Source organism: Rousettus aegyptiacus, unplaced genomic scaffold (assembly GCF_014176215.1).
Source record: "Rousettus aegyptiacus isolate mRouAeg1 unplaced genomic scaffold, mRouAeg1.p scaffold_m13_p_19, whole genome shotgun sequence".
In the NCBI taxonomy this organism is placed as follows: Eukaryota; Metazoa; Chordata; class Mammalia; order Chiroptera; family Pteropodidae; genus Rousettus; species Rousettus aegyptiacus.
This window is the reverse complement of record NW_023416294.1, coordinates 149,931-222,019: the sequence shown is the minus strand read 5'-3', so window position 1 is coordinate 222,019 and position 72,089 is coordinate 149,931. Positions and strand designations below refer to the sequence as shown.

At 39.8% G+C, this 72,089-nt stretch overlaps 1 protein-coding gene across 1 annotated transcript; it reads right to left on the bottom strand.

Moving 5' to 3' along the window:
- Nucleotides 1-19,475: 19,475 nt before the first annotated feature.
- Nucleotides 19,476-60,147, bottom strand: SRY (sex determining region Y). The gene is made up of 5 exons (XM_036235744.1): nt 60,118-60,147; nt 58,401-58,599; nt 56,130-56,240; nt 55,299-55,380; nt 19,476-20,778 (listed from the first exon to the last, which is right to left on the bottom strand). Exons 1-5 carry the CDS (start codon nt 60,145-60,147, stop codon nt 20,022-20,024), a joined length of 1,179 nt encoding a protein of 392 aa, XP_036091637.1. The 3' UTR covers nt 19,476-20,021.
- Between the last annotated feature and the right edge of the window lie 11,942 nt (nt 60,148-72,089).

Sequence of the window (72,089 nt, the reverse complement as noted above, 5' to 3'; positions counted from 1 at the left end):
CTGCTTAACAATGGGTCGATGACTCTTATCAATAGCCAGAGGATCTGAGTCACCAGGCCAATTATCAGGATTTGAGGGAAAGGGCCTTTTTTTCTAAAGAAAGGAGGGGAAAAAAACTTATCTAGGTTTACTTAAAAGATTAACTCTGCAAGAGATGTCCCATTTCATTTCCTGCTAAAAGACTAAGAATGTTACGGAGTGGTGTACCATCTCAGGAATGATCATTATTTTGGGTATCCATTAAATGAGACTAGATAGGTAGTGGCCCTTATTCTGTTTGTTTAATGACAGTAGTTAAAATAGTGGTTTTCATCTGAATCGAAGTTCAAACTGGCTCATAAGAGTTTAGAAGTCAAGAAGTCACAAACACAGCTATCTTAGATGTCAGCTTAGCTGCAATGAGTGTTGATATTAGTAGTGAAGATAGGAGAGGCGGTGTTAGCCTAAGTTTGGTGTTTGCGTCTGTGTTATTAGTATCAATAAATGCAAATGTACAACAGCTTGGTTCTCAATGTCCCCATCTTGACTGGTGTGGTTTGTCTGCCTATGGTATACATATATCAAGTTATTTACAGACAGACCTTTTAGCAGTGTGGTGTAGATTACCAGGCTAGGGCAACCCACCAACAGGTGCATGGTCAACACTGGTAAGGATAGAAACTTACTGAGTAAGAAAGCAGTGAAACAGGAGGGATTCAATTCAGAAGTCTTCTATGGCCAGTTAGGCAGGAATTGAATTGTCCCCTGCCTGTTATGTTCTCCACAATGATGAATTCTGGGTGTCTGGAGCATGTCCAGGTTTATTCTACAGTTCATTTAGTGAAGCAAAGTAAGTGCATGCAAGAAGAGGATGCCTCACTCTCAAGTTGGCAGTGGGCAGCCAGTTCAGCTGACGCCAGATTATGTGCAGATAAAGGCTGAGGAGGGCACTAGAGCTTGTAGTACGCATCAGGTTCTCATCACTACCAAATGGGAAGTGGTCAGGCTCTGTATTTTCTCTGAGGAAAAAAGGAATGCTGAAGGTACCAGGGTAATGTTCCTTTGCTGTGGGCAAGATAGAGCTCCTACACCTGTCACTCTACTGTGTCTTATGTGGGTATATCAATCAGCAGAGGTGGCTGCACCTCTGGTGTGCTCTACAATACAAATAATATAATTATACCATATGCAATGTGTGTGAATTTAATGTACTCGGGGCATTGGGCAGTATTTTTGATCACTTAGGAGACCACGATACTCCAAGTTCTCTCGATAGTCTTTGTTTTAGAAGCCCTTTATATCACTGTATAATACTTGTTTCTGTAGGAAGATAGAGTAGGTAGAAAGTACAAGCAACATTATTCTGAAATGCCACAAGTTCCATTTTATATGTGGTTAAATGTGTGCATTAATCTGACTGTGTAAGTTGTGGCAAACCGAAAGAATATAAAAGCTGTATTGTTCACTTCTTAATAACATTATCCATTACATGGGTAAGCCAATAGAAATCTTAAGGTATATTTAATGGCTCTTGTCAATGTAGGGAGAGTTCTAATGACATTGATTGGCCAATTGTGATGTGGCTCTTCTCCTCTATCAATTTCTCCTTTTGTGTGTGTGTTCTAATGTGCAGATTTCTAGTACATGGTGTGGTCCCTCAGAACTTTGTGTATGTGTCTCTTTCCTGTGTTGAGTCTTTATTAACAACCCATTTCCAGAACTCCATTATTAACCCCATATGCCATGACCTGTTCTGTGACTTTGATAGAAGGGGTATGGTAGTTCATCCCATACTCCTTCCTTCGACAGGCTTATCTACTTTGGTGGTTTTGTTAGTCTGTTGCTTTTGGCATCCTATTGTGTCTCTTCTGTGTCTTATTTGGTTTCAGTCAAGGTCTGATACACAAAAATAGGCACGGCAGGAGGTGCCAATTTTTCTCACATCTCTTAATACCAAATGTCTCAGCTTTCTACTTTCCAGCTCTAATTAATAATGCCCAAGTCCCAACCAAGCAGTTATGTGAAAAATACAAACTTTGGGAAAATATTTGTCAATGACAGGTTCAGTTATAACAGCATTAGATACAGCTCAGCCCACTAGGCACTTTGGCCAAGTCCCCAATGAGAAATCAGGCTGTTTGAATAGAGGTGACAGACTGTGGCTTTCCAATGTCTGATATACCCTGTCCTCCTCTCCTGGAGGTTCAGAAGCAACTCAACTTGTCTTTTCTTTAAATCCATCCTATTTGATGTAAAACTGTTAACAACTGAATCCTAATTATAACTTATAATGCACCAAATATACCTTTACTTACTTTTCTGCCTGTATAAACATTCCTCACCACTGAAATTACAGCACTGTTCCAAAACTTCTCCAAGCTCTGCTCTCATGCTAATCCTCTGTTATGCACAGATAAAAATCTTTTCTTAAATTTACAGAGATTCAATTTTCTTCTTGTCAACACTGTACATGAAATATCCAGATAGGTAAGTACATAGAGACGGTTGTTGCTAGGGTCTGAGAGAAAGCACATATAGAGAGTGACCGCTTAATGAGTACAATGCTCCTTGTAGGGTGATGAAAATGTTGGAAATGAATACGGAATAAATAAATGGCAATGAAATGTGCATACTAAAATTGTGACTTTATGTAATGTTAATTTCACCTAATTTTTAAAAAGGTTGAGTTAATGTCAGATAAATAAGATAAATTCAATAGAAAGTGTATTTTCCAGATGCATTAGGAAGACACAACGATCATTAATGCTGCTGCACCTACTAACCGAGTTTCAAAATGCATATTGAATTTAAAAAATAGATAAATGCACATAGCAGATTTTAGTACTGCCAAACCAATATAATATGGGCCAAATATACACATGCAAAAATATGCAAATTCTAAGCACTATTATCAACTACTGTGACATAACTGACATTTGTAAAACACCTGGTAACAAATCCAACAAAAGGCACTGGAGAAAAAAAAAAGGAAAGATGCTATTCAAATAACAGTAAGCAAATAAGGGAGATGCAACCTCCAGAAGGAACTGAAACTGCTCTCCAAAGACAATTAGGAGGATGTCTTTTACAGAGAAAAATTATCTCCTAGGCTCTTAATCACATCCATTTCGCAGTTGAGGACTTCGAGACTGACTGGCTGGGGTTGGTTGATGCAGATATACATGAGGGTGCAATTTGTGAAGTTTTGATTGGATGGGACAGGTTTCAGTCCTCTAGTTGACTTGGTTGCATGATGACAGAATGAAGAACTTTCCTACAGTGGCTAACTCAAACATTGTAAACAGGGCAGAAGCTGATAGTATAGTCTCTGGTTCCTCTCAGTATGTTCCTGTCAGTAAATAGCTACTAGACTCTCATTTTGAATTTATGCCCACTTAACTACAGGGAGTCTAAGTCCTTTTAATAGAATTTCTTCTCTGAGTTCATATTAGATAATTTTCTTCTCAGGGTTTACACACAAAATCTAAAACCACAAAATATGCATTCAATTTAAAATTTTAAAAATTCAGTACATTCCAAAAGTCTGAAATTTTAAAGTACATTTCTGAAGGTAATAGAGTCAATTTTGAAGAAACAATTAAATATTATAACAAAATATTGGAAATTAAGAACACAGTCCTGAAGAGCTCTTAGGCCAAAGAAGAAATCACAAGAAAATAACAAAAAATATTGCTAACTGAATGATAATGGTAACACACAGCAAAATTTGTGAGATGCAGGCAAAGCAGTACTCAGAAAATTTTTGTGTACTTAAACATTTACATTAGAAAAGAAGAAATGTATAAAACCAATGAGTTCAATTCTGTAGGTAAGGAAAATATTTCCCTTCTTCCCTTCTAGATTATTTTGCTGGACTAATAATTAAATGGACATAAAATAGGAGAAACACTAATTTTGTGCATATGGGAGTGTGGTGGCTGAAAGATTACTGCTTAAAATTTATTACTTGCTGGAAATAGTACTGTTTGGCTATCACCGTGAGAACATAGGCTATTGATATAACTTTATACTAACAAGCTTTCTGCTTCTGTACCCCCGCTTGTGTACATGACCTGTGGGTTGACAGGTAATGAATAAAAGAAAATAGACCTTTGTGTTAAGACACAACATGATGTGTGTCTTAGAATGAGGAATGGGAGGGATTAGGGTTTAAAAACCCTGTACCTCTACATTTCACTGCTGCTTAATTTGGGGTCTGTGTGCCCCTGGCACAGCCAGCTGGCTGAATAAAGAGTGCGTTTCCTATAACTCACTGAGTTCTGGTAGTTCGTGTGTCTTTCGGGGGCTGGCGGCTACAACATTTGGAGGCCCCGGCGAGATCTCAGGGAGTGGCCCTGAGGTCTAAGACCGGACCGGCCTCTGAAGCGGTTGCTGTCCCTGTTACGGATTCAAAGGGGTGGCCAACCTGAGATGTTCCAGGGCCCTTGAATGCCATGACGGGGTTAATGCAATCATCAAGGATGCAACTTTAGGACACACTCTTTGTTCCTGGTCCCGACGGGAATCCGTAATCTCCGAGGCCTCGGCGTCTGAATTAAAGGTACCTTCCTGGTTCTGTTGACCAGTCATTGGGGGTCTGTGGAGAGACTGGACCCAGTCATATCTCCTGGACCATGGCCAGGCTGCGGGATGCTGCCTCCTGTGACCTGTGTCGGGTTCTGTTTATTGTCTCTGGTCCTGTCTGGGACTTCTCTGGGTCCACCTACACTTCAGTGATTGTTCTCGTCTGAGTGTCTGTTTTGTGTTTTCTGTTTTGTGTTTTCTGCGCAAGCAATGGGGGGAAGCCCGAGTTCACAGAAGACACCCTTAGGGTGTCTCCTGCGACATTTCAAAGAAGGGTTTGTAAAGGGAGCTAACTATGACATTAAGTTTTCTCCAGGCAGACTAAGGACACTGTGTCAAGTTGAGTGGCTGTTTTTTGATGTGAACTGGCCTCCAAAGGACTCTGACAAGGGGTTGGTGAGGAATGTTTGGAAGGTTGTCATAGGAGACCCGGGACATCCTGATCAGTTTCCCTACATTGATCAATGGTTAAACCTTGTTCAGAGCCCCCTCCTTGGTTCTGCTGGTGTTCCCTTTCTCTAGGGGTGTGGGTTTTAGTTGTGGGCACCCCGAAACATGCAGCAACTAAATCTCCAAGACAGCCCAGTCCCTCAGTCCTCCATTCTCCACCAGAGGACAGTGACCTTCCCCCACCCTATAATTAAGGACAACAGAGGCCAAATAGCACCGCCTCACCTCCTCGGATGGCCAGCAGGTAACCCCTATAGGCCTCCTGCTCCTGCTCCAGGCGGGGCATCATCCGATACCACCACCCCGGCCATCCTCCCCTTGGGAGAAGCACCACCCCAGGGGCAGCACACTGACAAGCTCTTTATGGTTTATGTGCCTTTCTCGACTAGTGCCCTGTACAACTGGAAGGCACAGAATCCGCCTTTCTCTGAGAAACCCCAGGCATTAATGGGACTCGTAGAAAGTGTCTTTCAGACTCACTGCCCCACCTGGGATGATTGCCAGCAGCTTTTAATTACCCCCCTTGACTCCTCAGAAGAACTCTGAGGCATTTGGACTGAAACGCAAAAGATACCCGTGGGAGGGAGGAGAGTTGAGGAAGCAGGAGAACAGGTTGAAGACGAATTTTCCTCCACTCGCCTAGACTGGGGACACAATTCTCAGGCAGGGAGAATGGCATTAGATCATTAAATCAGTACCACCAGATTCTAACTGAGGGAATTAGGATGGCTGCTCGCCAGCCAACTAACCTTTCTAAGATAACTGAGGTTATACAGGGAGAGACCTCAGGAATCCCCTGGAGTGTCTCTTGAGTGAGGCATACCGGGTATACATCCCCATTGATCCTGAGGCCCCTGAGAACGAGCAGGAAATTAATATAGCCTTTGCTACTCAGGCAGCCCCTAATACCTGAAAAATTAGAAGGTTTTGCAAGGATGAACCTGTCCTAACTTGTTGCAATAGCCCAGAAGGTGTTGAACAACAGGGAAGCAGCAGATGACCCCAAACATATGGCTAAAATCCAAAGCTACTGTCATCACCCCAGCCAATCTGTTGCCAGACTCAGACCCCGAGACCCCCGTTCATGACTGCACGGATTTCACTGATGCTGTGTGTTCCTCGCGGCCAGACCTCAAAGACGCCCCTCTGCCTGAGGCCGATGAAGTCCTGTTCAAGGATGGGAGCAGCTTCATACAGGAAGGAAGGAGGTATGCCGGGGCAGGGGTCGTAACTCTAACTAGCACTATCTGGTCACAAGCTCTTCCCCATAGGACTTCTGCTCAAAAGGCAGAACTCATCGCCCTCGCTGAGGCAGTGAGATGGGGAAAGGATAAGGCAGTCACAACATACACTGACAGCCGACACGCCTTTGCCACTGCACATGTACACAGAGCCATCTACAAGGAAAGAGAGCTTCTAACTTCAGGTAGAAAGGACATTAAGAACAAGGAGGAGATCTTAGCCTTACTTGAAGCCATATAGATAGGCTAGTGTTCTTTGTAAAGGGCATCAAAAAGGGAATAGTCCTGAGGCTGAGAGAAACCAACGAGCTGATGCAGAGACAAGAACGGCGGCCACAAGGCCAGTGGGGCCCCCACCACATCTATTGACTGTTGTCCCTTACCCAGAACTGCCTCCGTCTCTGTCCTATATGGCGGAAGAGAACATATATTTTCAAGATAAGGGAGACACTAGGAACCAACAGGAGTGGTGGATGACCCCGGTTGAAAAAAAATCGGGCCCTCACAGGCCCTTAGAAGGACTCTCCTCCACCAACTATACCAGACCACACACCTAGGGCGAAAAAGGTGCTCCAGAAGGGAGAAGAACCGCAGAGGAGATTGCCTCACGATGCCCAAGTTAATCCAAAGAAGGGGGAAGATAGAAGAAGAACCTAGACATAGAGAAAGAGGAACTTACCTGGGGGACCACTGGGAAGTCAATTTCACTGAGGTAACCCCGACTGTGGGGGGCTACAAACATTTACTTGTTTTTACAAGCACCTTTTCTGAATGGGTAGAGACATTCCCTACCAGGAAAGAGATTGCCTTAATAGTTACTAAGAAACTACTACAAGAAATCCTACCTTGATTTGGTCTCCCTATAACTTTAGGGTCAGATAATGGGCCAGCCTTTGTAGCAAAGGTATCACAGCAATTGGCTAGCTACCTAGATTTGCGATGGAAACTCCACTGCGCCTACCAGCCACAGAGTTCAGCCCAAGTAGGGCAAATGAATCAGACCCTAAAGGAGACATTAGTCAAATTAGGATTAGAAACTGGTGGGACCTGGGTAAAACTTCTCCCCTTTGCTCTTCTCTGAGCCAGGTGTACTCTGTATATTAATAGATTTACCCCATTTAAAATTTTCTTTGGAAGGCCCCCACCTTTAGTACTTAGAATAAAAGATGAAAAAAAAAAAAAAAGGCAGAACTGCATAACCTTGTCTTACTTAAGCCTTTACAGGCTCTTAAAAGTGTACAGAAGAAAATTTGGTCCCGAGTTTGTGTTGTCCACTCAGCTCCAAGGGAGGGACTTCCCCATCAGTGTCAACCTGGGGACTCTGTGTGGATCCGGAAGTTCACTTCCAAAGGACTAGAACTCAAATAGAAAGGACCCTTCACTGTCTACCTGACAATGCCCACTGCAGTTAAAGTAAACGGCATCCCATCATGGATTTATCGCTCCCGCGTGAGGGGAACACGAGAGTGGACAGCTCAGGAAGACGGACCCTTAAGACTAAGACTCAAGCGTACATAAGTCTAACCCTCTGTTTCTTCCTCTTTTCCTCTTAAGCCCAGGCATTAGACCAGCCACAACCAAAACCAGAAGGAACATTAACTTTGCTACACAAGGTCTTAAATAAGACCACCCCAGACATAAGACAAGATTGCTGGTTGTGCCTAAACCCAAAACTCCTTTACTATGTCAGTGTAAGAACTCATCTAAATTTAACTGAGTTCAGCAGGCTAGAACTTCAAGTCAATTCACTAGCAGAAGTAGCTCTCTGCTGGAGCCAGCCAGCTAAAGTCGATCAGTACCTGAAAGAGGGGGGGGGGTGAAGCCTAAGAAAAAAGAAGAAGATAGGAAAGCACTTCGAGAGGGCATACAAGTCACTGCTGCAGCCCCAAGTTTATTTATCACAGCCTTTATATAAGTTTTTGGATACAAATAGCAAAGTACGATAGCAAAGCACAGAGTACAAACAGCAAAGCACAACGTACATTACCATAGGAATGCTGACATTTACATAAGTTCCTATTCTTTTCTGGGCTGTAAAACATTCCACTATCTTAAGGAGATTTCTTTAGGAGGCAAATCTCCCCTCCAGGGTCAGTAATGTTTAACTCCACACCCTGCTTCCTAGAACCTTTGTTTAAGCGGTCTCAGCAGCAGCAGCTGCTTCATGGCTATCAGCTACGTGACTTCTTCAGTGCCTCAAAATGGCTCCTGACAGTTCTCCAATATAGAAAAGGTTTAAATTTATTATTCTTAGAACAAGACAGATTACGTATGGCTCTGGGTGAAACTTGTTGCTTCTATGCCAATAACTCTGGAGTAATTAGAAAAAGATTACTACTAGTACAGAAAAATTTAAATGTCATGGAAAAACAGAGACTAGAATCAAATAACTGGTTTCAAAGAATGTTTAATTGGTCACCATGGCTAACAACCCTTCTATCTGCTATAGTTGGACCTTTAATCCTCTTCCTCCTCTTGTTAGCTTTTGGCCCATGTTTCCTTAATTTCTTGTTTACATATATAAGAAAAAGAGTTAAGTCTCCTAGTATTACAGAATAGAGGCTATAAGCAAATTCTGTACAAAGAATCAAAGATTTGGTTGTTTGCTAAGGCCAGTGGGGAATGTGGTGGATGAAAAATTGACTCTTACTGGAAATTACTGTTTGACTATCGCTATGGGCATGTAGGTCTTTGATTATAGGAACACAACATTCTAAACGAGCATTCTGCTTCTGTACCCCCGCTTATGAACCTGACCTGTCGAGTTGACAGGTAACGAATAGAAGAAGGATAAACCTTTGTGTTTAGACAGAATGAAGAATGGGATCTTGGGCTTAAAAACCCTGTACCTCTACATTTTGGGGCTGCTTAATTTGGGTCTGCGTACCCCTGGCAGACCCAGCTGGCTGAATAAAGAGTGTTTCCTGTAACTCACTCACTGAGTTCTGGTGGTCCGTGTGTCTTTTGGGGGCTGGCGGCTATAACACTGTCAACTCGGGGAAAATTGGCCTGTCCTGCATCATGAGGAAGTAAAAGTGTTGCCAGAGAGTGGGGGCCTCTCCTGGCTTGTTGTCCAGGTTCTTGATGTCTAAAACAAAGAATAGAGCAAAACACCAAAGTACAGTAGAAAAGAAAAGCGTTATGAGAAGGAAAAGTACGTTTCCACATGTGAAAGCAGCCTGAGCAAGAGAAGTGTACCTCAAAAGGCCTAGTAGCAAAGCATTTGGGGTTTTAATCCTTTTTTTTTTGCTGTGGGTGGTTACTTTTCTTAGAGGGGCGGGCTTCCTTGATTTACAATGAAGATTGACAGGACTCAGTGATTCATCATTTTGGGTTCTGCGAATGTTCGTTTCCAGAATTCAGTGTGTTATAATGATATTAACGAACTTCCAGGCATATGCATCATATTATAATGATGGCATAATGAGATTCAAGTGAGTTGAAGGTCATTGGGGTATTCATTGCCCAGGCGCGATTGACTGGCTTAAACTGGTACCTAAATCTCTGCCTCCTGGGTTGTGTGAGTAAAAAATAACTTCTGGCTTGCTTAATTGTGGGCATATTAGGGTGGACCCTCTTATGAGATAGGATGACCTCAGTGTCTTTGCAGGCCGACCCGAAACCCCCTTATTATTGGTATGGATGTTGAGGGACCGGAGGTCTCTTCTTCATATCTGCTTCCTGCTGAGACTGGCCATAGTCCCTGCCTACTGGGGTTCCATGGAGCTCTTTCCCTTCCTGCCTCAGTCAGGGTGGGGTCTTGGGTTTCCTGCTGAAGTGCCACCTCAGTCCCTCGGCAAGGAAAAGAAGGTACGAACTCTTTATTTAAATCATACATCTATTAATTTGTTATTGTTGTGCCTATTAAGTGAGTAAAAGAAAACGGTCTTGGCTAACATATATCTTAAAGAGTAAAAAGAATGACCTTTGGCTTAAATTCCACTCCCCCCACCTCTCCACCCCCACTCTAAGAGCCCTGCCTGGCTTAACACCATTTCTGCTTAACAATGGGCTGATGATCCTTATCAATAGCCAGAAGATCTGAGTCTCTAGGGCAATTAGAATTTGAGGGAGAGGGCCTTTTTTTCAAAAAAAGGAGGGAAGAAAACTTAACTAGGTTTACTAAAAAGATTAACTCTGCCAGAGACATCCTATCTTAAAAAGATCTCGGATTGAGGATAATTTGCTTAATAACTTAATGTTAAGCAAGATTTGTTGAAACTTTTTTGAACCGAGTATTTCAACTGTGGACAGAGAATACATAGAATTCTTGCTATAATTAATGACAAAAGTAAGAGTTCAACAATTTTTTTAAATGATTGTTTGTTGATATGAAAAAGAAATACCTTAACATGCACAATTAATACTAAATATTGTCATTCTTATTCTGTTTTGAATTTGAGCAGAGAAAATCCTTAAACCCTGGAGGTGAGTGTCTTTTGAATTTGAACCTGTGCACAGCATTTCAAAACACTTAATCCTGCCAAATGTTAGCCAAACTAGGGTTCACTAATATCTTCATCTAAGGGATTTTTCTTCCATCTCAGTGGCAAACCTTTGGTTATAGTTCAAGGCCAGGTGCCTACACTGAACTTTTTATGGAATTTTTAAGGGGGATTTCAAAGCACTATCTTCACTGATTTTCACATTTCAAAGAAAAGCCGCCAAGGTCATTAAGAAAGACCTTTCAAGTTGTCATGATGCCAAGAGGTTTATGTAGCTCTTAAAAGATTTTCCTACATCTCACATTGTTATGGGTAGACAATTTTCCAGTAAGCCAGTATTAAATATTTACTTCTGATTCTGTTAACCAGGGTATGGTAATCTGATCAAGGATTCCGCTAACTGGGGTGTGGTAATCTGATTAAGGAGATGCTGTTAACCAGGGTAATCTGATCAAGGAGATGCTAATGGGCAACTGTTAACTAGGGGGTGATGATCTGCTCAGGGATGTGCTGGTGGCAATATAAGCTGCCTCTTCTGGGAGCTCGGGGCTGATCTCTTCTAACCCTGCGTGGTAGAGAGTCAGTTGCTGGCTGGCTAATAACGGCTCACAATTCATTGCAACTGGCTCTGTGGGTCTTGGATTTGATCACGCCACAACACCATCAGAACAGAGAATTACAAGTTTTTCTAAAGAAAATGCTAGGGCAGGGGCAGGAGAGGAGGGGCAAGAGTATCTCTTATCTGGCAACAAAAGAAAACAGTGATGTCCGCCTCCACCCCCCATACTCTGACTGAAGGTTGTAGACAAATATGAGGAACATCAATGAATGTTACCAAACCAGCAGCCTATTTGTGCTCCTCTTCCTCTCCCCCTGCAACACCTTCCTATGATTTTGTTAATCTCCCTAGATTAATTTATGAATTTGGTGTGGTTTCAATCAAAATGCCAGCAGAAATGTTTAACTTTTTTGTAGACGTGCGTATAGGTGGCTCAACTCACTCCCTAAAGTCGAGCCAGTGCGAGCGTCGGAGAGCACTTCGTCTGAGATGCGTATATGTAACGAGCCCAGTGAATAACCAACTAAGCAAGGACGACACACACACAAATAGTTGCCAGAGCATCACACAAGTTTAATCATACCAGATCCTGATGAATTTCAGACCTAGCAGACCCCCCGGCGGTGCTGGCGGAGACAAGACACTAATTAAGGGGTGACTGGTCGATGCTGGCTCAGATGCTGTCGATCTGTGATGGTTGATCAGCAGAGGCCTCTTCTTCAAAGCAGAGCAGTCAGGAACCAAGAGACGGTGGAGCGTGGAGCGTGGAGCGTAGTCCCGGGAGGATAGGGACCACACTCTGAGTCTGCATTAGAGTCCCTTTCAATTTATACTCTATGATGACGTCTTTGGTGTCTTATCAACCAGCTGCACGGGTGTCTGTTTATCTTACTGAGTCAAAACAAATTTTACACTTCAAGTGATCAAAACATGTTTACATTTTCTGAGTTTACGTTACTGGGTTACACACTTTCAAAAAAATTTTATTATATTTTTTAGGTTTACATTATCTGGGTACACACATACAGATTATTATAACAAGAAATTTCCTGGTCCTCTGAACCAGCATAGAGATTTTATGGAAACCAATAACATTTAAACAAAACAAAAAAATCAAAACTGTGTATAATCCAGAAATTCTGAGGAAAAGAGTTATAAGAGAAAACTAAAAAGAACCTGAATCTCCACCAAAGGGAAGTTTATATTGAAATATGGTAGATTCATACATATTTTAAGGTGAGTGAAAAAAGACAACAGAATATGTACTATATGATTCTGTATATATGAAGTTCAAGCTCAGCCAAAACTAATCTTATGGTAGAAATTATGCCATCGATAAGGGAAATTGACTGCAAAGGGCCACAGGGAGTTGTATGAGTTGAAGAAACATTGGAAATATTCTATAATTCATTACCCAATTATAAGCGTTTGTTAAAATGCATCAATTTAAGATCTGTCAATGTTTTCTCATGTAGATTATAAATGACTGTTTTTGTAACCCAGCAGGCAATTGAGTAGAGAGGGGATGAGTTAATTAAAATATTAGAGTCTTCCATTGAATTAAGCAAAGGATCAGAAACAGATGTATGCATGTTAAGGGTGGAAAATTTTCAAGTGAGCCAACTCCTGCTTCTGTAATCTGCTTGCTTGTTTGACATGGTTCTAGGCTTTATAAGCTGCCTCTTTTGGGAGCTCAGGACTGGTGGAGACTCAGTCGCAAGTTGGCTAATAAAGGCTCATAATTCATCTCAATTGGCTCCGTGGGTCTTAGAATTGATCGTGCCACAACATGCACATATGGAAGACGAGTGTATAATAAAGTTGGTAGGTCAGCAGGGGGAAAGGATCAGCCAGATGCCCGCCTGGAGACTTCCCAGCTTGATATCAGAATCCAGACCTTCCAGCCTGGACATCGAAGTCCGGACCGCCCAACTGATAAGGGCCCACCCTAAAGCCCTGTTGCCACCAGGATGCTTAACGAACATTCAGTTAACATTCCCCCATTCTCTACCCTACCCCCACATAACCCCATCAAAACTACGCCCTGCTGCCCCAGGGTGAGACTTCTCTGGCCCCTGTCTTCTCTGGACCAGTGAATCTCGCTCGGGAGCCCTCTCCCAATAAAGGCTTGCTTTTAAAACTTCTCTCGGCATGTCACATGTTTACCTTACATTGGGTGCCGAAACCCAGGAGGAGATTGGGTCCCTTAGCCTCCCGGCCTTGAGGGGCCTCTCCTCCCTCTCCTTCTGGGAACTTCACTGCCTACCTCCTACTGTCGGATAGGGTAAGTTCCCTTTCAGTCTCCCCACCCTCTCCTGGCCTGGCCTGCTGAGACCCCTGTCCGTAATCGCGGACGCGTCAGGGTCCCCTTTCCCCACTCCCGTCATATTTGACTCCCAACCTGGTAAGTTACAAGAGACGTCTCTAACTTTCCACGGTCATTTCTGCCGTTGGGTTAAATCAGTCTCGGGGACACCTGATCTCTGGTTTCACCTGTCCGGTGGCTGAGACCATGGGAGCTTCTAATTTGAAACCAGACCCCAAAACTCCACTTCAGTGTCTCTTAACAAATTTTAGCCGTCTAGGCCTCAACCAAGATTTAAGATGTAAAAGACTGATCTTTTACTCTACCGTCGCCTGGCCTGGATATTCATTAGACCATCAATCTAAGTGGCCTGCTGAAGGCACTTTTAACTTCCAAACTCTGAGAGATCTACACACTTACTGTCATAGGACAGAAAGTGGGCCGAAATCCCATATGTGCAAGTCTTTCGGGATCTACGATCCCATCCCTCCCTCCGTTTTCAACGCTCCACTACTCAGGTCCCCTTAGCTTGGGAGGCCAGCCCTAAGCCTTCTACTTCACCATCCCCTGACACAGAAGGTGAAGCTGCAGCTGACTCATCTCAACGATCCTCCAGAAATCTTTTCTCCCCCTCCACTCCAGCCTACCCTGCCACCTCCCTGCCCTGTCCCTCAGCTCCTCCTCTGCTGCCCGTGTCACCAGACTCCACCACTCATCCGATATACCCTTCTCTTCCTCCTCCGCCTCTACCTGCTCCATCCCCCATCTCAGCCCAAACCTGCTCTCGCTCTGCCCCTGCCCCAGGCTCTGGTCCCCTCTGCCCCCTTCGAGAGGTCGAGAGGTCACCGGTGCTGAAGGTGTCATTGGAATCCACATTCCTTTCTCTTTACAGGATCCCTCTCAAGTAGAAAAGCGGTTAGGGTCTTTTTCTTCTAACCCCACTAATTATATCAAAGAATTTCACTATCTTACTCAGGCCTACGAGCTAATCTGGCACAACGTGTTTGTCATCTAGGCCTCTACCCTCACACCTGAAGAGAGGGATTGCATCCTCACCGCTGCCAAGACCTATACTGACCAAACTCACCTCACGAACGCCACCATGCCCACTGGACCTCAGGCCATCACGGGAGCTGACACGGAATGGGAATACCACGCTGGGTAAGATTGCCACTGGCAAGGTGACTTAATGCTACAATGCATCCTCAATGGCATGCAAACTGTCTCCAACAAGATAGTTAACTTTGATAAGCTTCAGGAGGTAAACCAGGGGGCCAAAGAAAACCCAGCTCTCTTTCTTAATTGCCTCACTGAGGCCCTTACTCAATATACCCATCTAGATCCAACTTCCCTAGCAGGCGCAATGGTACTAACCACCCAGTGTATTACCCAATCGGCCCCAGGTAACAGAAAGAAGTTAAAGAAGGCTGAAGATGGCCCTCAAACCCCTATACAGGATTTGGTGAAAATGGCCTTTAAGGTTTCAATTCCCAAGAGGAGACAGCTGAAACTCACCACCAGGCCCATCCATCTCCACCAGGAGGTGGCACTCTAGACCCAGGCCTTGGTAGCTGCCTTGAGGCTGGCAGGCCCCAAGGGCCGAGGTGCTGGGGTCAACCCAAAATCAACCACCTCTGGGGTATGCTTCAAATGTGGCCATGAAGGCCACTGGGCCCATCAGTGCTCTAACCCACGGGCTCCCACGAAGCCCTGCCCAGTCTGCAGGCAGACGGGCCACTGGAAATCTGATTACGCAATGACCCTATCATCGTCCGTGCCTCCATGTGGGGGATCATCCAGTCAGGCAACACCATCACTGGAACTTCTCAGGTTAGTAGATGACTCAGGGACCCCTCTCACTCTTGCTGAGCCCAGGGTAGCAGGTAAGTCCATCTCCTTCCTGGTGGACATAGGGGCTTCCTTCTCTGTTTTGCCTTCTCACTTGGGTCCTACATGCCCCTCATCTATCTCGGTTATGGAGACTGATGACACAACCTCATGCCCACCTAAAACCCTTCCTCTCTCATGTTCCCTACATGGCTTCCCCTTCTCACATTTCTTAGTCATTTCCACATGCCTAGCTCCCTTCTTGGGTAGAGATCTCCTACATAAGTTAGGGGCTTCTATATATATAAGGCCACGAATACAGGTATCTCCACTCCTGCTTCTTCTCCTAGCACCAGATTCTACTCCTCCCTGCCTACCCTGTCTCCAGCGTCTCCACACCAGACACCCAGAGATATCCCACTCTTCTCTGACCCACTCTCTTCCTAATTTCCTTTCTGCTGTTCTTCTCCTAACCACTCCATATGTAACACTTCCTCTCAAACAACTAATGCCGGGGCACCTCCAGAAGATTTCTTCTGGTGTAACGAGACTCTCTTGAAAAAACCTGTCATCCCCCAACTCATCTGATCTTTGTCTCCCTGTAACTTTAGTACCCCAGCTCACCCTGTATAGTCAGGCAGAATTTCTCATCCTCTACGCCCCTCCTCCCATCACCGGCCATCCTCACCGAGCCATATTCCTCTCTCTAGTTGTCAGAGTGTCCTTAGTATCTTCCCTAGTAGCCACTGGCTTGGGAGGGGGTGCACTAGCCCATTCCATCACTGCCATTAGAGAGACCTGGCAGAAAAGCTTCAACATGCAGTTGATGCCTCAGCCCAATCCCTAGCTTCACTCCAATGTCAAATCACCTCTGTAGCTCAGGTAGCCTTACAAAATCATAGAGTCCTAGATCTGACAGCGGATAAAGGGGGTATCTGTCTCTTCCTTAGAGAAGAATGTTGCTACTATATCAATGAATCAGGCTTAGTTGAAACTAATGTAAATACCCTTTCTAAGCTCAGTGAGGACCTCCACCAGTCTCACCGGGAGGACAAGGCACTCCCCTCTTGGTGGAGATCCACTCTCATTATCTTAATTGCACCAATTCTAGGGCCTAGCCTTCTCCACTGTATACTACTAATAATAGCCCCATGTGTACTCCGATTCATTCAGGCACGCATCCACAAAGTCTCCCAGATCATGGTCAACCAGCTACTTTTACATCCATATGCTCGCCTCCCCCCACTGAAGTCCCGGCCTCAGACCCCCAACCTCTTCACCCCTGGTCAGCAGGAAGTAGCCAGATTTGACTCAGTACCCCTATACCAAAGAGGTCAGGCAGGGGGGAAGGATCAGCCAGATGCCTCCCAGCTTGATATCAGAATCCAGACCTTCCAGCCTGGACATGGAAGTCCGGACCGCCCAACTGATAAGGGCCCACCCTAAAGCTTTGGTGCCACCACCCTAATCCGGATGCTCAACTAACATTCAATTAACATTCCCCCATTCTATACCCTACCCCCACATAACCCCATCAAAACTACGCCGTCCTGCCCCAGCGTGAGACTTCTCTGGCCCCTCTCCTCTCTGGACCAGTGAGTCTCACTCAGGAGCCCTCTCCCAATAAAGGCTTGCTTTAAAAACTTTTCTCAGTGTGTCACGCGTTTACCTTACCAAAGTGACATTTCGTATTAGTGGGAAGCATATTACCTGGTTTAATGGTTAATGACTGAATATCTACTTAAATAAATCAATAATCAATACTGACAATACTCTTCCACTCATATATTTTTTAGATAGAACAATTATTTTCCTGTTAAACTAATAGTCTTTATTAATGCTAACCTTTGTTCTCTATGGACATTTACTCATTAAATCCTTGTATACTTTAATATTTCCCAGTTGATGCAGGACAGGGCAAATTTCCCAAGGTTAGAGGAGAAGGGGCAGGTCAAGCCCTGTACTGAGAGAAAAAAGGGTTCTTTGCTGACTACAAGGAATAGTTAAAAAAAAAAAAACAATAAAGGTAAAAGTAAAGTTTATTAGAGAAGGGAAAAAGCAAAGATAAGAGGAAACATAGACAAAAAGCCCTGCAGTGAGAGACAAGAGGACTCATGGCTGAGCACAAGAAGGAATTCAAATGTTCATCAAAGTTGCAGTCAAAAGGAAAGTTTATTAGAGAAGGGGTAACACTTTATAGACAGAGTATGGTCTCCCCTCAGGTGCAGAGAGTGAGAAAGCTTGAGAGGCTCAGAGCGACAGAGACAATAGAGAGAGAAGGGGACAGTGAGAGACAGATACAGAGTGAAGGCAGTAAGAGGGATTGAGAGGACAGAGGGGAACTTCAAGTGTCAAGGAATCTAGTTTATGTATCATTCTTTAGTTTCTGGAAATTACAGCTTTAAAGACTCTGTTTACCCATTTTCCTTTGATACATGCATACAAGGAGGAAGGATAGGAGTAAGCAGTGTAGAAAAGGTAAGTTATGTGTGGCTTGAAAAGCCTGCTGGAAGTCCCCAGCCTTTGACTCATAGGCTCCCCATCGTTTCGGCCTTAGGTAATGAAAGATTTTACTTTGTGTAGGGCACTACTGAAAGACTGTTTCCTTATCATGGTGCGAGGAAATGGGTGAGTTAGATTTTGTCACTTCTGTTTATTACTATTATTATTACTATTATTATTATTATTATTATTATTATTACTTAAAGGTGAAGAAATTGAGGGCCAGGTAAGTTAACTAAATTGTTTAAGATCAGAGCTACTAAGTCCCACAGGAGTCAAACCCTCATTGCATTCCTTTGTCCCTCTAAATTTTTTTTAAATGTTGGCATTTTAAAATATAGGAAATATCCATTAGGAAATACTTGCTATTAATACTTGCTAAAAACAAAAATAACTTTGCTATTTATTCTTGCCAAATTTTTAATAATGCAATGTAGTATTTATAATGTATAATATATAAATTACTTCATTTATATATTATAAATGATACATATTACTCAGAAATGCATGTAAATATTTTCCCATGGACATACAAATTTACAAGGAACAGCTGTTTGTACTAACTAAAACCAGAAAGCATCCGTTCATGCAACCACTAAAAATATAATAAAATACACACAATTTCTAAAACAATGTCACTGAAATTATAAGCAGCATATTTTGTATTTTCATTTATTTGAAGTTCAAGAAAAGGAAAATCTACGGTGATGAAGGTCAGAGCAGAAGTTATTTCTGGACATGTTTGAAGGGAGATTTTCAATATAAAACACAATTATGCGAAAATATGTAATATATAAAAGCATTTTAAATACACTGTAGTTTAGGCAGTTGGTTAAGGTTATTTCAATATATATTTCACATTTATTCTGCGTAAATCACAGATTAAGCAATATAGTTTCTGGAACAAATAGTCTGCAAAGTTAACTTTGTTTGTTTACCCTGACTGCCTTCAAAAGTATGACATTGAGCTCAAAATACATACTATTTTAGTGTTCGAGTTTCATTATTTGAGAACTAGTTTTTTAAAAGCTTTGGAATAATGTGTCGGAAAGTTGATTTTGATGTATGTTATATATTTTGACCATTGGTTTATTTTTATTATAGAAATTGATGCTTTTCTTTATAAACTGTTTTCTAATTTAGTCTGTATACGAACCTTAGAATATTTTGGTTTAAATTTTCATTGACATGCCATCAGATTAATAAAATTGGGTTTCCCACCTTATTCCTCCACCTGGACAATCTGAATTGTCCATATTCTGAACATGCTATCTCTATTCCTCGCTCCCTACCCGCCCCCCATCCCAAATTTAAAAGTTAGGCGGCAAAGGAAACAAGAGCATTGTTAAAGGTTTTGTTGTTGTTGTTTTTAAGAAATAGAGGCAAAATTATGAGTATCATACAGTTGTGAAAATGAGCACGAGTTAAATAAGAGTTTTATTTTGCTAGATCAAAGCACGCAGATTGGTGAGGAATAATGAAATTGAGATGCAAATGGCAATAAAACTGCCCCCGCCTCCCCCCCCCCCCGCCGCCCCACCCCTCACCCCGCATTCTTTATGAAACATAAAGTACCCAAGAAAACAGAATTTGCCAAGTGTTGGTTCGAGTTTCATTATTTGAGAACCAACACTTTGCGAAGCTGAGCCAAGCTGCTAAAATACCGAGATAAGACTGTCTAGAATGAGCTGCTTTAGAAGCTACAAAGTTTTCCATGGAAGTTCAACATTTTCTTTCTTCTATAGCCTCATTTCATGCGTGTTTTTCAGCACCTTATTTTGGAGTTACCGTATTTAAGAATGTGTATTATGTTACGTATGCTGGCGATTATTAGACTATCAATATATAGGTGCAGGTATTTAGTGGCTAATTTAATCAACAAAAATGGACGTAAAATTGTTCTATTTAATGAAAAACAGATGACCTTGAAACTCTAGCAGTTTCAATGGCGTTAAGATATTTTCTTACCAAGTTAGTACTCTTTTAAAAAGTCAAGCAAATTGAATCACTTCAGAATGCCGAATTTTTTATATGTTAACTATGTTTACATGGCTTATTATTAAATTGTTACATATGAAATAATAGTAAAATTGACATGAATAGAAGCTTTGATACCGAGAGTTACGAAATCAATGCCGAAAACAAACACGAGAAGGTCCGGGCTGTAAATTATGGTAAAAGGAAACGTCTCTGTAGCCAGTTACCAGGTTGTCACGCAGGCTTATCCAGCTGCGGTGGAGCTCCTGTTGGGGGACGGAACTGGCTCTGTTGGTGGGTGGTGAGTGGCTTAACTGGTCTTGCATTCGTGAGTGGGTGGTCTCAGGATAGCTTTCCTTGTAAGTAATGGGATACCGCCTCATGTCCACATGCTCTTGGCTGCACAGTATTGAAGAGGAGTCTGCAGGTAGTAATTTGTTACTTTTCTGTGGCATTTTGGCCTTCCGACGAGGTCGATATTTATAGTCCGGATATTTCTCTCGGTGCAAGGCGCTCAGTCTCTGTGCCTCCTCAAAGAATGGCTGTTTTTCGGCTTCCGTAAGCAATTTCCACTGATATCCCAGCCGCTTGCTAATCTCCGAGTTTTGCATTCGGGGATTTTCTATAGCCGCCTTGCGCCTTTGAGCACGAGACCACACCATGAAAGCGTTCATGGGTCGTTTGACTCGGTCCTGTCTGCTATCTCTTTCTTTGTCTCCTGTATCACGGTTTGAGCTAGGTTTGTCTGTCCAAAGTAGGGAAGAGGTTTTCCCAAAGGCCAGCATATTTTGTTGCTGTACGCCCAGCCTGTGAGCATATAATTGATTACACCGTTTAAAACGGGAGGTACCCAAACTCAAAGGTGTAAGTATTCTGAAATTTTCCTTACTATTCAGAGACTTGTATTTACTGCAAGTTTCGTAATAAAATACTCAACTACTCCGCCCCCAACACCTCCCTTTAAACCCGCCCCTGGCCATCTGCCAAACACAACCAAGCTACCCATTCTGAAGTAAAACATCCTAATCCATTACAACAAGCTGCCTATTCACTCTACTTCTAATCTTCCAAAAGGAAGGCTGTAAATCCTGAAGGTGGATTTGGAAGTTGTCATGGAATATTTTCGTGTAATAAAATCGTAGGAAACTTCCCTCATACTATTTGCAAAATGTGACTAACAACTAAGGATTGCACAGCACACAGCTTATTAAAAATAAAAATAAAGTTTCAACAAAACTATATAAGAATAATGCCGAAATCACCAAGAAAATACAGTTAAAATGATGCCTGCATTACTCACAAATAATCCACGCAACCACATAGGGTTTATGCAATACATGTTGTGATGCGTTAATATTAGAAAGAACTGAAAAATTAATTTCAGTCAAAAGACTATGACTCCCTTAATTTATGTCCTTGCCACCTAATATAATATTCAAGATCCAAATGAAATGAGAATATATTCTGACTTTACTCAATTTAAAACATATCCTAAGGCGTAATCAAATGTTTACATTCCACTTATGCACAAAAACAGACTTTGTAAAGCTGGAAATCATTTACTATATGAGAAAACAATACACTGCTTAAAAACTTAAAACTGAAAACTACATTAAAAAGTAATACATACTATAACATATATGAACCTTAAAAACATCATCCTGGGTGAAAGAATGCAGACACGAGAGACCACACACTGAATGAATCCAAATATATAGAATATCCAGGAGAAGAAAATACAGAGACACAGAGATTAGTGGTGGCCAAGGACTGGATAAAGGAGAGTGAGCATGGGAGTAATTGCCAAGAGATGAAGACTTTCCTTCTGAGGTGATAAATTGTTCTGGAACTAGATACATGTGATTGTTGAACAACATTCTGACTGTACTTAACCCTACTGAATTTTATAATTTATATTAAAGAATAAAATGAATTTTATGTAAATACAATAATGAGAAATAAGAGACAAATAGGACTTCACAGATATCTATATCATTATGTAGAGGGTGGTAGTAACTTGATGGGAAGACAGTCAAGACAACTTAAACAGAGATAAATTTATTTTTGGACCTCTAGCTCTCATAATAGTGCCTGGTATATATAAAATTATTTAAAAATTTCTCCAATGCTTTAAATAAGAAAAAGGAGTGAAAATAGCCCCAAGTGTCAAAAAGAAAAAAAAAAAATCCATTTTTTAAAAAGGCCAAGGCTATGTCATCCTGTTAGTGCCAGATCTTATCTGATCTTGGAAGCTAAGCAGGGTTGAGCCTTGTTAGTACTTGGATGGGAGACCTATTGGGAATACCGGTTGTGGTAGGTGGAAAAAAAAATGGACATGTGTATTTAAAATAATGATTTTTCATACAGACACTAAGGGAAGGGGCATGAGGGAGGCATGGTATCCTTATATGTATAATATTATATCAGTTATTTACCTAATTTTTTTTTTAGTGCATTTTTTTGATGTTTCAACTCATTTTGATCTCAGAACCAGATCTGATTCTCAGTATCTGTGCCCTGGTACTATATTAAACTGTTCTTGTAATATTTATCTTTTATATCAGAGCATACAACTATGATCCCTTGAAATTCTGGGTACAACATTCCTATCCCCAAAATTTAGTAACTAAAAGGTTAAGGCACTTCCATGTTATATGACTACAGTTTTCTTATTCATTAATGATTGTGTCTCAACAGTTGTTAAATATCTTTTCATCAAAGAGACTCAGAAGAGAAGGTGATGCAGGTAAGACAGAGAAAATTTCCTTTTTTTTTTTTTTTTTTTTTTTTGAGGAGGAGGAGGAGGTAGAGAGCCCAAGGCCTGCACTGAGAGAAGGGTGGACCTTTGGCAGAGAGTACAGAAAGAATTGAAATACATGCAAAAGTTAGAGTCAAAAGGAAAGTTTATTGGAGAAAGGGTAACACTGCACAAACAGAGCATGGTCTCCATCAAAGGCAGAGTGAGAGAGCCTGAGAGAGGGACTCAGAGGGACAAGAACACTATAGACTAGAACAAAGAAAAAGACGGAATAAAAAGTACCAAGAGCAAGACAGTAAGAGAGACCAAGACAAAGACACTGAGAGGGATGATGAGTGTTTCGGGAATCCAGTTTATAAATAATTCTTTAGTTCCTATGAATTATGGTTCAAAAATTTTGTTTTATCCTTTTCCTTTGCTATGGACACACAGTGAGAAAGGGAAAGGGGAAGTATATATAGTCTGAAGGGCCTGCAGCAGTTCCCAGGCATTAATCCATAGGTCCCCCACAGTTTTAGCCATAGGCAATGAATTGATTTTATTTTGCGTGGGGCACCACTTAAAGATTCTGTTGTCCCTGCTTCCCCTTCACAGGTGTGGGGAATGGGATGTTAACAATCCAAGCAGAAATCTTCTTTGTTCTGTATATGTCCCCCTGGCCTGGCTGCATGATTGATAAGTACATTGCAGTGTCTCACTGTGGCTTGATTGACATTTTAATCCCCTACATTAAAAGGAAACAAAATTTGCTAGATTGAAGCTGCTTTGGGGGGTATTTATTTTGAACTGTTTGTTAAGAAATAAGACTCACAAGGAAACTTTGATTCTCCCCACTTGCTGCCAAAAGATTTAGACAGAGAAACCTGCTTTAGGAAGTTATCTTTGACTTAATCTCCTTAAAAATTTTCACTCTAGCATTAGCCAGGAAACCTCCAAAGTCTATTAGCTAGATATCTACCTTGTCCAGCAAGAATGCTTCTGCCATGTATGTTCTGTTTTTCCTCAACCACCTGTAAATCTCCTATGTCACTTATGAAATCTAAGACCCTGTTCCTTCCTCTTCTTTCCCCTTTGTCCAAAAATGTCATATATACCCAACGTTGTCTCAATATCTTTGGAATTTTTGTAGTTATGTGAATTTCCCCTGTTCATATATAAAATTTTAATTTTCTTCTGTTAATCTGTCTCTGTTAATTTGATTGTTACTCCAAGCTAGAATGACTGAGAAAGTGGTAGAAGGAGTATTACTCTTTTTTAGCCCCTAGACAATCATTCTTAAGTGGTAGGAAGTGATTTGGTAACCCCCTACGCCACCACCCCTCTGTTATAGTAGACATTCAATGTTATTTTCTATTAGTTTCAGGTGTACAACATAGTGATTAGACATTTATGTAATTGATGAAGTGATCTGCCTGATTAGTCTAGTATTCACCTGGCACCACACATGGTTATTACCCTATTATTGACTATATTCCATATACTATACTTTACATCCCCATGACTATTTTATAACTGCCAATTTGTACTTCTTATCCCTTCCTTCATTTCATCCAGCCTCACAAACCACCTCCCATCTGGCAACTATCAAAATTTTCTCTGTATCTGTGAATTTGTTTGTTTTGTTCTTTAAATTCCACATGTGCATATATCATATGACATTGTCTTTCTCTGTCTGATTTATTTCACTCGGCATAATATCCTCCATGTCCATCCATGTTATTACAGATGGTAAGAATTTATCTTTTTATGGCTGAGTAATATTGCATCGTCAGGAGGATAGTCTCCTCTGTGGCCAAGGAAAAGTTAGCACACCATAGACAGTTGTTTGGTTTATTTTTAAATTTTATTTGTATTTATTTACTATTTTATATCAGTGTTACTTTTGTTTTTAATTTTTTTTTATGGTGACATTGGTTAACGAACTCCAATAAATTTCAGCTGTGCACTTTAATTGTAGGCATATATATTTACATTGTGTGTTCACATCCCATAGTAAAATTTCTTTCTGTCACCACATATTTGGCCCCTGTTAACAACAAAACAACTTCCTCCCTCTCCCCTTCCCCCTATCCTCTGGTAACAACTAGCCTATTGTCCATGCCTATGACTTTCTGTTTGTCCTATTTATTTGTTGCTTTTAAGCTTATATCCCACATTTAAGTAATATCATGCGTTTTTCAACTTTACTGTCACACTTATTTTGCTTAGCATGATTATCTTGTGGTTCATCCGTGGTGTTGCAAATGCCACTATTTCATCTCTTCTTATGGCTGAGTCATATTCCATTGCATACATGTACCACAGCCTTTTTAGCCAATCATCTATCATAAGACACTTTGGTTGCTTCCATTTCCTGGCCACTGTGACTAATGCTGCTAGGAACATCGATATGCCAATATCATTTCAAATATGAGTTTTCAAGTCTTTATGGTAAATACCCAATAAAGAAATTGCTCGATCATATGGTAGAGCAATTCTTAGTTTTCTGAGGAATCTTCGTACTGTTTTCCATTGTTGCTCTACCAATTTGCAGTTCTACCAGCAGTGCATGAGATTTCCTATTTCTCCATATCCTCTCCAACATTTATTACTTGTCTTGTTGATTGTAGCCATTTTAACAGGTATGAGATGATATCTCATTGTGCTTTTGATTTGCAATTCCCTAATAGGTAGCAATGTTGACATCTTTTGATTTATTTGTTGGCCATTAGTACGTCCTCTAAGGAGAAATATCTGTTCAGGTCCTCTGGCCATTTTTTGATTAGATCACTTGTTGTTTTGTTGTTATTGAGTCTTTTTGTTGCAATTTCAAAACAAATTACTTTTTCCACTTCTTTTTCTGATGCTTCTTATTAGAGCATAGAAATGCGTTGGATTTTTGAACGTTCATTTTGTATCCAGAGACTTTACTATATTTGCTTATTGTTTCCTGCAGTGTTTTTGTGGAGTCGTTAAGGTTTTTTATATAGAGAATCATGTCATCCACAAATAGTCACAGTTTGACTTCTTTATTTCCTATTTGGATGCTTTTCATATTTTTCTCTTGTCTGATTGCACTTGCTAGGAAGTCCAATGTTATATTGAATAACAGTGGCGATAGTGGACAGCCTTGCCTTGTTCCTGATCTTAGAGGGAAAGTTTTTAGTTTTTCACCATTAAATATAATGTTGAAGTTGGCTGAAGGTTTTTCATATATGGCCTTTTTTATGTTAAGGTGCTTTCCTTCTATATCAATTTTGTTAAGTGTTTTGATCATAAATGGATGCTGACTTGTCAAAGGCTGTTTCGCATCTATATAATCGTATAAATCTTATTTTTTAATTTATTTATGTGTTGTATCACATTAATCGATTTGCGTATGTTGAACCATCCCTGTGCCTTTTACACCACTCGATTGTGGTGTAAAATCTTTTTATTATGTTACCATATTCGGTTCACTAGTATGTTATTATTTTTGCACCTGCATTCATGAGAGATATTGTTCTGAAGTCTGCTTTTGTGTTATATTCATCAGATTTTACTATCAAGATAATATTGGCCTCATAAAATGAGTTAAGAAGTATTGCCTTCTCTTTAATTTTTTGGAAGAGTTTGAGGAGAGTAGATACTAAATTTTCTTTGAATGTTTAGTAGAATTCACTGGTGAAGCCATCTGGCCCTGGACTTTTACTTTTTGGTGAGTTTTTGATTACTGTTTCAATTTCCATTCTGCTGATCGGTCTATTTAGATTTTCCAGTTCTTCTTGATTCAGTCTAGGAAACGTCGTATGTTTTGGTCCATTGTATGTACCGGTCCATTTCTTCTAAGGTATTAAATTTGGTGTTATATACGTTTTCATAGTATTCATGAATGATCCTTTGTAATTCTGTGGTGTCTGTTATAATTTCTCCTCTTTAATCTCTTGTATTGTTTATGTCTTATTTCTTCTTTAGTGACTCTAGACAGGAGTTTGTCAATTTTATTAACCTTCTCTAAGAACCAGCTCTTTTTTTTTTTTGCATTTATTATTTCTATTGTTTTTTGTTTTGTTTTCAATTTCATTTAATTCGGTTCTAATTTTTACAATTTCTTTCCTTCTGCTGATTTTAGATTTCATTTTTTCTTCCTTTTCTACTTTTTAAAGATGAAGTGTTAGGTTGTTTATTTGGGCTCATTCTTGTTTTTGGAGATAGGCCTGTAATGCTATGAACTTTCCTCTTATGACCACTTTTGCTGTGTCCCAAAAGTTTCGATATGTTGTACTATAATTATTCATTCTGTGTATCTCGATCTCTCCTCTTATTTCTTCTCAGACCCAGTCATTTTTTAGTAACATGTTGTTTAATTTACATGATTTGTGGTTTTTCCGACTCTCTTTTTACAGTTGATCTCTAGCTGCAAAGCATTATGACCAGAGAATATGGTTGGAATGATTTCAACCCTCTTATGCATGGAGATCACAGATCTCTCAGGAAGGGCTATTTGGGGAATGCACCACACCTTCACCCCTCCCTCTCCTCCTGCAGGGAGCTCTGGCTATGAGAGGTACCTTCTTTGTTTCTCCCACAGTACAGGCCTGTTCCCTGAGTTCTGACCTGTGGTAACTCTTATGCACAGATCTCATGCTCAGAAGTGCTTGTGTGCAGGTTGGGTGTTTTTTGTTGAATATAAATGTTCAGCTCATTGTTGTTCTAAGAAGAGAGATCTGGAGACATCTCTCACGTCACCACGTTTCTGATGACACTGAGTCTTGTTTTCTTATCCATTCAGTCACCCCAATGCTTTTGATTGAAACATTTAATCCATTTATCCTTAAAGTAATGTTGATAATTAGATAGGAATTCCTATATAATTATTTATATTTCTGTTCTTTTTTCTCTTAAATCCATTTAACATTTTGTTTGTTAGTGATAAACTTTTTTGAGCTTTTTCTTGTTTGGGAAGCTTGTTATCTGTCCTTTGATTCTGAATGAAAGCCTTAGTGGGTAGAGTAGTCTTGATTATAGGTCCTTGCTTTTCATCAGTTTTACTGTTTTCTTCTAATCCCTTCTGTCTTACAGAGTTTCTGCATAGAAATCAGCCATGGTCTTATGGGAGCACCCTTGTAGTGTTGTAGCCACCAGCCCCCAAAAGACACATGGACCACCAGAATTCAGTGAGTTATAGGAAACACACTTTTTATTCAGCCAGCTGGGTCTGCCAGGGGTATGCAGATCCCAAATTAAGCAGCCCCAGAATGTAGAGGTACAGGGTTTTTAAGCCTGTCTAAACACAAAGGTCTATTTTTCTTCTATTCACTACCTGCTGATCCACAGATCAGTTTTGCAAGCAGGGATACAGAAGCAGAAAGCTCATTGTTAAAATGTTATGTTCCTATGGGTGACAGCCTATGTTTCCATGGGCATAGCCAAGGAGTAATTTTCCTGCAAGTAATAAATTTCCAGCGGTCACTTTTCAGCCATTACAGTAGGTAACTAATTTCTTTTGCTGATTTTAAGAATATTTGTCTTTAACCTTTACATTTTAATTAGGATGCGTTTTGGTGTGAGCCTGTACGGGTTTATCTTCTTTGGGACTCTCTGCATTTTCTAGACTTGTCACCTATTTCCTTAACCAGTAGGGAAGTTTTCAGTAATTATTTCTTCAGATATGTTTTCAAGCCCTCACTCTCTCTCTTGTTCTTTTAGTATACCTATGATGCAAATGTTGATATGCTTAATGTTGTCCCAGAGGCCTCTTAAAGTATTTTAATTTTAAAAAATTGTTTTTTCTTGCTGCTATTCTGATTATTTTCTACTACTTATCTTCCAAATTGCTGATTTGATCCTCTGCTATATCTAATCTACTATTGAGTCGATCTAATATAGTCTTCATTTCAGTTATTGTAGACTTCATTCTATTTTTCTGTGTTTTATAACTTTATGTTTATGCTTTCAATTTCTTTGTTGAAACTCTATTGAGTTATTGTTTTGAATTCTGCATCTGATATATTGCTTGTCTCTATTTTATTTAGTTCTTTTTCTGGAGCTTTGTTCTGTTCTTTCACTTGGGATTTGTGCTTTTGTCTCTCCATTTTGGCCTCCTCCCTCTCTTTGTTTATATGTGTTAGTTAGGGCTGGTCTTAGTAGAGTGACCTTATGTAGTAGGTGTCCTGTGGGGCCCTGTGGCACAGTCTCTTTGATCACCTGAGTCAGATGCTTCAGGAATGTCTTTACTTGGTTGTGTGTGCCCTCCCGTTGTTGTTGAATCTTGGCTGTTCTTGATACATCAGTGGGTGGGGTTGACCCTCAGGCTGCTTAGTTTTGAGGACTGGCCATGACTACACAGCATATGAGCTGCCATGTGTGGTTGACTTCATGGAATGGGATTTGCCCCAGTGAGATAGGTGTCTCCCGCCCCACCATCTTTATTGAAATACAATATACAATTAGTTGCTTGTATTTACAGTGTACCTTTGAATGAGTTTTTAAAATTATAATTGGCACACAATAATATTTAACAGTTTCAGTTGTATAGCCCAGTGATCAGAGATCCACATAACTTACAAAGCAGTCACTCTACTTATTTATTACATATTTACTACAACATTATTAAGCATCTTCCCCATGCTACACTCTGCATCTCCATGTCTATTCTGCAACTATCCATTTGTACCTCTTAATCTCTTTGCCTTTTTTTTTTTTGCCATGTCCCCCAACCCCACTCCCATCTAGTAGCCCTCAAAATATTCTCTATATCTATGAGTTTATTTCTACTTTTGTTGTTGTTGTTTATTTTGTTCTTTAGATTTCACATGGACATGAAATCATGCAATATTTGTCTTTCTCTATCTGACCCACTTCATTCAGCTTAATACCCTCTAGGTCCATCAAGGCAAAATCTTTCTCCATCCCGTTCCTTTTAGTCTCTGTGTGTCTTTTAGTCTGAAGTGAGTCTCTCGTAGGCAGCAGATGTAGGGGTCTTCTTTTCTTATCTGTTCAGCCAAACTATTTTTTAGTTGGAGCACTTAAATCTTTTCCATTTGAGCTGCTTGTTAATCAAAATGTAGTTATTACCATTCTTTATTTATGTTTTTGATATGTTTTATCTTTAAAAAGTCTCTTCAACATTTCCTGTAATATTGGTTTGGTGCTCATGAATTTATCTTATTTTTCTCTAGAAAGCTCTTTATTTGTCTGATTCTAAATTCTAGCTTTGCTAGATAAAGTAGCCTTTGTTGTAGATTCTGAGTTTTCCACACTTTGAATATTTTTGGCCAAGCCCTTCTATTCTGTAAAGTTTGTTCTGAGAAATCAGCTGTCAGTTTTACGGGTGCTCCCTTGTAGGTAACTAACTGTTCTCTCTTGCTGCTTCCAATATTTTCTCTTTGTATTTAATCTTTGGCATTTTAATTATTATGTGTCTTAGTGTGGCCTCTCTGGGTTCATCTTTTTTGTGACTCTCTGAGCTTCCTGGAGTTCTATGTCTATTTCCTTCACCAGGTTAGTAAAGTTTTTCATTATTTCTTCAAAGAGGTTTTAAACCTAGTTTTCTTTCCTCAGATACCCGTATTGCACAGATAATGTTACATTTAATTTTGACCTGTAGACTTCTTAAATTAGTATCATATTCTTGGATTCTTTTTTCTTGCCATTCTGATTAGGTGTCTTCAGCTTCCCCATTCTTTTATTGATTTCCTGTAATATACTCTTTATCTCAGTTATGTGTTCTTCATTTTTGACTGGTTCCTTTTTATAATTTCTATTTCCATTTTATTTGTTTTATTTCTTATTAAGTTTCTTACTGTGATTATCTCTACTTTTCCTTAGTCTCTTAGTTCATTGAGCATTCTTATAACTAGTGTTTTGAACTCTGTACTTGGTAGTTTGCTTGTCTCCATTTCATTTAATGATTTTTTTCTGGAGTTTGTTCCATTCCTTTTTTTTGTGTGTGACATGTGTCTTTGACTCACAATTTTTGCTGCCTCCATGTGTTTGTTTCTATATATCAGATAGGGTTCTTATATTTCCCAGATTTAGTAGATTAGCCTATTTAGTAGTAGTCTTATGAGGGACAGTGGCACAATCCTTCTGGTCATAAGAGCTGGGTACCCTGGTAGCGCCCATCATGTGGGTTGTGTGCGGCCTGTTGTAGTTGAGATTGAAGGCTCTGTGCTCATAAATGGGAGTGATTGACTATAGGGCCGATTGTTTGTAAAAACTGGCTTTCGGGAGGCTGACCATACAGAGTAGAATTCACTTTAGTAGGGCTCTCTGGTGCCTGCCTAGATTGCCTCTTGGTTGTGTTCTTTTTGGACACAGCCCTTCCAATGCTCCAGATGGTCATGCTTGTCCCAGAGCTTCCTGAGAAGAATCACAACATAGGCCAAATCAGCTGTAGCCTCAACACTGGCCAGCACTACCTAGCAATCCACATATGGCTGCCACTTTGCTAGGCTTTGAGGTTCCTTAAGAAACTAAGTTGGGAACTTAAGACAGCTGCTAGTACTGGGTTTTGGGCTGCTCAGCAAGTAGTATGAGTCAGATGTTACTTGTTAGGGCTTTGTGAATCTTTGAGAGATTTTAGGAAAGTACACAGGATGAGCCGAGACAGACCATTTTTATGGAAAAGCCACTGGAAGAGGCTTGAGTGGGACCACAAGTTCGGGGAGGTGGGAACTCAGACTATCATCTGGTTCAGGTGACCTGTATTCAACAGGTTTATAGAGTCTAAGATATGGCAGCCACCTTTGTTCACATGTCTAGAGACCAAGGACTCAACAAGGAACAGTGTCCTCTGTTAATTCTTCTGTCTGGGAAAAAGCTACTCCTTCAACCCTTTCTCTGTATCCTGATAACTCATAATTCTGGTTATATTTCTAGTGCTTTTTGTGCTGCTGCCTCAGTGCTAGAGCTCAAGTGAGTGAGTTAGTCAGCAAGTAAGCCCATGTGCGGTTTCTTTAAGAAGAATGTCTGCAACTCCAGCTGCATTCTGTCTCATTCAGCCACAGTATCTGCTGATTTTCACAGCCAGAGTTTGTGGGGATTTCTCTTTCCAGCACTGGAACCCTGGACAGGAGAGCCCACTGTGGGACCAGGACTTGTCACTTCTCCAGGTGAACGTTCGCAACTGAGATATTCCTCCTGATTCTCAACCATGTGGGATGACACCATTTCACATTTCTGTTCCTCCAATGAGTCTCAAGGTGGCCTCTTATGTATATTCCCAGGAGTAAGACTTATGTTCACCCAGACCTCAGGTGATTCCCAATGATGGTTGTTTCATAGTTTAGTTGTACTTTTGATGTGTCCATGAGAAGGAATAAGCTCAGCATCTACCTTTTGGAAGCCTCTTTCTACGTACTGGAGGCCCCTTCTCCTCATTCTTAATCATTACATCATGATGCAGTGGTGCTGGCCCTTCTACCAGTTTCAACATGGCTTCATCTTTATATGCCTAGTTATAGGAATTCTGTTTAACTAGTCTTCAGGTAGGTGGTTCTCCACAATGGTTGTTTACAATTTGGTTGTAAATTTCATGTGATCATGGGAGGAGACAAGTAAGAATCTACCTACTCTCCACCAAAGAATGAACTTTCTGTCTCTAACTTATAAATACTTCAGTTTCAGTTCTCATCCATGGTATTAAAAGTAACGTTCTAAATCTGGAGTCTTATCACTAGTGGCAAACCTGGATCACAGCTAGGACTGGGACCCACACCTAGATTAATGGAACAAAATAGAAATAAACCAACACCTATGTGGTCATTAGTTTCTTTATTCGGTGGTGTTGGAAGAACTGGACAGGTACATGCAAAACAGACCATTTTCTGACACTATATACAAAATTAAATCCAAAACAGATTAAAGACAAATGTAGGACCCAAATTTATAAAACTCCTAGAAGAAAACATAGGTAGTACACTCTTTGATGTTTTTCTCAATATGTTTTTATGATACATATTCATGGACTAGAAACTGAAAAAATAAATAAACATATGGTGCTACATTAAATAAAAAGTTTTGCACAGCAAAAAAAAAAAAAAATCAATGACAAAAAGACCGCTTATGGAGTTGGAGAAAATATTCATAAATTATATAATCAGTCAGGGGTTAATATTTGAAATATATTTAAAAATCATACAATTTAACACTAAAAAACTCAATTTGATTTAAAAAAGGAGCAGAAGATCTGATTGGGCATTTCTCTGAAGAGGATGTACAGCTGGCCAATAGATATATTAAAAGATGCTCAACATCATTAATTAAAACAGATATGCAAATTAAAATTACATTGAGAGATCACCTCACAACTGTCAAAATGGCCAAGATCAATGAATTAACAACAAACAGGTGTTGGAGATATATGGAGAAAAGAGGCCCTTGTGCACTGTTGGTAGGGCAGCAATTTTGTTACTTTAAATTTTAAAGAAAAACGCCTTCAAATTCTGAACAAATAAAATGAAAGACACAGATACAGAAAACAAAGTGTTGGCTGTCAGATGGAAGGAGAATTGATGGGTTGAGTGGAAAAGATAAAGATTAAGGGCAAATTGCCAGTTATAATATCATCATCAAAATGTAAAGTACAGCTTAATTATGTATTGTGCCAAGTGGGTGCTAAAGTCATTGGAGTATTACTTCATAAATTATATAAATATTTAACCACTATGCTCTATATGTATAACTAAAATAGTATAATATTGAATACTGAATCTAGTTAAAAATATGTTTCTAAAGTAGAACTACATAGTGACCTACAAATTTTATCTCTGAGTATTTATTTGGAGGAATGTAAACACTTTACTTATAATAGCCAAGTTATAGGAGTAACCAATTGTCCATCAAATGAGAATTGGATAAAAACCAATTGCAATAAAAAAAAATGATTTTTTGAAAACTTTGTACAATCCACCATCTTTACGTTATTCAAATTATGACTTGGTCTTTTGTCTAACACTACAAAAACATAATGGGGTGGGGGTGGTACATACATAAAGGCAGTTTTTGAATGTTACAATCAATAATTAGAGTGCAAAGCACAGGAAATACCTTCTTGCCTGCCAGAAAGTCTTGCTACTGTTCTTTTAATAAAGGGTACTGAGATATTGAGAGAAAATTATTAACCAATTATGTAAACTATGCAGTGGAAATTTTACTCACCCATTATTAAATGCAGCAACTATCACTCAGCATGCTAACTTTGCACAAGATAACTCTCCTCTCAGCATTTCATGTCACCCTATTGAGACATATCTGCTCAGTCCATTCAGGTGATTAACCTTCTTTTCAGTGGGAAATGTGAATCCAAGACAAACTTCTCTAGATATGTTATTTTTAGTTTCTTTTTATGAATATCTTTGCACCCAAGCTCAAGAGATTAAGTCTTGGATGTATGTTTCCTACTTAAAAAAGGCTAATCGCAGCCCATCAACCTGTGACATCAAGTGTGTCTGACCATGAGGGGAAGGTACTGATACCTTTTAAAAATCTGCTTCCACCCTAGAGTCTGGACCATGCAAGTATCAACTTTAAACATTGACCTTTATTAAGCATAATTCTTATGTTTATTTTATACTTGTCATAGGAATCTCATTCTTAGGAATTCTGATGATTTTAGATTTACCATTGTTCCAAGCCTGTCAGCTCCCTTGTGTTTTGATTGCTTATTTTAAGTCACCATTGTTATTATGAAAGTGATTTATATGTATCACTGATTGTGATGGTTAGTCTTTGTCAGGCATGGACAGCAAATTTCTTTATCGGAATTTCACAGGTGATTGTAACTGCTTAACTGCTGACCTTCTTATAAGATGTTGAATGCCCCACCCTAAGCCTTATACCAACCATAGTCATAGTGACTCACTAGTACGCACTGTTCTAATTTCAGTCTATTTTACTTTCAGTAAGACTCAAACCTCCAATAATTACCTAATGTGTTTGTCCCACTTATGAACAGGCAATTAGGAATCTCTAGTGATGTTGTCACCTCCATTGCAATACAAGAAATGGCTGTTGACACTTAAACCAAGATCTTAAGAGATTACTGCAGACTATATGTTAGCAGAACAAGCAGTATGTGCACAGTACTTAATACATCTGATTTTTTATGTATAAACATTTGTGTCTCATGAAATAAACATTCATTTAGAAAGCATTAGAAAGGAAACCACTTGACTATGGATTTATTCTCTTTACTGACCATTTCAGTTGGATGGCAACAGGGATGTTAATACAAGTTGGTTTAGTAATTCTACTAGTGTTTTTGATGTTATAACCTTTACTTGTCATATATGGCGTATTATAATTATGAAAGTTCATGAGCAAAGCTTCAGACTGAAGTAGCTACCTAGACCTTTCCAAAAAAAAAAGTGATTCTTCAAAAATATTAAAAAGCATCAATGGTTGATTGATGATCATCCCAAAACTCTTGTTGCCCCCAAATTGGCCTGAGACATATTATCATGCTACACAAGCCTTGGACATGCCTCTTCAATGTGACTCAATCTGCTAGACATAGGGCTTCACTAGCAATGTTGGACACAGCTAGTAAGAAGACATCTAAGCATGAGAAGGCTATTTGAGCATCATTAAAATTATGCAGATTTTTATCAACAGTACTTTAACTGTAAGATCTTGATGAAAAAGGAGCAATGTGCAAAAAAATCTGAGAACCTCTAAATTAACTTATATCAGCCAGAGGCTGAGAGAAAGAGAAAGAGTCTGTTAATAGTGATGGGACAGCTAACAAAAAACTTCATGCTAGATAGTTCTGTATGTGGATTAATTTCCAGGTGGCTCTTTTTGTGATTATCCAAAAGAGAATAGCCAGGCATTATCAAATGCTAGGATGTTCCATTTGTTTATATGTGAACTTACTGAACTGTCACCTACAGTCTTCTTTGTGCAGAAAAGAGAAAGCCATTAGGAGAAATTTTTTTTAAAAATTGAGAAAAGAAAAAATATCCTGCCAGTAAATGCAGATATACAATAATCACAGTTAACTGACTAGTAAGTAGTATACTTAACTAACTACCAGAATCAATTATAAGAGCCATAGAACAGAAAGTTAAAACATGTTATCAAAACATAAAGAGGGGAAGGGTATAAGAAGATATAGCTTTTAAAACTTAGTGTGATTGAACTTAAATGCCTATCATCCTAACATAGACTGTGATAGATAGAAATGTGTGAACCTCATGAACCTCGTGAACCAAAACCATGCAAAAAATACACAAAGACTCGATCCAAATATTAAAGAAAATCCACAAGTCAAAAGGAAGCAGAGAAAGGACGCCGAATAACAACAAAAACAATATGAAACAATTAACTAAATGGCAAAAAGCACATACTTATTATCAATAATTATTCTAAAGGTAAATTAGATCAATGTTCCAATCAAAAGATAGAGGGTGGCAAAATGAATTTATTTGAAAAGCAATCTTTCAATGTGTTGCCAAAAACAACAACAACAACAACAACCTCAAAGCAGATCAAAAGACACACACAAAGAGATGGAGAAAGATATTCCAGGTAAATAGAAATTTTAAAAATCTGAGGTAGGAATTCTTATATTGGAAAAAGTCACCACAAAACAAATATGTGAAAAGAGACAAAGAAGGACATTTCATAATTTTAAAGGACTTAATTTCAGAAGATATGAAAAACCATAAATATATATGTACTCAAACAGGAGTACCAAAATTAATAAACATCCCAAATTAATGAACATAAAGGCAGAATTTAACAGTGCTATTATAACAGTAGGAGCCATTTTTTTTTTTTTTAAAGCAAGATTTATTGGAAGTTTGTGTTAGAAGATTGGCTGTGCCAGGGAAGGCTGCAGCCCTGTAGAATTTAAAGATGAGAACACAGAAGGTTATAATACACTCCAAAGGAGGTTTGGGTACCCAGTAAAGATGTGGAAACAATAGTTCGAGAATTGAGTGCTCCACTTACATCATTGAATGATCATCCATACATAAAATTATTAAGGAAATAACACTATTAAACAGCACTGTTCATCAACATGACTTGATATCTACAGAATTCTACAGAAGACACATTTTTCTCAAATGCACATAGACCATTTTCTAGGATAGATAATACACTAAGCCACAATACAAGCCTCAGTCGATTCAAGATGATTGTAATTATATCAAGCATATGTTCTGACCACAGTGTCATGAAACTAGAAATAAATTGCAGGAAAATAAATGAAAAAAAAAAGCAAATATGTGGAGGTGGAGGTTAAGCTACATCCGTCTAAACAAGTGAATCAAAGTGAAAATTCAATAGGAAATCAACAACTAACTTGAGACAAATGAAAGTGAAAACAGACACTTATCTATCTCGAAAAGCAGGAATAAACCCACATAACTGATTACATTTACACTGAAAGAAACTAAAAAAATAAAATAAAATAAAAAAGGAGGAACAAAAAAGCCCATGTGAGAAGATGAATAAAGTTATAAAGATATTAAGTAAACAAAATAAAAAATTAACAATCGTTAGAAAAAATTTAATAAAGATAAGGCCTGGTTCTGCCTTTAGCAAGATTCAAATGTCTGTTCACATAATTTACCTTTTTTTTTGTTTTGCCTTTTCATTTTATTTTTGAATAACTTTACTGGTGTGACATTGATTAATTAATTATAAGGTTTCAAGTGTACAATTCAATAATACATCACTACACGGTCATCCCCAAAGTCAAAGCTCCTTCTGTCACCCTGTATTTGACCTCTTTTAACCCTATCTACCTCCTCTTTCTCTGCTTCCCTCTGGGGACCACTAAATTTATGTAGGTGTTCATAAGTCTCTGTTTGCCTTGTTCGTTTGTTTCTTTCACTTTTATATCCCACATGTAAGTGAAATATGGTTTTCTGCTTTTCCTAAATGACTTATTTGGTCCAGCATGATAATTTTGGATCCATTCACATTGTCACAAATGGCTATGTAAAATACATTGCATATATGTACTACATTGTCTTTTATTTAATCATCTATCAGATGGCATTTGGGATGTTTCCATGTCTTGGTCACTATGACTAATACTGCTATAACATAGGGATGTACATATCTTCCCAGAATATAAAGATTTTGATTATTGGTTGAATTTTATTTGTAGTAATTGGTCTCTAAATTTTTCTTCTTTTTTAAACTCAGTTTTTAAGATAATATGTTTCTAGGAATTTAATCATTTTTTTAAATTGTCTAATTTGTCGGCATATAATTGTTCATAGTATTTTTAAAATCATTTTTTTATCACTGTTATATAAGTTGTCATATCTAGCCTTTCTATTTTGATTTTATTTATTGAGTTTTCTCTCTTTTTTTTCTGGGTGAGTATAATTAAAGTTATATAATTTATCTTTTCAAAAACAAGCTCTATTTTATTGATTTTTGAAAAATTTTTGTTTCTGTTTTGTTTATATTCACTCTGATCTTTGTTAGTTTCTCCCTTCTATTCTCTTTTTGCTTTTTTTTTTTTTTTGCTGTTTTTTTGCTCTTTCCTAGCTTAAGTGGAAGTTTAGATTGTTTATTTAAGATAGCTCTTGTTTCTTAGCTTGGGAAAATATTCATCACTTGTATTCACAGCATTATAGGGAGGCCCGTATTGTTATTAATTTTCCCCTTAGGAGTGCTTTTGCTGTATCCCATAGATTTGGGTTTATTGAGCTTTCATTTTCATTTATTTCATTGTATATTTTCATTAATGCCTAAATATCAATGTTAACCCATTTATGGTTTGGTAGCATGTTATTAGGCTCCATCCGTTGGTGTGATTTTTGTTTTTTTTATAGTTGATTTTTTGTTTCATAACATTCTGGTGAAATACCCTAAAAATACCAATTAAATCCATGAAGTCTAATGTGTAATTTAAGTCAGCTGTTTTCATGTTGATATTCCATCTGGGAGATCTGTCTATTGGTCTCCTACAATGACGTATTACTGTCCATCTCACTCTTTATATCTGTCAATATTTGCTTTATATATTTAATTAAACTGTGTTGGATGCATAAATGATTATTCTCTTGTTGGATTGATTCTTTTTTATTATAGCCTTTTTTGTCTCTTTTAGATTGATTTAAAATCTATTTTGATAGATTTTATTAGTATCGTAACACCAGCTTTTATTTTCTTTTCATTTGCAAGACATATTTTCTGGTGTATCTTTCATTTTGTATTTTTCACTGCTAAGTGGTTCTTTTTAATGGTTTCTTAGTCTTTTTATGCTATCTCTGTGTTGAAATTCTCACTGATTTTGTTGAACACTATTACAGCCAGTAGTTTGAACTGTTAGGTTGCTTGTCTTCATTTCATTCAGTTCTTTCCCACCCCTCGCCCCCCAGGCATTTACTCCTGCTTTTACATTTATGCCATGTTTCTTTTACTCCTCCTCATTTTGGCTGCCTCCCTGTTTGTTTTTGTGTACCAGGTGTGCTGTTAAAGCTCCAGGTCTCAGTAGAATTACCATATGTAGTATGTGACCAGGCTCTCTGGTCACTTGAACCTAGGTGACCAACTGTGTTCTTTTTTTTGATCATGTCGCTCTCTTATTGTAGTTGAGACATGGTTGGTATTGTGACATCAGTGTAAAGGAATGACCCTCTAACCGAGTGGACATGGGGAATGGCCACACCCACACTGTATCAGCTGCTATGTGGTGGCTGGCTCCATAAAGCAGTATTTGCTCCAGTGGTTACTGATGTCTGCTGAGACCACCCTTTGGTTGTGCCCATTGTGTGGTCAATTGGGTGGTGTTCTGTTGCGGTCTGAACCAGGCCATTAGGTGTTTTGGTACTGGAGTCTTTTGAGAGACGATCCTGTGGAGATCAATGTCAGCTACAGCCTGTGACTGACAGAGCAGTACCTGGTGGGAGCTACAAAGCAATCTGCAGTTGGTCACTGCCTGAGCTGAATCTGGGGTGCATAGAAGAGAGAGGTCACACTGTGAACCAAAACCTGCTGCCATGAGCACTGAGCATGAGGCAGCTCAACAAATTGGCCAGGGCACCCCAAGGCAAGCTGCCAACTCCTGGCTAACCAGTAAGGCTCAGAGAATGGAAAAACTTTGGGAACTATGCAAGTTGGGTAGATTGGGGTTTCAGGGCATAACTGGTGGGGGTGGTGAGTGGTGCTTACCAGATTCAGATTTGCCACCGGGGGAGGTCTGAACATAGGAAAGATGGCAGTGGTCCCTCTAGCTCTTACCCCGAAGCCACAAATCTCAGTCTTTTTCTGTATGTTTCTGGCTCCTCCTTTTGTTTCATTGTAATATTCTTCCATTTGAAATTCTCTAGTCATCTGTCATCATTTCCTTACCTCAGCCCTTGAGTAAAGAAGTTTTGCTTATTTTGTTATAAATATGTAATTAACAGTCATTGCATCAATGTACAACATATTAACTTTTCCTTTTAAACTGTTTCTCATTTTAACTCACTTTTCTATTTGCAGATTTAGTTATATACTTATATCTAACTTTTCCACCAGATATCATGTTTGCCTTAACTGTTAATTCTCTAAACAATTCCTCACTCATAGAATCAATTGATTTACACGTATTTCTCTTGGCATCACAGGCAGACTTCATTGTCTTTATGAAGCAATAAAATTTTCCTTTAGTCTTGCTTAATTAACATTCTGGGATTTTCTTATACAAAGTTAAATTTTTATTAAATCTATGGGGATTTAAGTTGGTATATGTTGATAGAACATCTGACTAATTTATTTTTCAGAAATGTGGTAATAACATAGTTCTTAATCTTACTAGTATAAGAACTTTTGGATTTTAAAGATAAGATTGATTTTATTATTGAAAACTTTTTGAACAACAAAAGGCCTATTGCTGCTATGAAAGAAGCTTTAGAAACATTTATTAACAAATGATCTAATAAGCCAGATGAGATTCTGGGTATTTAGAGTTTCCAATTTTATGAATACATATAATTTTAGAATAAATAATTTGTTTCTGAATCACTTTGAAATTATGTAACAAGTGTTAAGCATGACCTAATTTTCTTTAACTATTGCATGATTGGTCTTTAGCGATTGTTAAAAAAAAAAGTTTTCATCAAATAATTTTTAGAAGACAGTACCCTACTGTTGACCTAGTTGTAATCTAAAACTTTGGAAACTTCTCTGCCTATAGTTTATTACAAAGTTAGTGATTGCTTCAATTTGAGAAAAAACTCATAAGTATAAAGATAGACCAATAGTTTTTCATGCCCTTATGTTATAAAAGTTTTTTTGGCTCCTACAAAATATAATAATTTTAAATTTTAAGTGTTTTTCTTTCATTAAATGCTTTTTAAAAAGTCAAACAAAACACCTAATAAATTGATATTCTTTTGTTCTATAAAATTAATGTAAGTAAAGCATATATATAATACATTGTTAAGTTTGAAAATTTACATAATAATTATTAAAATTACATAATATCTCTTAAATTTCTTGTTTATTAAAACAGGAAGGTGGGGGGGTAGTGAGGAATTGATTCTATTAAAACATTTAGACATTGACGTTATGAAAATACAAAAAATATATTGTCTTTTATTTATCTTTCTATTTTCATGTCCACAGACTCATTTCTTTTTGGTTTTTTGTTTGTTTGTTTATGAAAGTCAATATACCTCTCAGCTAATGTACTTGATTGAGGAAAAGGTATCTACCCATTTACATGCATTTGAAAATGAAGCATCACTTAGCAATTTTTTTTTCACTTTTTAGCAATTATGTAGATTCAAAATTGTGCCGGGAACAAAGGAATCAACAACGAGGAACTTAAAGTTCTATTAAAGAAAACAATGGTAAGTAATTTGCTTTATTGTGTTTATTTAAATGCTTAAATATTATAAAGAATATGGAAGAAACTTAAAGAACTGATGTGCAACTTGACACAAATTTAATTTAAGTAAATGTTTGTTAAAGTTAAGCACTGATAATTGAAAGCTTACCATTTGAAGGTTTATAATTCACTGTCATAAGTATTCACATTGTTGGGCAGCTGTCACCATTTATTATGTTCTAGAACTTTTTCATCACCTGAATATAAATGCCTCACATTAAGCTCTCATTTCCCATTTCCTTCTTGTGTTTAGCTCTTTTCAACCAATAATCTGTTCTCTCTCTCTCTCTCTAGAGGTACTTATTCTGCATATCTTATACTAAAACAATTAGGTAATAAGTCACTTGCGTTTGGTATGTTTTACTTAGCAAAATGTTTCAAGGTTCATCCATGTTGTAGAATGTGTCAGAACTGTATTTCTGCTTATTACCTAACAGTATTATATTGTACAGATTAACAATAGCTATGGTATTGTGTATATCTATTCATCTTTCCATGGGCATTTTGGTTATTTCCTCCTTTGGCTATTATAAATGGTGCTTCTATTCATATCATTTTCAATATAGTGGATAGAAATATCTCAAATATCTGGTTTTTTTACATTTCTTATTTTCAAAGTCTGACATTAGGTTATTTATTTTTTAAAAAGATTATAGGGGAAAATGTTTGCAAAGTCTTCTACTAAAGATGTTTAGCAAAAGCCTCTTGGTTAGAGCGCTTCAATTGATGCAGAAAAGTAATTGCTGTCCGAACTTAAACAAAGTGTGTCTTCACTTGTAAATGATTTGCTCCTTACTTTGTGATTTCTATGCTATAAGAAACTTGGTAGACAATTACAATATCATTCTAGTCTTTCTCTCTGATTTGCTCATTTGTTTATTTTTCATGTCTGTTTACTTAGTTTTTTGGAGGCATTTAACAGGGTAGAAGTATAAGCAACACATTATTTTAAATTGTGAATGCAAAGGAAAAGATCTTGAAGAAAATTAAAAGCACTACTGCATTGAATGCAGGCATAACAAGAGAGTGAAAAAACCTTATTGCTGATATGGAGAAAGTTTTAGTGGTCTGGGCAGAAGACCAAACCAGCCACAACATGCCTTTAAGCCTAAGCCTAATATAGAGCAAGGCTCGAAGTTGTTCTAATTCTGTGAAGGCTTAGATATGAGGAAGCTTCAGAAGAGAAGATCGAAGCCAGCTGAGGTATATTCATGAAGCTGTCTCCATAACATAAAGTATGTAAAGGTAAAGCAGCAAAGGCTAATGTAGGTGCTGCAGCAAATTATCCAGAGAACTACTTAACATGACTAACAAAGGGAGCTGTACTATACAACCAGTTTTCATTGCAGACAAAACAGTCTATTTTGGAGAAGATGCTATGTGGGACATTCACAAGTATAGAGGCAAAGTCAATGCCTGCCTTCAAAGCTTCTAAGGAGAGGTTGACCCTCTTGTTTGGGGCAAATACAGCTTAAATGGCTTTAGGCTAAAGCCAGGGTTCATTTTCTATTATGAAAATCCTAGAGCCTTAAGAATTATGCTAAGTCTACTCTGCCTGTGTTCTGTAAATGTAACTACAATCCTGGATGACAGCACATCTGTTTTCTCAGTATTTTAAACCTTCTTTTGAGTCCTCAAGAAAAGTAATCTTATTAAATACTTCTACTCATCTACAATGCACCTTGTCACCTAAGAGCTCTGATGGAGATGGACGCTGAGTTTAATATGGTTTTTATGCTTGCTAGCACAACACCCTTTCTAAATCAATGAGTGATTTTCAATTTTAAGTCTTATTATTTAAGAAGAACATTTCATGAGTCTTGAGATCATCTAATGATCTCTGTGGAAAAAAAATCTTTTCTAGAAAAGAAAATATTCCTTATTCTAGAGGTCATTTGAGGATTTATAATTCATGGGAACAGGTCTGATAGCAACAATAACAAAGGTGGGAAAGAAGTTAATTTCAAACCTCACGAATAACTTTGAGGCTTCAAGACTTCAATAGAGGTAATGACTGCAGATGGTGGAAACAGCAAGAGTTTGAGAATTAGATCTGAAACCTGAAACCCTGATTGAGTTGCTGCCATCTCATGGTATACTTTAATAGATAAGAAGTTATTCTTATGGATAGTCAAAGAAAGTGGTTTTTTGAGATGGAAAGTACTCCTATTGAAAATCCTATGGAGATTGTTGAAATGACAATAAATATTTAGAATATTACATAAACATAACTGAACAGTAGTCATGGGTGAAAGAATTAATTTCAATTATGAAGTTCTACTGTAAATAAAATGATATCAAACAACATGTATGTTTAAGATTGATTGATTGTTCATGAAAGGAAGAGTCAACCAATACGGCAATGGTCATTTTTGTCTTACTCTAAGAAATTAGTGTTGCAACTCCAGCCTTCAGCAATTAACACCCAGATCAGTCAACAGCCATTAACACCAAGGACAGACTCTCCACCAGCAAAAGAATTATGATTTTCTCAGAGGATGGTTAGATGTGTTGGCAATAAATTATTTTAATTACGGTAAACATATTGCCTTCTCAGACATAACACTATTGGACACTTAGCAGACTGCAGTAGAGTATAAACATATCTTTATGTTCACTGGGAAACCAAAAAGAATTGTGAGATTATATTGCAATATTCACTTTATCAACGTAATCTAGAATTGAACTGGCAATGCCTCCAAGGTATACTCATCTGAGATAATGGCAGAAATTAAAGTTGTCTTGCCACAGGTTCCATAAAGAAGAAGAATTAAGGCTTCTAAATGGGCAATTTAACCTAGTTAGGACATCAAGAAAGAGTTTCCTAAGAAAGCAGGATGCAAATGAGAAAGGCAGTTTCACAGCCATTTTGGTGATGATAGCAGGAGTTTTTCATGCAGGAAGCAGTTTGAGTTTGAAAAGCTGAAAGCTCAATGCAACACAGATGCTGGTAAAAGATGAATGAAGAAGTAGGTAGAGATCAGATTTATCTTGACCCTGGAGACCTTGGTGTGATAATTCTTGGTGTTATTTGGTGACTATTCAGAGTTTAAACAAAATCAGAAGTGTCTATTTGTGTTCTAAGGGATCATTTTGGCCATAGAATAAATAACAGTTTGGATGTGTGGAGACTCCCTTACATGGCAAATAAAATGCTTTTTGTAAAAGAGCCATTATTGTTATTAGTGAAGAATAATGAAGGTGACTCAGGTGATTATAAGGTAAAATGTATTTGACTCACTGAAAAGGTTAATATAGATAGTGAAGGTGAGAAGTGTGAAAGACACCTGTCAGTTTGAACTAGATGTTTTTGTGATTTTCTTTTAAGAATAACATCCACATTTAGGAAGAAAATATGGCCTAGATGATGGGGCTTTGTTCATCCATCAGGAGACCAAATCAAAGTTGTGAGAGAAACATGAGAAAAACAGCAAGAAAAGTCTCCTGGGTCCTAGATGAAGAAGCCCTGTAACTAGGGAAAAAAATAATAAATCACAATGCAAAGGGAGGAGGTAGGATGGGGCCAGGACATGATGATGCCCTATTCTGAGGAGCTGACTGTGAGAGACCACAGTAGCCTGCAGCTGCAGACACCTCAAAATGGGGCCACGTATTCAAGCGGACTTTTGCAGTGACAGACCTGTTCCACCTGAGCACCAGCAACCAGTCAACTATGCAGGGGGCACCAGGGACATCCATAGGGGCAATTGAGCTTTCCAAGTGAAGGTCAGAGGTGAGGCTCTCTTGCAGACTGAATATGTGGATGCAGCACCGCCATGGCAGAGACATCATCAAACAGGATAGCATTGGTCACTCTATTCAGAGGACCCCCTCAAAGTCTGCCTCCCCCAACTCAAGGACCCACACAAGCCACATCCAGGTGTGACTTTGGCAAATCATGAGCTCTTTGCTGAGCAGTCAAGAGTCACAGTAGTGGCAGCTGGCCTCAGTTTCTGGTATGATTTCTTGAGGCCACATTCAGCACAGTGTCTTTGGATTGCTTGCCAAATTTTAACAGGTGGACACAGAAGGGTACAGGCTGGGGCTAAACTTGGCCTGTTGCTGATCCCCTCTCAGGACTGTGCCATGGGACACCTACCACACAAAGCCATTCTAATAAAATCAGGACACTTAGGACCTTTGCTTAGTACAGAGAAAAAGACGCTGAAGGGCAGCCAAAATGGAAAGACAAAGAAGCAAACCAAATGAAAGAACAGAACAGAGCTCTGGGAACAATGGATTGAAGCCATCTAATAGATGCAGAGTTCCAAACACTGGTCATAAAGACACTTGATGAACTTAGGGGTAGTGTAGATGCATTCACCAGGAACTTTAACAAAGTAATTAAAAATAAAAACATGAAAATAGGAATTATAAAATGGGACCAGTCAGAAGTGAAGAACACATTATCTGGGATGAAGGTGTATTGGGGGGTGGAGGGAAACAGAGTGGATAAAGAAGAGGCTCAAACTAGTGATATGGATGATGGAGAAGCCAAGGACACTCAAACAGAACGGCAAGGAAAAAGAAGCCAAGCGTATATTCATCTATGGAGCCTATTGGACACAATTACATTAAAAAATATCCATACCATGGGGTAACTGAAAGAAAACAAGAAGTTGAAGAGCTACTTGAAGAAATAATTATGGAACAATTCATTAACATAATGAAGGAAACAGACATACAAAACAGGAAGCTCAAAGTCCCAAAAAACAGGTCCTAAATAGGACCACCCCAAGACATATCCTAATTAAGATGACAAAGGTTAAATACAAAGAGAATCTTAAAAGCAGCAAAAGAAAAACAGTTACTGATGTATAAAGGAGCACACAGAATACTGGCAGCTGATTTCACAAAAGAAACTAACCAGGACAGAAGAGCTTGGCACAAAATATTTGACATGATGAAAACCCAAGATTCACAACCAAGAATACTTTATCCAGCAAATCTATCATTTAGAGTCGAACAGATAAAGAACTTCCCAGTCAAAAAAGCTAAAGGAATGTATACACACCAAGCCAGTATTACATGAAATCTTCGAGGGAATTCTTTCAGAAGAAAAACATTTATCAAAAACAGGAATAAAGGATGGTGATAATTGCGTTGCTACTAACAAGTACCTAAAATGAAAAAAAAATTAAGTCCTCCAACCCAAATATAGACTAGCTGAATGAATATGAAAACAAGACCCCTACATGTGCTACCCACAGAAGACTTACTTCAAATTAAAACACACACACATACAGTCTAAAGAGAAGGGGATAGAGAAAGACATTACTTTCATGGAGCTAGAGGGTATTGCATCAAATGAAATAGGTCAAACAGAGCAAGATAATCATCACATGATTTCAAGTACATGAGGAATCTAAAGAACGAAAGAAAGAGTAACGACAATAAAAAAGCAGTAATAAACTCATTGATGCAGAAAAAATTTGAGGGCTACTAGATTGGAGGGGGCTTGGAAGGATAGGGAAAAAGGCAAAGGGTTTAAGAGGTACAAATGGATAGTTGCAGAATAGATGAGGAGATGTAGAGTGTAGCAACGTATTAAATATGTAAGGGGGAAGAAGGGTACCGGCTTAGTGAAGTGATCATTTGGGATCATGCAGACCTCTGATTATTAGGATGTACAACTGAAACAAAACAACTATAACTGAAAACTTACTCATTGAATTGTACAATGTAAATATGAGTAACAAATGGTTTCTTATATTTTGATAAAGCCAGGAAATAAAAAAAACGGAATCACATCAACAACCTTTGTTACCTAATGTTTCTGAGAGTCAGGAATCTGAGGATGGAATAGTGGGATTTTCTGGTGAAAGTCTCTCAGTAGGCATCAGGAATTATCTCAGAGACTGAATGTTAGAGCATTTGCTTGGAAAGCTGTTTATAATGTTATTTACAGGTCGCTTTTTTTTGTAGATGTAGAAACTCAGTTCTTCAATGCCTGTTCTTCATATGGTATCCTCAGTTCTTTGTATCATGGTTTTCTCCATAAGGACAATTCACAATATGTCTGATTTACATTATCAGAATAAGCAAATGGATGATGGGCAAGAAACCATTCCTATCTTTTCTATTGACGAAGTACCATCACAGCCTGTTTGCTGTATTCTGGAAGCGAATTATCAGTTCCAGGTCACTGTCAAAAGAGAGTAGAGTACAGCTTGACAGAGCCAGAGGAATAGAAATAAATTTTTGAGTTCTTTAGTGAATAGACATTTATATAACTTATGAATTGCTCACCCAATATGTCTATTATTTACCTGACACCATACACAGTTATTACAGTATTACTGAGTATAACCCAATGGGACAACATAGGTGAACCAAGAGGCTGTTATCTACGTGAAATATGTCAGACAGAGGAAAGCAAATACCACATGATCTCACTTAGGTGTGAAATCTAAAGACAAAGTGAATGAGCAAATATAACAGAAGCAGACCCATAGATACAAAGAACGAAGTGATGGTTATCAGATAGAGAACGGGGTTGGGAGGCTGGATGAAAATCAGGAATGGATTAAAAAAGCAAATCAGTAGTAACAAAATAGTCATAGAGATGTAAAGTACAGCATGGGAGTGACTACTTAAGAATAAAACATTACTTCAGGGTCATAAATATGTCTCAGAACTAAATAGAGATGACAATTCCACACTATTAAGTATGCTGAATTATGCTGAATTACACTGAATTGCAACACTATTTTCTTCCTAAATTTTGTTTCTTTTTAATTTTTAAAATTAAATTTATTGGGTTGACATTAGTTAATACAATTGAATGTTTCAAGTGCACACTTCACAAATACAACACATGTATTTTGCACTGTGTTCAATACCCAAAGTTAAATATCCTCTACCACCAAATTTTGACCCCCTCTGCTTCTCCATAAGAACAATTCACAATATCTGCTTCTCTCTTCCCTTTTCCTCTGGTAAGCACTAAACTGTTGATTGTGTCCATGAATTTCCACTTACTGTGTTTGTGTGTTGCTTTAGATTTTGTATCCCATGTGTGAGTGAAATCCTGTGGTTCTCAATATTTTTTAACTGACTTACTTCACTTAGAATGGTGATCTCAAGATTGATTCATGTTGTTGCCAAGTCAGTAGGTCATCTTTTCTTATGGCTGAGTCATAGCTCATTGTATGTATGTACCAAATCTTTATCCAATCATCTATCAAAAGTACTTTTGTTTTTTCCATGTCTTGACCACCCTGAATAATGCTGCCATGAATATTAAATGTATATTTCCTTACAAAAAAATAATTTTCAAATTATGGCTAAAGAGACTCCAAAGAAAGGTTTCTGTGTCATAAGGTGAATCAGTTCTTAATTTTGGAGGATCCTCCATTGGTTTCCCATAGTGGCTGTACCAATTTACATTCCTCTCAGCAGTGGATGTGGGTTCCTTTTTCTCCACAGCCTGTTCAACACTTGGTATTACTTGTTTTGTTTTTAACAGATATTCTTACATAACCTACATCTAGTCTAACCCTAAATTGAACACTGGCTATCTATCTCACCTTAATCATAACCCTAAGTCAAAATCAAACCCTAAATCACCTTGGCACAGCATCAAGCATAATGTTGTCATCATAGACTAAAAGAGAGAGCAAAGAATTGAAAACCTATTTAAGGAAATAATAAGTGAAACTTTTCAAATTTGGTGAAGAATACAGATATAAAAGTCCAGGAAGTGCAGAGAATCTGAAGCAAGATAAGGTAAAGAGGCCCACACCAAGATAACAAACCAATGTGGGTGAGAATGTGGAGGAAAGGAAGCCCTTATACACTCTTGGTGGGATTGCTAAATGGTACAGTCTCTACGTAAAACAGCATGTAAGATCCTTAAAATAAATTAATAATTGAACCACTTTTTGCCCCAGCAAGTGCACTTGTTGGTGATTATTCAAAGAAAATCAGAACACAATTTTGTAAAGATGTATGCACCCCCATTCCTATTCACGGCGGTGTTATTCACAGTACCCGAGATATAAGAGCAACCTATGTGTCTATGATATACAATGGGATACACAATTTATGATACCTATACACAATGGAATTGTACCATTTGCCACAACATGGATGGACTGAGAGGGTATTGTACAATGTGAAATTTCAGTCACAGAAAGACACATACCATATGACCACCCTCATACACAGAATCCAAACAACAAAAGAAACAAACACACTAAACAAACCAGACTCACAAATGCACAGCACAAACTTGAGATTGCCATGTTTCTAGATATTTCAATAACACCACGTCATCTTCTATGTCCCCTTGGATTTCCTAGTCAAAATGATTTACAAATTTAAAGACCTTTCCTGGATGCCTGCTCTAAGCTTTGTTATCAAATTTATACTTTAAAATAAAACTTCTAATAATGGTAAAAAAAAAAAAAAGCAATAAAAGTTTTAACATAGAAAGAAGTGTAAATTATCTATTTACTATTACATAATTTTACCTATACAAATTGATTGACTTCAAAAGAGCTGTTGGTAACTACAAATACAATAAATTAAAAGATATAAATCATCCTACAAAAAATTGTTCCTGTACTCTAACAATGACCTTTCTAAAAAAAAAAAAATTAACAGAAGGCCCACTTACTATAGTACCAACATGAATAAAAATCAGAAATATTTTTTCAAAGATCAAAGGCATATATACCAAACGCTGTTAAAGTATTTTTTTAAGTCACACAAAAATGAAAATATATTTTGAGTACATGAATTAAAAGATGCACTATGGTTAAAATGCTTATACCACCTAAATGACCCACAAATTTATGGTATCCTTGTGTTTCATTTTAAAATACAGTCAGAGGGTTTAGAATACTGTGACACCCTTTTTTTTTACATTTTAAATATGCAAACTCTGGTTGTATACTTTTGACAAGATTACAATGTTTGTTTTCTCTATTCCTTAGTAAAAAAAAAAAGTTTTCAACTACTCATATTGCTCTTAATGAAAATTATATCTTAGTCTCTGCCTTTCAGCAGTTTTAATAATATTTGACAATGTCTGTGTGTGTGTGTGTGTGTGAGAGAGAGAGAGAGAGAGTTTATTTTGTTTGAGGACTGACTCTAATTTTTTCAGACACATTGTCCAGTCATTATTTAATTATTTTTATCTTATTATTTCTTTTTTCTTTTCCCATTCAGATTGTCATTATTCTCATAGCACGTTATTTCATAGAGCCCCAAAGTGTTTTGATGTTCTCTTTTTTTTCTCTTATTTTTTTTCTTTTATTGTTCATGTAACTTCTGTTGACATAACTCAAGTTTATTGTTTCTGTGCCACCTTTGCCTAATATAGTTCTGCACTTGTGATAGTTGCTTATTAATTTTTCTCTTGTTTTCTTCTTGTCACCATTTTCTCATTTCCATTTGATTCTTTCTCCTAGTTTCCATCACACGGCTATAATTAGTGCATGCTGTCTAGTGTTCCTTTGACCATTCAAACATAGTAATCAAACTAATTTTTAATGCACTGTTTAGCAAACCCTATACACCTTATGATACATATACACAGCATGTTACTCACAAATGCCACTTTGATTTTACATCCCAAAAACTGCTTTGTAACTGCCAGTTTGTCCTACTTAATCCATTCCCTCTTCCCAACATCCCCAACCCTCCATCCCATCTGACAATGATCAAAATATTTTCTCTATCAATGAGCTACTATCTGTTTTATTTTTACTTTAGATCCATATGTAGTGAAATCATGTGGCATTTCTCTTACTTCTTCTCACCTGTACCACTCAGCACAATATGCTCTAGGTCCATCCATGTCATTAAGGATGGCATAATTTTATTCTATTTTATGGTCCAGTGGTACTCTGTACATATGTGTGTCACTTCTTTACTCACATCTGGATTGGTGGGCATATACGTTGTTTCAATAAGGTCACTATTGTAAATATTGCTTCAATGAACAAGGAGAGTGCCTTAGCCTTTTTCAATTATTGTTTGGGGATTTTGGAAATGAATACCCACTCATTTGATGTAAGATTGCTATGCCAGCTTGTTGTTGCTGTTTCTAATTTTATGAAACATATTTTCCATCACTTTACTTTCAGTCTGTGTGTGTCTTTCAATCAGAAGTGCATCTCTTGTGGGCAGCATATAAAGGACTTTGTTTGCTTATCCTTTAGCCACCGTATATCTTTTCCTTGGAGCATTTCATTTACGATTTAAGTAGGGCAACAAGGTTATAGATGTGTAGTGATTGCCACTTTATTATTTATATTTTCTGTCTTCATCTTCTTCTTAAAGAAGTTTCTCAAACCTTTCTTGTAATACTAGCTTGGTGTTGATAAACTCCTTTAACTCTTCCTTGTCTGGGAAGCACTTTATCTATCCTTTAAATCTAAATGATGGCCTTCCTAGGCAGAGTATTCTTGGTTATAGTCCCTTTCTTTGCATCGCTTTGACCATTTCATGCTAATCCCTTTCTGGTCTGCAATGTTTCTCTTGAGAAATCACCTGACAGCCTTATGAGAACTCCACTGTAGGTAACTAAGTGTTTTTCTCCTATTGCATTTAAGATTCTCTCTCTGTCTTTAGCCTTTAGAATTTTGATTATGTGTCTTGGTGTGGGTCTCTTTGGTTCGTCTTGTTTGGGACTCTCTGCACTTCCTAAACTTGTTTAGGAATCTTTCTTGACATCATTTCTTTCATAAAGTTTTCAACTCCTGGCTCTCCTTATTCTACCTCTTGATCCCCTATGATGTGAATGTTGGTATTCTTGATGTTATCCCAGAGGTCTCTTAAGCTATTCTTATTTTTTTTATTATTACTTCTTTGTGGCTGTACTAATTGGGTTCTTCCTACTACCTAATTTCCAAATTGTTGATTCGGTCTCCTACTTTTTCTTTCCTACTGTGGATTCTTTCTAAAATATTTTAATTTATGTTATTGTATGTTTTATTTGTCAATGGTTATTTCTCTGCATGACCAGATATTTTCCATATACATTTCTATATTTTCTGTATTTTTTGCTCACACTTTGTACAGAGTTCACTGAGCATTTATATAACTGGTGCTCTGAATTCTGCATCTGGTAGAGTCTCCATTTTATTCAATTAGTTCTCTGGAGTTCTGTTTTTTGTTTGTTTTTTTTTTTTTTAAATCTGGGACATGTTCTTTTAGTTGTTCTTTTAGTTGTTCTTATCTCTCCTCTAATATTTAATTAAACCTCTGACCTTTCTAGGTCTGTGACATCAGCCATAGAAGCTTTTCCTACTGGAGAGACATGAATATCTAGACTCTGGGTTTGCAGCTTTCTATGGCTTTGCTTTTCTGATATGCAGAAAGAAATTTATTGATTTACAGTTAGTCCAACTTTCTTGCTATTGTTCCTTGGAATGTTGTAATGCTAAGTACATTTCCACAACTCTTTCCATCTATAAGCTGTGTAATACCTCTCATCGTAGTAGCCAGAAACTGAAGATATGCTAAACACCCATCACCACATTAGTAGAAACATAGTGTGGTGTATGCACACGTGGGAATAAGACTTAGTACTAAATCTGTGTAAGCCTGAGTCACACCAAACATAAATTCCCAATCATAGTGCTGAGAGGACAAACACCACTTAGTATGTACTATGTAATTTCATTAGTATAAACACTAAAAGGTGAAAATGAATGTGAGGAAAAAATAAGAACATAGCTCTCTGGTCACAAAGCTATTTGCTTTAGCAAGATAGTAATGAACATTCACCATACACAGAAAGAAATTGAGATAACAATGACTGAAAAGGGAGGATTCAAAGATCCAAGTTCTCAAAGGGGAAAGGAGACAAGAAACACAGAGAAAAAAACTAGGTGTGTGTGTGTGTATGTGTGTGTGTGTGTGGGGGGGGGGGGTCTTTTTAAAATATTGGTAATGTTACCGAGGGACACTTTATAATGATAAAGGGAATCATGCACCAAGAAGACATAACACTTATTAATACCTATGCTCCCAATAAGGGAGCCCCATAATATATAAACAAATACTAACTAAACTAAAGGGAGAAACAGCAAAATACTATGATAGTAGAGTACCTAAATACCTCATTGTCAGATATGAACATATCATCCAGAAAGTCAATAAGGAAATAGCATCCTTAAAGAACGTATTAGATCAGATGGACATAATTGAAATAAACAGAGCCTACCATTCCCAAAGAGCTGCTTCTACATTATTGTCTCGTGCACATGGAGTATTCTCATGAATCGACCACATACGAGACACAGAAATAGCCTCAACAAATATAAGAGAGTTGAAATCATACCAACCGTATTCTCTGATCATAATGCTTTGGAACTAGAGATTAACTGAAAAAAAAAAAAAAAAATCAGTAAGAACCACCAATACATCGAGACTAAAAACATGCTACTGTAGAATAATCAAATCTGAGAAAAAATAAAAAGAGAGATCATGAGATACATAGAAAAGAAATAATGATAGTAAAACATGTCAACTTTTGGGACATAGCTGAAGTGGTCAGAGGAGGAAAGTTCATGTTATTACAGGCCTAACTCCAAAAACAGGAACAAGTTCAAATAAACAACCTAATGCTTCATCTTCAAAAAGTTGAAAAGGAAGAACAAAAAGCCTAAAGTCAGCAGAGGAAAGAAATAATCAAAATTAGTCCATAAATAGATATAGTTGAAAAATAAAAAAAGAAAGAAGAAAGGAAGGGAGGGAGGGAGAGAGGGAGGAAGCGAAAGAAGAAAGGAAGGGAGAAGGAAGGAAGGAAAGAAGGAAAGAAGGAATGAAGGAAGATTAAAATACAACAAAGAGCTAGTTTTTTAAGGAGGAGCTTAATAAAATTGACAAACCCTAGACTCACTAAAAATAAAGGAAAAGAACACAAACAAAATCGAGGATGAAGAAGGGGAAATTATGACTGACATCAAAGAAAAACAAAGCATCATGCAGGAATACTGTGGAAAAGTACATAACACCAAATTTAATAGACTAGGAGAAATGGACCAATACTTAGAAAAATTCAGTCTTCCTAGACTGAATCAGAAAGATAAGGAAAATGTAAACAGACCGATCAGCATTTTGGAAATTGAAACAATCATGAAAAGCCTACCAAAAAGTAAATGTCCAGGACCAGAAGGCTTCAGGAGTGAATTCAAACAAACATGCAAAGAACATTTAATACCTATTCTCCTCAAACTCCTTCAAAATATCGAATAGTAGGCACCATGTCCCAACTCATTTTATAAGGTCAATATTACTGACCTTATCTTTACCAAAATCTGGTAAAGATAACACAAAGAAAAAAACTACAGACAAATATCTCTCACGAACACAGATGCAAATATCCCAAATAATACTAGCAAAAGAAATACAGCAACATATGAAAAAGATTATACACCACAGATCAAGTGAGCTTCATCCCAGGGGCACAGGGATGGTGCAACAGAAGCAAATTGATCAACACCACATTTTTTTCACAAATAAAAAAATAAGAATCATACGATCATATCGGTACCTGGGGAAAAAGCCTTTGACACAATACAGCCTCCATTTATGATCAAAACACTTAACAAAACTGGTGCAGAAGGAAAGTACTGTCGGGAGCCATTAAGAGACACTGAAGAAGTCACGTAGCTGATAGCCATGAAGCAGCTGCTGCTGCTGAGACTGCTTAAACAAAGGTTCTAGGAAGCAGGGTGTGGAGTTAAACATTACTGACCCTGGAGGGGAGGTTTGCCTCCTAAAGAAATCTCCTTAAGATAGTGGAATGTTTTACAGCCCAGAAGGGAATAGGAACTTATGTAAATGTCAGCATTCCTATGGTAATGTACATTGTGCTTTGCCCTTGTACTCTGTACTTTACTATTGTACTCTGTACCCTTACTATTGTTTCCTGTGCTTTGCTGGAGCCACTGTACTTTGCCGGAGGCAGCCGGGTAAAGTCGATCAGTACCTGATAAAGGGGGGTGAAGCCTAAGAAAAGAGAAGAAGATAGGAAAGCACTTCGGGAGGCCATACAAGTCACTGCTGCAGCCCCGAGTTTATTTAGCACAGCCTTTTTATAAGTTTTTGGATACAATAGCAAAGCACAGGGTACAATATAGTAAAGCACAGGGAACAATAGTAAGATACAGAGTACAATGGCAAAGCACAATGTACATTACCATAGGAATGCTGACATTTACATAAGTTCCTATTCTCTTCTGGGCTGTAAAACATTCCACTATCTTAAGGAGATTTCTTTAGGAGGCAAACCTCCCCTCCAGGGTCAGTAATGTTTAACTCCACACCCTGCTTCCTAGAACCTTTGTTTAAGCAGTCTCAGCAGCAGCAGCTGCTTCATGGCTATCAGCTACGTGACTTCTTCAGTGTCTCTTAATGGCTCCCGACAAAAGGGTCCCCAGGTGTGGCCAAAAATCATAGGCCCATCATGGTAGACCTGAGACCAGGAGCCACTCCTGTTACATACAAGCAATATCCTGTGTCGGAGGGAAGCACACCTGGGAGTTCAGGGCCACGTCCAGCATTTGCATAACTCTGGCATTCTACTTGAGTGTCACTCACCTTGGAACACTCCACTCTTACCAGTTAAGAAGCCGGGAGGGAACATCTACCACCCTGTCCAGGACCTCTGCCCATCACAATGCAGTGGTACCATCCATCCAGTGTTCCTGAACCCATATACCCTCCTGCCTCTCTTACCATCCATCGCAAACTGGTTCACTTGCCTAAATCTCAAGGACAACTTCTTCTGCCTCTGGTCATCACTGGCCGGCCAGCCTTCTTTCGCCTTAGAGTAGGAAGACCCACATACTGGGAGGAAGACACAACTGACCTGGAGGAGATAGCCACAGAGCTTTAAAAATTCACCCATCCTGTTTGTCGAAGTACTGGCCTCTGGGAAAACATCAATTATGAAAAGAGTCTCATCATAGGCATATCAGGGAATCAAAGAAAAGACAAAGAACATAAAGCTCTAATCAAGAAAATGAAAGAAAACTCCTCTAACCTGCTGAAGGAAATAGATGTACAAAGTCCAGAAGGCACAGAGTTGCAAAAAGAATGAACTAAGACACATTCCAATTAAAATGCCATGGTTAAAGACAAAAAGAAACTCTTAAAAGAATCAAGAGAAAAACAATTCTTGACAGAGAGGGAGCTTTCACTAAAGTGTCAGCTGATTTTTTTTCACAGCATCTGTGCAGGCCAGAATAGATTGGCAAAAAATATTCAGTGATATGACTGTACCCAACAAAGCTATTTTGTCAAATCAAAAGATGAAAAGAGTGCTTTCCAGGTGTGCGTGCGCAAACACACACACACGCGTGCGCGCACACACGCGTGCGTTCACACATAAAAACAAGTGCACAGTAACTAAAAATGTTTATCAATACTAAACCTGTGTTTCAAGACATGTTAGAGTGAGTTCTCTAGGAAGAAAAAAAACTCAAAAAAATAAGAATAATATATGAATAATTACATATTGGTAAAATATTGATGCAAATGAAAAAAGGTTAAAAGCTCCAAAAGAAAAAAAGATACAATATCTGCATAGATATAAAAACAAGACCCTCACATGAGCTGCCAGCAGGAGATGCACGTCAGGTCAAAAGACACAGACTGAAAGGAATAAGACAGAATAGGATACACAATAAAAATGGAAATGAAAAAAATATACAGATGGGTGAGCAACTCTTATACCCATCCAATACATTAAAACAAATGCCGTAATGAGAAATAAATAATATATGCATCCAACACAGGAGCGCCCACATACGTTATTGACTGATGTAAAATGAGAGTCCATCTGTAATACACACATAATAGGACACTGTGACACTGCATTGAAACCGATGGACAGATCTGCCAGATAGAAAATCAACAAGGAAATAACAGCCCTAAAAGACATACTAATCAGATGGATTCGGAAGATATTTTTAGTGCATTTCACCCCAAAGCAGCCAAATAGATAGTCTTCTCAAGTGCACAGGGAACACGTTCCAGTATAGACCACTTGGTTTCTTAAGACACTACCCAAGTATCAGTAAATTGAAGAAGTTTGAAATCATATCAAACCATCTCTAATCACAATAGTATGAAACTGGAAATCAACTACGAAGACCAAAGAGAAGATTCAGACACATAAAGGGTAAATATTATGCTACTAAACGATCAATGGGTTCACATGAGATCAAGAAAGAAATCAAAAATACATAGGGAAAAGAATATGAAAATATAGCTGCTTAAATTTTATGGGAAACAGCAAAGAGTCTTCAGAGGGAAATTCATAGCATTACAGGCCACCCTCAAGCAACAAGAAAAAGCTCAAATCAGCAATTTACTCCTGCCTCATCAAACAAAAACAGGACAAAAAAATTAATAACAGAAATTAAAGAGGAAAAATAACTATGAACTCTGCAGATATACAAATGATTATAAGAAAGCGTTATGAGCAAGTTTACGCCAACATATTGAAGACGCTAAAAGAAATGGACATATTTCTGGAAACATACACTCTCCAGGATTGAGTTAAAAAGAAATGAAAACTCCAAACTGCTCTACTATCACCAACAAAAGTGAATCAATAAACAGAATGTCACACACACACAACACAGAGGAAATGAATGAATGAATGAATGAATGAATGAATGATTAAATAAAAAATAAATAAATAAGGCATTACAAGACCACATGACTTTATAGGAATATTTTATATAACATTTAAAGAAAAATTAACACATTTTCCCTCAAACTACTCTTAAAAATTCAAGAAGAGGGAAGGCTACCTAATTACTTTTAGGAGGCCACCATGACCTTGATTCCAAAAACAAAGACATCTAAAAAAAGAAAAGAAAAATATAGCCTATATCTCTTATGAACAGGGATTTAAAAATTCTCAACAAAATATTAGCAAAACTCTCGCCATCACCCTGGCTCTGCCTGACCCCACCCGCCAGAGCTGCCGAGCCTCACCGCCCCGATGGCCATCGGCCGGTGGCCTCGGACCTCCTCCTCGCTCCCGGTGCTTTCCCAAAGGTCGCGTTCTGCTCTGGCGCGACTCGGTGCTCTCCAGGCTTGGCCGCGATCCGGTGCCCTTCTTGGACCACTTGTCCCTGGGATGCACCGAGGCCCTCACAAATCCGCCCTGGGCATAGTCCCGGGCAGCAAGACACTTTGGAGGAGAATAGATCTTTGAGATCCAGGCTCGAGGCCTCGGCCAAAGAGGCTGGCCATAGGTACCAGGAAAAAGAGAAAGAAAAAAAAAATTCCCGTCAGATCACTTTACCATGGACTCAGGATTCTGAGATCCGGAGCGGTGGGAGCTCAAAAGGGCAGAGTGCCTGGGTGCTCTCTGAGGAAAGTCAACCTTTCTGCTACTGCAGTGCTCATGTTGAACTCCGTTTTCATACTGGATTCTAGCTAACTCCACCAATCAACCAACAAACCGTCCCCCCAACCAAGCAGCCAAGTGAGAAACATACAAGTACTAGTCATTTCATCCTCTTCAGATATTTGGGTCGCTCAAGTTGGGGCTCTTATTTTTGGATTTTGTCTCCTTTTCTCTTTGCCCTTCCTCTCTCTTTTTTGTTCTGTCTCCTTTGGCTAATCCTAAAGTCCAAAACGTCCCCATGTACACCTTTTTCTACACTATGTAATAGATCTATGTGTCTGTTTCTGCGTCTCTATCTTGCCCCAAAGCTGAACATTTCCACCCTGCAGGAATTCTCAAACAGGGCCCTCCCTAATGGCGACATGATTTCTCTAACTCAGAGATATTGTCCACCTGTCCTCCGGAAAGGTGCACCGCTTCATGTCTCTGAAAACAATTCATGAGGACACAGTTTTCACTCAGGACTCATGGCTGCACACTAGCGAGTGACATTTGTCACTTTATTGGAACTCTGGGCAACCCGTACCCAAGGAAAATGTAGGCAGGCCCTGATGATTTGGTGTGCATTTCCTTTACCGTGAGTATGGTTGAACGTTTTCTTCCTGTTTGTCAGTAACTGATGTTTCTCTCTGATCTTCTGTCGGCATCCTCCTCTGCTATTGGGTTTGTAACCTTTGATTGATTTTTTCACTTTAGATTTTGAACTCTGCCCGAATTGGGGTAAATGAGAACTGTCTCGTGTATATTGCCAATCTACATCTGCATGATCATTTTGTCCCTGTGTACCTGCGTTTCTTTCCTCTGGGGTTTGGTTCGGTTTGGTTTAGGTGAGGGTACTTTGGTTTGGTCTCGCTTTGTTCTCTTTTGATAGGCTTTGTTCTGTAGTTGCTGTGCAGGTATTAGACTCTGCCCCCTCGGACACAAAATCGTTAACATCATCCCTTCAGTGTGTGGACGCCAATCAGGTGCAAGAAAATATTTCTTACTACTGAGGAAGAGGAGACAAAGCTGGAGGGTGTGGCCTAAGGAAGTCTTGAGGTGGGCCAACTGCAAGATGGGGTGGGCCTATGGCCTGATCTCCTTCTAGTCCCAGAAACCTTGCGCAAGGCTCGCTGCCCTCGCGCCTGCCCTGGCGTAGGGTTCCTCCCTTTCCCATGGGGCTTGACACACCCCTTCTCTGTAGCCCCCTCCACCCGGCAAAGCAGCAGGGCCCCTCTCCCTGCACTTCCTCGACCTCTTCCCACCAGGGTGGCATCAAGGCGCCCAACCCAGTGGCTCAACTCAACTGGCTTCCCCCACACTGGACTGCGGGGACCGCTTCACCCTCATGCTGACCTGCCCCCATTCATGATGCGGGCACAGAGTGGCTTGGCAGAAAAAAGCCTCTTCCATCCTGGGTTTTTCCACCTCACACTGGTGACATCCGGGGGCCGGTCCATACTCTGCGCCAAGGTGTCCCGCACGGTGCAGAACATGAATGGGAAGCCTGGCCTCTTTCTTGCCCATCATCAGCCATCAGCATCCTGTATTCAGGCCAAACCCTGGTGTTTCTGGCGTATCCTGCTATCTATTGGGACCTGGATGCGCCCTGAGAAGCCCTGCTTCATGTCATGGCTGACCGCATAAAGTGGTCCTGCGGAGCTGGTCTCCATTGTGACGCGGATTAAACAGCAGGAGGCCACTTTGCTCAATGAAGCACAATACTCACGAGACCAACACACGTCAAAGCCACCTCCACCCCCAACCCCCACGGCGCTCTCTGTGCTTCACACTCCCTCGCACCTCTCACGAGCAAAGCAAAGCAAAACACGCATGATGCGCTCCTGACAGACGGCCTCCCTTCCCTGCCTCGGGCACATGTGCATGCCACATCCCCTGCTGACCCACGGCCCTGACACTCGAGTAGCCCGAAGCTGGTCGCCACTGACTCCCCTTTGCCGAGCCCCTGGCGCTCCGCGCTCGCCTCCGTGGTAACTTAACTTAAACATCAGGAGGCCACTTTGTTCGATGAAGCCCCACACGCACGGTACCCACACACGGCTGAAGACCCCGGTCCGAGGCAGGAGAGCAAGCCAAACTTGGAGGAGGGCGCCGTGTGATTTTCAATTTGCTGTGCTTCGGGCGAGAGGTGCGAGGATGCGTGGAGCACGACGAGCGCCGTCGGCCTTGGCCACGGATATAGCATGTGTTTGCATTTTTTGAGACAAGTGGTATGCTGCTGCTTACTCCGGGTCACCAGGGAGATCGGCTAGGCAGGACCGCTTTATTCGGTCACGCATGATGTGAAGTAGTGCTTCTCGGTGCAAATGTGGGTCCTAGCGGCCAGTGGGAGACACCTGGAGACACTGGGGATTGGACCAAACCCTGGCTGCTGCTCGCTTCTGATGGGCAGAGGCCGCGGATGCTGTTAACGTCCTGAGCCACACGGGACAGCCTGCAATGGACCATCAACCTGGCCCCAGTTTCACTAGTGCGATGTTGAGAAGCCCAGGCACAAAGATTGTTTCTTGCTAAGTAACATTGTGCCCGCCTCAGGACGGAAGCAGGTCACCGTGAGGCTGACACGACCTTGGTGTCCTGTGTCGAAGGGAGTCAGTTGAGGTGAGCCACTGGGTTCAGCTTGGTGATGGCCTCCCGTGGGAGATGGAGCTGCAAATGTCACCTACAGAGATCCCCACTTTTTTGCTGGTCCCGTGGGGTCTCTGGCCTGAGGGCATGTCAAGCCCCTCCGGAAAGGGAGGAACGGTTAGCCAGGGAAAGGGTGAGGGCAGTCAGCTGCGGCAAAATGTTCTGGGACTAGAAGCAGTTCAGGCCACATCCCTGCCCTTTATCCATCTGGCCCGCCTCTAGGCCTTTTTAGGCCACACTCTCCAGCCACCCACAGCTTTGGTCAGCTCAATGAGATTTCTTTTCTGACGTGATCAGCATTTGGACACTGAAGGAAAACGGTAACAATTTCATGTCCTTTGTTAAAGTGAGAAATACCTGCAGATTATAAAAAAAATGAAAGCACAATACCACAAGAGAAATCCAACCAGCAAAACAAATGTGCCACCACCCAAACCAAATGACAACAATCCATATCAAACCAAATCCAAAGGATGAGAAACGTAGGTAAAGGACGAGAAAATGGCCATTAATCTATATGTCAGCAATGTACATGACCAAGATCTCAATTATCCAACTGAGGCAGAGCTGAATATCAACATTTAAAGACAAAATCAAAAGGTGAATGATCCAAAAGAAAAGGAGCATGTACACAGACGGGTACAAAGAAACATCAAATGCTAACAGACAGCAAGAAGATGTTGAACCTTCTTTAAAATCAAAGTAAAGCAAACCAATACGGTCATGGCCCACCATTTTCTACCATACAAGTTGCCCAGAGTGGAAAGAAAGTGATAAATGACACCCGCTGGTGTGCAGGATTGGATACTGGAAGGGAAGTGTGTCCTCGTGCATTGGTTGAAAATCATGAAGTGGTAACACTTTCTGAAGGACAATTCAACAACATCTATTAGATGTAGAAATCATGATGCCCCTGAGAAAAATCCTGTAACTTTTCTAATTGCACCAAGATATAATAAACATTCAGATGCAGATACATGGGTATATGCCATAGTGCAGAGAAGCTGTTCGTTGCAAGAGATTTTTTTTTCATTGCCAAAATAAAAAAAGACTTAAAAAGAGAAAGTAAAAGCAAGAGGAAATCGGGAAAGAAGAGCAAAATCCTGAAGCCTGCATCCTGAAGCAGAATCCTGTGAATAGCTTCAAACGACATGCATTTTTATTTTTTTTTCTTTTTCTATCTACTTACGTATGTATTTATTTTTGTTTGTTTGCCTATGGATTTCTTTCTTTGTTTACCAAAGTAGTGTGGTGATAGGTTTATGAAGCTAAATTATGTATGAAAAGCCAGTTAAAGGGTAGCACCTCTTTAGCAAAATGGGTGACTCGAGTCAGAGAAACCCACGCACGCTGACGTTTCTATGTCCCATGCTCAGGATCTCAGAATCCTGAGTTTCTGGGAAAGTGAGCTGATGGGTAAATTCTACTTTCTTCGTACCTTTGTGGGGATTTTCCATTTTCTATCATTGACATAGGTCAACTATCCATAAATAAACAAAAAAAGTCCTGGATGCTATATGTTATTCGATGGTCATCAAGCATTCTTCCGTGCTTGCACAGGAGAGTAGCAGAAGCACCCCAAACATAAGTTCTCTTTCTTCTGAAGGTGAACATGCTGTTGAGAGCTCAGTTACATTCACAGGTTTCTTACAGAAACAAATTTGTCATGACTTCTGGTTTTCTGATCAGTTGCCTAAAAACCCACTGCAGGAATTGACGTATAGGAGAAAACACAAGTCCCTTGGAGACACGTGCTAAAGATATAACCTAGCTTTAAAACTTGACATTACTCTTCATATTTAAGGCTATGTGATGGATAGAGGAATCCACACATTTTGAAATTATTGTGCCTCCTGTACCTTCATTTTCTAACCTTTGCTTTCAACTCAAATGACTCTGGAGCCTTTTTCTGTTTTTGTTGTTGTTGTTGTTGTTGTCGTTGCTGCTGCTGTTGTTAATTTTTTGTTGCTGCAAGTCATCTCGAGGTAGTCTGATTTTCCAGCCATTAGACCCATCGTAACGAGTCTAGCTGATTGCAAGTGAACATGTAGGCTGTCGTCACTGGCTCTCCAAGATCCAAAGTGTCCCGTGCACAGAAAGTGAGACAGTCAAGCAGCCGGTCAGCCCTCAGATGTGATGCAGGTAAGTTTTTGGCCATCGTTGCTTCCTAAGTTTCCAAGGCAGTAATGGAGACCGACCACTTCCAAGGTCCCACTGTAGAATTCATAATTCTCCTTTGATCCCTAAGTGCTTATAATCAAAGTTGGTTATCATTTTTCCGATCTGTGATCTCAATCTTTACATCAGAAGGCTATTCCGTGGACACTACAGTTGTGCTCGAGCTTTCAAATTCTACCCATAAAAGTCATTTCCAGTGTGTAATTTTTATTCCTTTTTTTTTTTATTTGAAGATAGACCCATTATGGAACACAACTAGTTAATTTTACCTGCTGTTAGCCTTTATATACACAAATTATTAATACACTTGCTATTGAGGAGCATTTCAGCTAATTTCTAAACACCAAGAATCACGGTTTTTTGTTGAAGGTTGACCCCTCAAACAGCATAGGTCTTCAAGAACCATTGGAATTTCCTGTCTTCAGCATTTGTTAGAATGTACCCCTGCTCATAAATTACAGCTGCTTTTTTTCCTCCTTCTCCTCCTCCTCCCCCTTCTCCTTCTTTCTCTTAAAAAAAAAAAAAAACAGATGAACTTCACTAGTTGAGAATTCCCAAGAGCAGTAATGAGCACATTGCTATCATGCATTTGAACTGAGTTCTTTGGCCAGCTCTGGTGCTGGGGAGTGAGACTGCATGAGGTGTGAGCAGAGGAGCACAGGATGCTATGAAGCCAGGATCCTGGCCCCGAGGAAGGCGCTTCCTCCACATGCCGTCTGTCGCCCTCAACGTATCCCAGTATGAAGGGCGCTCTTAGCTAGTCCCTCGGCCATAAAGGACTTCACTTGGAGTCCGAAAGAGAGGGCATCCAAGTGTGTCCCTTAGGCTTGCGAGTTCTGAGACCTGTGGCCAAATGGGACATCTTATTGGGTCCCTTAATAAGAGAGGGATGAGCTGGTGGGGCTGTGGCAGAATGAGATGAGACATGTGTCCTGCGGGCGAGTGACAGCCCCTAGAAGAACGCAGTCGTTAGCCCCTGCTCTCTTGGCTGTGATGGAAACCCTACTCAAGATGCTGTTTGTATGGGGGCCTGGCCCAGCTTCCTGTCCTGAGCCCAGGGAGTGGGGAACCGGTGATGGAGGAGCTGAGAAGCCCGAGTCATAGGCGACGGGGCCTCAGCAAAGGTGCGTCTGTGGCCAGCAGCACCGGAGCAGATGGCGTTTCGGGGCCACAGCACAGCAAGTGTGGTGGCACGTAGACATGTTTGAAGCAGGGGAGCAAGCCAAGCTTAGAGGAGCTTGCCGCGTGGATTGCGCTTTGCTGTGCTTTGGCCGAGAGGTGTGCGGATGCGTGGAGCACAACGAGCGCCATAGGCCTTGGCCATGGATCTCTTGTGTGTTTGCATTCATTGAGCAAAGTAGTGTGCTGCTGCTTACTCCATGTCACCACAGAGACCGCTACGCAGGACCTTTTTAATCGGTCACACGTGACATGAAGCAGTGCTCGTCGGTGCGAATTTGGGTCTCAGCGGCCAGTGCGAGATGCCTGGAGACACTTGGGCCTGGCCCGAATTCGAGGTGCTGCTCGCTTCTGATGGACAGAGGCCACGCATGCTGTGAATGTCCTGCGCCGTGCCAGAGATCCCGGCACGGACCATCGCCTGGCCCCAGTGTCACCAGTGTGAGGTCGAGAAGCCCGGGCTCGAAGACTTGTTTCTTGCCAAGCGAACGTGTGCCCGCATCAGGACGGGAGCAGGTCGGGGTGAGGACGACGTGGTCCTTGGCATCCTGTGTCGAAAGACACCAGTTGAGATGAGCCACTGGGTTCAGCTTGGTGATGGCGTCCAGGGGACATGGAGCTGAGAAGGTAGCCTGGACAGTGTCCCTGATTGGTTTGCCAAGCCACGGAAACTGTGTTGTGAGGGCATGTCAAGCCGCTCAGGAAAGGGAGGATGGTTAGCCAGGGAAAGAGGGAGGGTAGTTGGCCATGGCAAAGGCTTCTGGGATTGAAAGCTGCTCAGGCCCCTGCCCCGCCCTCTTCCCACTTGGCCCGCCTCCCGGCCTGTGGAGGCCACACCCTGCAGCCGCCCACCGCTCTGGGAGGCTCTATGACCTTTCTATTCTCATGTGAGCAGCATCCGGTTTCTGGGAAGAAAGTGGGAACAATATCGTGTCCTCTCTTGCTGTCAGAAAGACCTGGAGAGCATTCGGAGAACAGAAGCAAAACGCAAGCAAAGAAATCCAGACCAAAGCAAACACATGGAATTGTCCGCCCCCCAAACATAAGCACAACAACCCATAGCTAAAAAGTACTCGCAGGATGAGAAGCATGGGGAAAGCACCGGAAAATGACCCTTCATCTCTGTGTTGGCACCATACGTGAGAAAGGCCAAGTGAGGCAGTGCCGAACATCAACACTGAAACTCAAAACCCAAAGGTTCAAAACCCAAAAGAAAAACACCTACACACAGGGCTCCCAAGAAACATCAAATGCTAACAGACAGCGAGAACATGGTGAAGCTTCCCGAAAATCAAACAGCTCCAAACATGGCCTCTCATTTGCCAGTTGCCCGGAGTGGAAAGAATGTGATGAATGAGCCCCGCTGGTGTGCAGGATTGCATCCTGCATGGGAAGTGCGTCCTCATGCACTGGTTGAAATACAGGAAGTGGCATAACTTTCTCAAGTGCGAGTTGACAATACCTATTAGGTTGAAAATCATGCCGCTCCAGTGCACAACCCCGTTTGGCATTTGCTCGGCAAGATATGCCTCTAAGTGCACCACGATACACCTCAGATACAGATACATAGATCTATTCCATAGTGTAGAGAAGCTGTTCATTGCGACTGTTTCCTTTTTCTTCGCCAAAAGGAAAAAGATTAAAAGAAGGGAAAGGAAAACGAATTTGAAAAAGAAATTCCACATCTTGAATCCACGCACGTATCTGAGCAGCGTGAAATGACATGCATTTGTGTGTGTGTTTTTCTTCTTCTATGTATGTATGTATGTATGTATGTACGTACTTTCTGTGTTTGTTGATACATTTCTTGTCTGTATAGCAAAGGAGTGTTGTGATAGGTGCAGGAAGCTAGAATTACATATAAAAAACCTGTTGAAGTTGAGCAACCCATTAGCAGAAATTGTGACTTGAGTCCAAGAAACCCTGAAGCCCTTTCTATGTCTTATGCTCAAGAACAAAGAACCCCAACAAGATGAGAAAGTGAGCTGATGGGTCCTTTGCACTTTCATGGTAACCTTCTGGGCCTTTCCTTTTTCTGTCATTGATGCAGATTGATTATTTTGTCTAATGCAGTATCTTTTAATGATAATAATAATAATAATAATAATAATAATAATAATAATAAAAGTGAGCGGATGGGTTTTGTACTTTTGTCCCGGCCCGTTGGACTGTCTGCGGAGGTCCTAGTAATGAAGGTGAAGGGGGACAAGAGGTGCAAAGAATGGAGACAAGACAGGCTTTCTGATCAAGTCTCGTTTATTGTAAGTAGGGGGGTTACATGTATAGGCGAAGGTTAAAGGGAGGGAACATGTAGCTTTAGGTGGGAGTTACGTAATCACAAGGCGTCTTAACTTCTTAACTTTCTTCATCTACTTGGTAAGGTGAGCAAAGCAATAGCTGTTTTGAAAGGATTGTACTATTGTCTCCAGCTCCTGGAACCTTAGTCCCCTGGGCAGTGTCAGGAAGGACATATCTCTTTACAGGTCTCAGTTGTTCCTATATTCATGCGAGGGGGTTCCTCTGACTTCAAAGATCAGGACCTCCACAGCCCTGAGGCAGAAAGACTGTACCTATCTCAGGCGCCCTCCTCTAGGTCTGAGCCTTATCCGTCATTGGTACATGAAAGTTTTTCAATGATGCCCTGTCTTAGGTTGGTCTCAGCCTGGGAAAGTCTTACCCATCATTGACTACCAGCCTCTGCCGTCGTGGGGACACCTAGCAGCAGTTATGCTGTCTGCAAGATGTTGGGACTGCTGTTTTATGAGGAGCCTCTTGAGTTATTTACTCGTCTGAATATCCTTGATCGGTGAATTCTAGCCAATGGTAGTGGACCTGTATAGTTTTAGCCTGCGAGGCATCTACCTGTTGTTTTACAAAGTCAGTTAGCTTCCTGAATCCCCAAGGTCCAAAGGACAGGAGGAGTAACAAGCCTATGAAGGGACCTAATATGGAGGGTAACAGAGTTGTTCTCCAAGGGGAAGTAGAGAACCAATTCTGGAATCAGCTCTGTTCTTGTTCTCTCTGTTTACGCCTTTTTTCTAAACCCTCTCTGACTTTGGCCATAGAATCTTTGACCACGCTAGAGTGGTCTATATAGAAACAACATTCTTCTTTTAGAGTGGCACAGAGGCCTCCCTGTTGAAGGAGTAATAGATCTAACCCTCTTCGATTTTGGAGGACTACTTCCGCCAAAGATGATAAGGAGTTCCGTAGATGGGAGATAGATTCTAGGCGTTCGATGTCTTCATCTATAGATAACCGGAGCTCTGAATAATATTTGTTGGAGAGAACGAGAGAGGTTATACCCACCCCAGCACCAGTGGTCCCGAGGCCTAGGAGTACCGCAAGTGTCACAGCAGTGATAGGTTCCCTTTTAGTTCTTAACAGTCTAAAGTCGCTTTTTGGGTCCCAAGTTTGTGAAAACTGTTCTTCTGTATAATAGGTTAAACGGGGAATCAACTGTACTAGAACACAACATATAGCCTGATTGTTTTTGAGGAGATTACTATAAATGCAAGGTGTTAGTCCATTACTACAAGCCCACCATGAATTTATAGGGGGAACAATATACTTATCATCACGAGTCACTGTTGCAGTCTGGTTACATAGGTGTCGATGTGTGTGTGGGACTGTCCCAAGACACAGCCCATGTCCAGAGACAGATTGAAGCATTAATCTAGCCGTCCCTTGTTGAGTCCATTGCCACTGACGATGGTCAGCGGTGGTATTAAAATGGCCGAGGACTGCTATGCCTTCATAGAAGGGAGGACTAACATCATAACACAACCAACAGGATTTTGTAAGATTGGGGTTAGAATGATTTAAGGTAAGAAAAGTATGTTGAATAAGGGCAGTCGTAGAATCTCTGGTGGTTTTAATCTTGGGTGCCTTGTTAGGGATAACAGGAGTGACAGAATTTGTAGGTTTTAGGGTGTCAGCAGCAAGAGCAGTAGTGGGGTCAGGTCTTTTTACAGGAGGTGGAAGCACCACGTTAGGTCCTACTGGGACAGATGGGGCGGGGCTGACTTGTAGCCTGAGCTGTATTATTCCTCCATAGTCTGTCCCACTCAGGTATTGCCTGATTCCGAAATTTTTCCCAGTAAGGCAATTATGACTTCTGCCTTTGTCCTTGAACCTGATTAGAAGTTGATTACACGGCTGCTTAGGTCGATTTAAAAGGTGCTGGCTAGGGTCTAGCATAGGTCTATAGGGGGACGGCTTACAGTTGTTCTGTAGTCCAGGATCTCTGATTATTTCAATAAGGGTGTCTCTGTCAGTAGTTTTCCAAGACCCCTGAGTCTCACACCCCCTGGAGGCACAGTAATATGCCTCCGCGCCCCCGCAAGTTTTAGCTCTTTTTCTGTCTCCTTGCGTATCAGGACAGACATAAAATGTTACCCTTCCCATAGCTGGGGGTCCTCTGCCAGCCCCAGGATCCATGACCTTTAGCAGGTCGAACCCAATATCTGGGAACCATGTTTCCTTAGGCGGGATTTTTGAAGCGCTATTAATAATACTGCCATCTGAGATGCTATTACTAACCAAGTTAGATTGAAGGGAGCATATGAGTTAGTAGCGGTTACCGTGATCACAGTCAGGGTTGTTGTTATCCAGATTTTCAGCATCATTTTCTGTTTTTGTAAAGGAAACACAGGAGGATACCTCAGGTTTTGTTTTTTCCCTGGTAGTTAGGTTAGTGTCAACCTGTTTTACAAGCCTCTCAGGCAAGCATCGGGCTGCTCTTGTTTTGCTGTCAAATAAGCACACCGATCCTCTGCCCCAGATAAGAACTGGGTCTGGTCCTGACCATTGGTTAGTCAGTGGGTCCCTCCATAGGACTGAAGCATAATTATCTTGTGTGGAGGGGTGCCAAAAGCGGTCTGCAGCTGACTATCCTTTTACATCCAGATTTAAAAAGTTTAAAATGAACAATGCATGAACAAGAACATTTCTGGGGGATCCCTTAATAGGGTGCAACTCCCCCTTCTTTATTTTTTCAAAGGTGTTCTTGAGCATTTGGTGAGCTCTTTCAACAATCCCTTGTCCTTGGGGATTGTAAGAAATGCCTCTTGTATGCTTTATTTGTAATGTCAGACAAAATGTCTGGAAGTTTTTTCCAATATACCTGGGTCCATTGTCTGTCTTGATCACGTTAGGTTTTCCCATAGCAGCAAGACAGGCAATGACATGTTTGCTGGCCTCCCCAGCTTGTAAGGTAGCAAAAATGAACCCACTGAAGGTGTCAATAGTGACATGAAGGTATTTAACTCCAGGATGTGAGTCACGTCCATTTGCCAAAGCTCATTAGGGACGAGGCCTCTAGGATTAACTCCTAAACGAGGAATGGGGAAATGTGTGACACAAGCAGGGCATTGGTTGACTATTTGGCGGGCTTGTTCCCTGGTAATTTTAAACATTAGCCTCAAAGTTTGGGCATTTAGATGATGTAAAGAGTGAGCCCTTTGGGCCTTGTTAACACCAGAGACTAGAAAAGTAAGTTGTGCTCTGGTAGCTAAATTGGTTTGCGTATTTCCTTCAAAAAGGGGATCTGGGAGGCCTGTATGGGCCCTTAAATGTCCTATGTAGAAAGGGCAGTTATGGGATTGAATGGCTGCCTGCACTTGTAGAAAGAGTTTTACAGCTGTAGATGTTGGTTTGATAAAGGCTATGGTTTCTAAAAGGGGAACAGAATGAGCAATATAGGCGCTGTCTGTGTAAAGATTTATAGGCTTGTCAGAAGGTTTGGAGGACAGTGAGTACCGCAAATAGCTCTACAAGTTGAGCAGAGGTGTAAGTAGTTTGGATGGTGTTGGTCTGATTATTAACAGCAAAGGCAGCCTTTCCTGATGAGGAGCCATCTGTAAAGATCGTTAATGCCCCTGGTAAAGGCTCTAGGGAAGTATTCTTAGGGAAAACAAACCGGTGGATTCTAAAGAACTGAAGCAGTTTATTAGCAGGGTAGTGATTATCTAACTGCCCAGAAAAGGAAGGACAGGCAATTGGCCATTGGTCCATGGTTTGAAAGAGCCAATCGATCTCGGATTTTGAATATGGTTGAATAATAGTGTCAGGTTCTTTGCCAAAATACTGCCTTCCGTGCTCCCTTCCCAGCATAATTATCTTGGCTAATTATGATAATATGGCACTATCATCCTCTCAGGAGAGGAGGGAAGGTGAACCCACAGTAACAGGGCAGTCTGCCAAAACACTCCAGTAGGGATATGTGCAGTGGCACAGACAACGAAAAGAAGAGGCTGTGAATAATTGATAAAGGTGACAAATTGTTGTCTTATGGCCTCCTCAACTTAGCCAAAGCTGCTCTGCCTTCAGTGGTCAGAGTCCTAGTGGATTTTGGGTTTGGGTCCCCTTTTAAGATGTTAAATAAGGGTTTGAGTTAAATAAGGCCGGATCCAGTTTATATCTCCTAGTAATTTCTGGAAATCATTCAGGGAGACAAGATGTTCTGTTTTTAATCGAATTTTTGGGGTTCTTATTAAAGGGCCACGGAGCTCAAATCCTAAATAGGTATATGGATCTTTTAATTGGATTTTGTCTGGTGCTGTTTGTAGTCCCTTTTCTGTCAAATTGCGTATGAGAGCATTGCAGCAAAGAAGGAGATCCTTTCCATTATTTCCAGCTATAAGGATATCATTCATATAATGAATGATGTAGGTGGAGGGCCATTTTACCTGTATGGGGTCGATAGCCAAGGCTACAAATTTTTGACAGAGTGTGGGACTATTAGCCATTCCTTGGGGAAGGACTTTCCACTGAAACCTTCTCATTGGTCCTTTGAAATTGACTACAGGTAAGCTAAAGGCAAAATGTTTGCGGTCTTCAGGGTGAAAGGGGATCATAAAGAAACAATCCTTAAGATCAATCACAATCTTTAAATACTGAGAGGGGATAGCTACAGGGGTAGGGAGACCTGGCTGGAGAATCCCCATCAAGACCATAGTTTTATTGACCTCCCTGAGGTCTTGGAGAAGCCTCCACTTGCCTGATTTCTTTTTAATGACAAAAATGGTAGTGTTCCAGGGAGAGTTGCTGGGCTCAACACGTCCCGCTGCGAGTTGTTCCTGCACTAACTGCTCGGCAGCGGTTAATTTTTCTGAACTAAGTGGCCACTGATCCACCCAAATAGGCTCATCGTTTTTCCAAGATATTTGGTCTGCATGGGGTGCAGGCTTGTCAGTGACCACTAAGGTAAATTTCCTAAGCCTAGTCATGGAGGTCTCTGTGTGACTTGAATTGGTTCTTTTATGCCTTGCGCATTTTTTCCTAGA

Excerpts from the sequence above, each read along its gene's own strand:
- SRY (XM_036235744.1), bottom strand. The coding sequence starts at position 60,147 with ATGAGGGTGAAGCGGTCCCCGCAGTCCAGT. Across the intron at positions 58,600-60,117 it reads AGCGGTCCCCGCAGTCCAGT|TGTCTTGCTGCCCGGGACTA; the intron begins GTGGGGGAAGCC and ends TCTCCTCCAAAG. Across the intron at positions 56,241-58,400 it reads GGCCGATGGCCATCGGGGCG|TATGTGGGTCTTCCTACTCT; the intron begins GTGAGGCTCGGC and ends TCTTCCTCCCAG.